Source organism: Triticum aestivum, chromosome 5B (genome assembly GCF_018294505.1).
Source record: "Triticum aestivum cultivar Chinese Spring chromosome 5B, IWGSC CS RefSeq v2.1, whole genome shotgun sequence".
Taxonomy (NCBI): Eukaryota; Viridiplantae; Streptophyta; class Magnoliopsida; order Poales; family Poaceae; genus Triticum; species Triticum aestivum.
The window spans coordinates 281,506,524-281,578,612 of record NC_057807.1 but is presented as its reverse complement, the minus strand read 5'-3'; the positions used below and the strand labels follow the sequence as shown (position 1 = coordinate 281,578,612).

At 46.0% G+C, this 72,089-nt stretch overlaps 3 protein-coding genes across 5 annotated transcripts; all 3 read left to right on the top strand.

Moving 5' to 3' along the window:
• The first annotated feature begins 28,899 nt into the window (after nucleotides 1-28,899).
• On the top strand, nucleotides 28,900-33,837 carry LOC123111403 (protein DOUBLE-STRAND BREAK FORMATION). Of its 3 annotated transcripts, none has more exons than XR_006454435.1 (6): nucleotides 28,900-29,033; nucleotides 29,119-29,329; nucleotides 29,735-29,878; nucleotides 31,016-31,148; nucleotides 31,392-31,649; nucleotides 33,727-33,837. XR_006454435.1 is itself a non-coding variant. In XM_044532195.1 (5 exons), the coding sequence occupies exons 1-5, from the start codon at nucleotides 28,933-28,935 to the stop codon at nucleotides 31,565-31,567; spliced, it is 765 nt and encodes a 254-aa protein (XP_044388130.1). In that variant the 5' UTR covers nucleotides 28,900-28,932; the 3' UTR covers nucleotides 31,568-33,667. The 3 variants fall into 3 exon arrangements, 1 of the variants encoding a protein (XP_044388130.1); XR_006454436.1 differs by lacking the exon at nucleotides 33,727-33,837 and adding an exon at nucleotides 31,799-33,671; XM_044532195.1 differs by lacking the exon at nucleotides 33,727-33,837 and having other exon boundaries at nucleotides 31,392-33,667.
• A 2,246-nt stretch (nucleotides 33,838-36,083) lies between these two features.
• On the top strand, nucleotides 36,084-37,294 carry LOC123111405 (LOB domain-containing protein 12-like). The gene has a single exon (XM_044532196.1). It carries the CDS (start codon nucleotides 36,626-36,628, stop codon nucleotides 37,157-37,159), a length of 534 nt encoding a protein of 177 aa, XP_044388131.1. The 5' UTR covers nucleotides 36,084-36,625; the 3' UTR covers nucleotides 37,160-37,294.
• A 17,985-nt stretch (nucleotides 37,295-55,279) lies between these two features.
• On the top strand, nucleotides 55,280-58,218 carry LOC123111402 (protein trichome birefringence-like 34). Its single transcript, XM_044532194.1, has 5 exons — nucleotides 55,280-56,014; nucleotides 56,704-56,875; nucleotides 56,966-57,174; nucleotides 57,342-57,497; nucleotides 57,613-58,218. The coding sequence occupies exons 1-5, from the start codon at nucleotides 55,446-55,448 to the stop codon at nucleotides 57,959-57,961; spliced, it is 1,455 nt and encodes a 484-aa protein (XP_044388129.1). The 5' UTR covers nucleotides 55,280-55,445; the 3' UTR covers nucleotides 57,962-58,218.
• Nucleotides 58,219-72,089: the final 13,871 nt, after the last annotated feature.

Here is a 72,089-nt window from a genome sequence, read left to right as displayed (position 1 = left end):
TAAACTAAAGATGTCAAACTCCCAAAGAGAGGATGGTTCCAAACAAACCAAGCTCTCGACAAAGTTTCATGATGGCACAAAGTACCAAAAGAAAAAGGCTTGCCTTCCACCGACACACTTGATAAGGATCACAAAAAAAAAGTGTTCTAAAGAAAATAGAATAGCTCCCCCACGAGTTGTGCATTATATAGGATTTGTATTTGAATACAAGAAGCACAAGGTGGGATCACCGCTTCCACTATATCTAGAAAACACTAGACAAGAACAAGAAATAAACAAGATCCACAAGTGGTATGGAAGACAACGGGAGTTGACACAAACCTTGGCAAGAGAAAAAGCAAGTAAAACAAAAGCCAATGTAAAGATGATCAACAAATTCTACCACACATAAGACTACCAATTGTCAAAGACAAGAAGTATTTGGTAATAATTCCCGGTGGTAGATAGCAAGGATATCCGACATCATCTTCACTCCAAACAAAAAGCAAATTGCAACTTGTAGAGCTAACATGCCACCTAGGAACAAGATAATCTACAATATCAATTCTAGGTGACAATATCTCAAATGTACACATTTTCTAGGCTTGTAATATTCACTTAGCATATTACTCCCCCATAATGTGACACCAATAAGAACTTAACAAGAGGCAATAAGAGGAACAAACAAGAGATAATTAATGGACTATTTAGAATTTGAATTTCTCATGAGAGATATACCACCTAGCGACTAGATAATATTGTAATATCAATACTAGATGGTATTCCTCATGTACACACATTTATAGGATTGTGAGGTGCACAAAGCACATCACTCCCCCAAAATGGGATGTTCCATCAATCTCTCACACGAGCCAACTAGGATAAAAACAAGAAGCATAAAGGCTCAACGCATGACACACACGTACATGATGTGCAAACCAACACACACATACTTGATTGCTCAAGGTAAGCACGTTGGAATCACAACATATACAAACACATGCAAGGAACAAAACCAAAACATGCAAGGGGGCAAGTAACTTTCAAGGTAAACAATTTTAAGTACAAGTTACCGCAAGGAGGCACATTGGATATAAGATAGAAACTTGATAATCCAATTGACTTGGCTTGAGACAAAGAGAATGATGAAGTCCCCTTAATTCTTCATAATTTAGCCAAGTCTCCAATGCCCTCCAACAACACCTATTGATCAAGTTTGAGCTTGTTGGTCCCCAACCAAGTTGGGTCCTAAGAGGTTAGTCACAATAGGTTTGGCTACCCAAATGGTTCTTTTCTTGACACCACTTTGAGTACCAACAAACTTGGCAAACACATTGCCAACCTTATCCTTCCCAAGAGAATAGATATCATCAATAATAATTGGGTTGGATAAGTTATCACTAGTGCATGAAGAAGCGACGTGACCTTTCTCACGACATAAGTAGCAACGTCTACTCTTCACTTTCTTCTCATTTGATTTCTCAACTTGAGAAGCATTAGCTTGAGTCTTCTTGGGAAGAGGCCTTTCTTCAACTTGAGGTTGAGCATGAGAATGCAATTGTAGCCGCTTCCCTTGTTGCTTGTCACTAATAGCCTTCTTCTTCAATGGGCAAGATCTAACATGATGCCCTTCAATTTTGCACTTGAAGCAAATAATCTTGGCCGAATCCTTGACTTGTTTTTGGCCCTTCTTCTTGTTGATCTTGGACTTATTCTTCTTGTTGGAGTTGAATCCAAGTCCACCTTTGTCATTGGGGGATTTTTGCACACTCAAGATATTGTTGAGTGTGGATTTCCCTTGATGACTCTTTTCCAAGTCTTTCTTCAAGGAAGTGACTTGGGCCTTGAGCTCTTTGATTTCCTCTACATGGTTAGTCTCAACACAAGTACTAGAGGAAGTATAAGCTTCATCATTAGAGCAACAAGGCAAGGAAAGCAATTCATCGCAAGATGTACCAACATTGTGAGTAGATGAATTACAAGGACTAGCACATGGCAATATACTATTTTGACTAGAAGTAGTGCTAGTATCCACATGAGGCTCACTAGATGTTACCTTGGCAATCATGGCCTCATGAGCTATGTTTAGCACACTATGGGATACTAGAAGATCATCATGAGAGCTTGAGAGCTTTTCATGACTTTCTTCCAATTTCCCATAATTGCTAGATAGCACCTCAAGTTGAGCCCGTAGCTCAACATTCTCCTTCAAAATGGATGCTTCACAAGTAATAGAATTAGTAGCACAAGCATCATCATTAACAACAAGAGGAGAAGGCAACTTGGCAAGCTCTTTGAGATAAGAAGCTTCAAGTTGGGCATGAGACTCGGTGAGTTTGATGAGCTCACCCTTGATGACCCTTGAGCCATTTTCGAGGTGCTCAAAATCCTCAAGGAGTCTAGCATGAGCAACTTCAAGCTTAGCATTTTTAGTTTTAAAAACATTGGCCACCTCAAGGGCTCTATCAATAGATTCCTTCACTCTAGACAATTCTAGAGCAAAAGTCTCCTCAAGAGATTCCTTGGTGGTTTGTTCAAGTTCAAGGGCTTGAGAGAGGTCCGCAATCTCATTTGCGTAATCACGCCCATGAGCTTCCATTTTCTCAATGGTGACCTCATGCTCCTCGAGATGAGATTCCAACTCCTCAATATATTTCTTGCCCTCAATGGCAATGGACATAATTTCCATGAAGTTGGAACGAGCAATTTTATTTTTATGAAGAGCTTTAAAAATCATTTCCCCCTTAGTTTTTAAGGAGGCAACATTATCATTCTCTTCATCATTATCCTCATCATCATTAGCATCAACATCATCATCAAGAGACATATTGGGGTACAAAGTAGGAGATACCTTTGACGCCTTAGCCATAAGGCAAAAAGCAATAGATGATGATGTAGGATCCCTTGAGGCACCATTAAACACCACATCTTGTTCCATGGAGTGTTCGGTTTCCTCTACATTGTTAGCACAACAATTCGAGGAAATAGATGCATTTTTATCATGGCAACAAGACATAGCAAGCATATCATCATGAGATTTAGTCAAGCAATTTCTACATGATATGCAAGGACTATCAACACAAGCATGTGAAACATTTGGAGTGCTCGAAGTGTTAAAGCCCAAAGAGGGAGCATTGCAATAATATAGTGATGAAGGATCATCCACAATAAGCATACTATCATCATTGCAATGACCAACACTACTCACCATATCATTACCTTGTGGCAAACCACATGTAGGTGAAGTAGAAGAAGTTGAGAAGACTATATGACCGGAGGTGGAGGGAGAACAACCATCCCCACAAATCTTGGACACACCATATTTATCTTGAAGCTTTGTCCATAACTCATGAGCATCCCGGAACGGCATGAGTTGAAATATAACTACATTGCTCAAAGCATCGAAAAGCACATTAGAGGCTTGAGCATTGAGATAAGAGTTTTTCTCATCCTCTAAAGATAATCTTTGGGGATCCTTTGGAGGAGAAAAACCCATATCTACAATTCGCTCTAAATTTGGGTCCATGACCCTAAAGAGATTAAGCATGCGAATTACCCAAACATCAAAATTTGTGCCATCGAAACTAAGAGTGTCAGAGAATCCTAATCCTCTAGTCGACATCTTTACTCTCTAGGCGGTTAAGCCCAACAAAGAGAGACGAGGCTCTGATACCAATTGAAAGATCGTGGATGTCGCCTAGAGGGGGGGGTGAATAGGCATTTTAAAATAATTACGGTAGAGGCTTGAACAAATGCGGAATAAACCTAGCGGTTAATTTGTCAAGCACAAAACCTAAAACAACTAGGCTCACCTATGTGCACCAACAACTTATGCTAAGCAAGGTAAGCAACTATAGTGATAGCAAGATATATGACAAAGAACAATATGGCTATCACAAAGTAAAGTGCATAAGTAAAGGGCTCGGGTAAGAGATAACCGAGGCACGCGGAGACGACGATGTATCCCGAAGTTCACACCCTTGCGGATGCTAATCTCCGTTTGGAGCGGTGTGGAGGCACAATGCTCCCCAAGAAGCCACTAGGGCCACCGTAATCTCCTCACGCCCTCGCACAATGCAAGATGCCGTGATTCCACTAAGGGACCCTTGAGGGCGGTCACCGAACCCGTACAAATGGCGACCCTTGGGGGCGGTCACCGAACCCGTACACTTTGGCAACCCTTGGGGGCGGTCACCGGTACCCGTCAAATTGCTCGGGGCGATCTCCACAACCTAATTGGAGACCCCGACGCTTGCCCGGAGCTTTACACCACAATGATTGAGCTCCGAACACCACCAACCGACTAGGGCGCCCAAGCACCCAAGATGAACAAGCTCAAGGGCACCAAGCACCCAAGAGTAATAAGCTTCTCAACTTGTAACTTCCACGTATCACATGGAGAACTCAAACCGATGCACCAAATGCAATGGCAAGGGCACACGGAGTGCCCAAGTCCTTCTCTCTCAAATCCCACCGAAGCAACTAATGCTAGGGAGGAAAATGAGAGGAAGAACAAGAAGGAGAACACCAAGAACTCCAAGAACTAGATCCAAGGGGTTCCCCTCACATAGAGGAGAAAGTGATTGGTGGAAATGTGGATCTAGATCTCCTCTCTCTTTTCCCTCAAAAACTAGCAAGAATCCATGGAGGGATTGAGAGTTAGCAAGCTCGAAGAAGGTCAACAATGGGGGAAGAACACGAGCTCAAAAGATTGGACTCAATGGGGAAGAAGACCCCCTTTTATAGGAGGGGAGAAAATCCAACCGTTATCCCCTCACTCAGCCCGCACAACGCGGTACTACCGCACCAGGGGCGCGGTACTACCGCGAGGCTGCACGGTACTACCGTGGAGGACCACGGTACTACCGCGACAGCAGCATAGGCCGGAACTTGCCTGACTAGGGGGCAGTACTACCGCTTGCGCGGTACTACCGCTCCCCCTTGCGGTACTACCGCAAGGCAGGAAAGTCTCAGCCTGGGAAGGGCGCGGATGAAATAAATTACATCCGTGCCTACTTCCGCTGAGGGAGGACCTGCGCAAAAACTCCGGCACGGTACTACCGCACACGAAGAGCGGTACTACCGCGTAGGGCGCGGATGTAAAAAATTACATCCGCCCCTACGTCCGCTCATGCTGCTGAACCTGGCCAGAGCCCACGGTACTACCGCGCCCACGGCACGGTACTACCGCGTAGGGCGCGGATGTAAAAAATTACATCCGCCCCTACTACCGCTCGAGCAGCTGCGCCTGGCCTGAGGCCACGGTAGTACCGCTCCAACAGAGCGGTACTACCGCAAGGGCCTGCGGTACTACCGCTCCAAAGAGCAGTACTACCGCATGCCCTAGATCAGCAACACTAGGAGTCCTTCATTTTGCAGAGAAGACAACGGGGGTAACAATAAAACCAGAACTGCCATAACTTCCGCAAATGAGCTCCGAATTGAGAAAACTCAAGCTTGTTGGATACAAGACAACGAGTAGCATCAAAACAGAGACTGGTTAGAAGAAGAGGTAGAGGAGGTATGCCTAACAAGAGAGGAGAGAAACCTCCAACAAAGAAGAACCGGCATACCCTCCAACATCGAAAACATCATAGAAGACGCATGTGAACTCTGTTTTCGATGAACTCGAGCTTGTCATAAAAATGACCAAAAGCTCCAAAACTCACAAGGAGAAGAACCAAACAAGAACCAATAAGGATGATGCAAGGATGCAATGGTTTGAGCTCTCTACGAACGATACGATCAAGCAACTCATCGAGAGCCCCCCTTGATAGTACGGCAATCGATCCTATAACCCGGTCTCCCACAACTACCATGAGACCGGTAAAATAGAAAACCTATCAAGGGCAAACCTTTGCCTTGCACAAAGTCCACTTGAGCTAGATGATGATGATCTACTCCTCCTCAAGATGGACCACCTTTCTTGATTGCGTTGGCTCGATGAAGACTAGTTGATTGCTCCCCCATACTCCACTATGGGTGAGCCACTCTTCCGCTCATCTTCACAAGTCCATTGTCACCACAATGGACGGCAAGCTTCAAGCACCGGCAAGCTTCAAGCACTTGATCTCTTCATGATACATCACTTGAACTTGCACACCGCAACCTAACCCCATAAAGAACTCTCGCGAAGACCATGGGTTAGCACACAAAGTGTAATGGACAATGCTTACCATACCATGGGACTTGATCCCTCGGTACATCTTGTGCGCTTTGTGTGTTGACTCTTTTCAACTCTCTTCATTTGGATGATGTCTTGAAGGTGGACATGAATGATCACACAATCTTATTCTTCAAGACATGCTTGCAATAAGCTCAACACTCACATGACCGATTTTTGGATAATTCCTTAAAAGGACGATGGTCATCACAAACTCTCCTTGAAACCAACACATGGACTCCAAGAAAAGCCTATGGACAAACCCTTCAAATACAACTCAAGGAAATCATTAGTCCATAGAGATTGTCATCAATTACCAAAACCAAACATGGGGGCACCGCATGTTCTTTCACTTGGGTTCGAATTGGACTAGGGGAAGGCGGTGATGCCACCCTTTCCTTCCCTTCCCCCTCTTCCTTCCTTCTTGCCCCTCTTCCTTAGGTGGAAACCTACTAGGACTTGGAGTCCTAGTAGGATGCACCTCTCCTGGCACGCCCTAGGAGGGCTTTGGCCAGCCTTCCCTCCCCTCCTTTATATACGGGGGCAGGAGGGCACCCTAGAACACACAAGTTTCTCTTAACCGTGTGCGGTGTCCCCCCTCCACAGTTACACACCTAGATCATATCGTCGTAGTGCTTAGGTGAAGCCCTGCGCCTGTAACATCATCATCACCGTCGCCACGCTGTCATGCTGACGGAACTCTCCCTCGACCTCAATTGGATCAAGAGTTCGTGGGACGTCATCGAGCTGAACATGTGTTGAACGCGGAGGTGCCATACGTTCGGTACTTGTATCGCAAAGAAGTTTGACTACATCAACTGTGTTACTAAACGCTTCCGCTTTTGGTCTACAAGGGTACGTGGACACACTCTCCCCTCTCGTTGCTATGCATCTCCTAGATAGATCTTGCGTGATCATAGGAATTTTTTTGAAATTACTGCGTTCCCCAATAGTGGTATCAGAGCCAGGTCTATGCGTAGATGTTATATGCACGAGTAGAACACAATGAGTTGTGGGCAATAATAGTCATACTGCTTACCAGCAACGTCTTACTTTGATTCGGCGATATTGTTGGATGAAGCGGCCCAGACCGACATTACATGACCGCGTTCATGAGACTGGTTCTACCGACATCTCGCACACAGGTGGCTAGTGGGTGTCTGTTTCTCCAACTTTAGTTGAATCGAGTTTGACTGCATCCGGTCCTTGTTGAGGGTTAAAACAACATACTTGACGAAAAATCGTTGTGGTTTTGATGCGTAGGTAAGAACGGTTCTTGCTAATCCCGTAGCAGCCACATAAAACTTGCAACAACAAAGTAGAGGATGTCTAACTTGTTTTTGCAGGGCTTGCTGTGATGTGATATGGTCAAGACATGATGTGATATAATTTGTTGTATGAGATGATCATGTTTTGTAACAGAGTTATCGGCAACTGGCAGGAGCCATATGGTTGTCACTTTATTGTATGGAATGCAATCGTCATGTAATTGTTTTACTTTATCACTAAGCGGTAGCGATAGTCGTAGAAGCAATAGTTGGCGAGACGACAACGATGCTACGATGGAGATCAAGGTGTCGCGCCGGTGATGATGGAGATCATGACAATGCTTCGGTAATGGAGATCATGAGCACAAGATAATGATGGCCATATCATATCACTTATTTTGATTGCAAGTGATGTCTATCCTTTATGCATCTTATTTTGCTTAGTACGGCGATAGCATTATAAGATGATCCTTCACTAAATTTCAAGGTATAAGTGTTCTCCCTAAGTATGCACCGTTGCTACAGTTCGTCGTGCCAAGACACCACGTGATGATCGGGTGTGATAAGCTCTACATTCACATACAACAGGTGCAAGCCAGTTTTGCACACGCAAAATACTCGGGTTAAACTTGACGAGCCTAGCATATGCAGATATGGCCTCAAAACATTGAGACCTAAAGGTCGAACGTGAATCATATAGTAGATATGATCAACATAGTGATGTTCACCATTGAAAGCTACTCCATCTCACGTGATGATCGGACATGGTTTAGTTGATTTGGAACACGTGATCATTTAGATGACTAGAGGGATGTCTATCTAAGTGGGAGTTCTTAAGTAATATGATTAATTGAACTTTAATTTATCATGAACTTAGTCTTGATAGTTATTTTGCATGGCTATGTTATTGTAGATCAATGGCCCGTGCAACTGTTCCTTTGAATTTTAATGCGTTCCTAGAGAAAGCTAAGTTGAAAGATGATGGCAGCAACTACACGGACTGGGTCCGTAACTTGAGGATTATCCTCGTTGCTGCACAGAAGAATTACGTCCTCGAAGCACCGCTAGGTGCTAGGCCTGCTGCAGACGCTGCTGATGACGTTAAGAACGTCTGGCAAAGCAAAGCTGATGTCTACTCGATAGTTTGGTGTGCCATGCTGAGAGGGATCGACAAGAGGTCTCTACAGGGGGGTGATTAGACACTATGTACCAAAAGTTGCAGTTTTTAACTTCTTTAAATTGGAGTGGAGTTTAGGCACAAGTTTATCAATTGCAACACATATCAAGCAAGCATGCAAAGAGTATATGAGCAGCGGAAAGTAAAGCATGCAACTTGCAAGAATGTAAAGGGAAGGGATTGGAGGATTCAAATGTAATTTGGAGACATGGTGATTTTTGAGCCGTGGTTCCGATAGGTGGAGCTATCGTACATCCACGTCGATGGAGACTTCAACCCACGAAGGGTAACAGTTGCGCGAGTCCACGGAGGGCTCCACCCATGAAGGGTCCACGAAGAAGCAACCTTGTCTATCCCACCATCGCCGTCGCCCACGAGGGACTTGCCTCACTAGCGGTAGATCTTCATGAAGTAGGCGATCTCCTTGCCCTTACAAACTCCTTGGTTCAACTCCACAATCTTGTTGGAGGCTCCCAAGTGACACCTAGCCAATCTAGGAGACACCACTCTCCAAGAAGTAACAAATGGTGTGTTGATGATGAACTCCTTGCTCTTGTGCTTCAAATGATAGTATCCCCAACACTCAACTCTCTCTCACAGGATTTGGATTTGGTGGAAAGAAGATTTGAGTGGAAAGCAACTTGGGGAAGGCTAGAGATCAAGATTCATATGGTAGGAATGGAATATCTTGATCTCAAAACATGAGTAGGTGGTTCTCTCTCAGAAAATGGATGCTGGAAGTGTAGGTTCATTTTGATGGCTTTCTCCACGAATGAAGAGTGGGTGGAGGGGTATATATAGCCTCCACACAAAATCTAACCGTTACACACAACTTGCCAAACTTGGTGGGACCGAATTGAGAAACTCGGTCGGACCGATTCAGAAAATCTAGTGACCGTTAGGATTATTTCGGTGGGACCGACATGCAACTCGGTAGGACCGATATGGTTAGGGTTAGGGCATAACATAATCTCGGTGAGACCGATTACACAAACTCGGTGGGACCGATTTTGGTAATAAGCTAACCAGAGAGTTGGTCAGGCAAACTCGGTTTGACCGATTACAAAAACTCGGTAGGACCTATTTTGGTAATAAGTTAACCAGAGAGTTTGCATTGTAATCTCGATAGTACAGATTGCTCAAACTCGGTGAGACCGATTTTGGTAATGGACATACACAGAGAGATTACAATCCCATCTCGGTGAGACCGAGATCCCTATCGGTGAGACCGATTTGCCTAGGGTTTGTGGCAGTGGCTAAGATATCTGAACTCGGTGGCGCCGGATAGAAAGAATTGGTAGGGCCGAGTTTAGACTTTTGTTTTAGGACATATGTGGATGTGAGAAAGTAGTTGAGGGCTTTGGAGCATATCACTAAGAACTTTGAGCAAGCAAGCCATTAAGCAACACCTCATCCCCTCTTGATAGTATTGGCTTTTCCTATAGACTCAATGTGATCTTGGATCACTAAAATAGAAAATGTAGAGTCTTGAGCTTGGAGCTTGAGCCAATCCTTTGTCCTTAGCATCTTGAAGGGTTTCCACATTCTTTAGTCCATGCCACTTCATTGTTGAACTTGTCTGAAACATACTAGGTAAAAGTGTTAGTCCAACAAGAGATATGTTGACATTAATTACCAAAACCACCCAGGGAGCACTTGTGCTTTCAATCTCCCCCTTTTTGGTAATTGATGGCAACATACATCAAAGCTTTAGATGAAGGTATAAAGAATAGCAAGTAAAGCTTTGGAAAGACATGTAACAAGCATAGGCTCCCCCTGCATGTATGCAATCATGTGAATATGGAATATAGAAGCATGTGAATGCATAAACATGACAGAGTAAGCAATGTGTTACATGTATCTTGGTTATATGCATCAGAGCAAATGATGTGAATATGGAAAATGTACCTTCATGCTCATAAGTAAAGATGTGCAATGAATTTAAAGAGTTTCTTTTCTGTTAGATGTCTTGCTCCCCCTGAATCTAGCATGGGATACTGCGAGAAGAAACAAATGCACAGGGCTAATGCAAATGAGCACATATGAACATGTCTTTCCCCTTAAGAAGACATGTGGCATCTCTCCTCTTGAACACCAAGCATCTGGGATCCTTGAAGATTACTCTCTACTTGAGTATTCTCTCCCCCTGGAGATATCTCTCTCCCCCAGTTGAGGTGATAAGCTTTGATGTGATCTCTCTCTCCCCTTTGACATCAATTTCCAAGAAGGGTCTTCTGGAATTTGTCATGAATGGGTTTGGTCCTTGAGTCACAGCACAAAGCACTGATAAAAATGTGATGCTTGTAGAGGACAAGATTCATTGAGTGGAGCTGGATCAAAAGAATGCAGGAATAAGTGGCAAAATGTTTTTTTGTTGTGAAATCGGTGGTACCGAGTTGGATGCTTTGGTTGCACCGAATGATTTCGGTTAGACCAAAAACAAGAAACCGGTGTGACCGAGTTCATCACAGAGAAAACACTTGTCACCTCATCTCACTAGACGAGTAAGATCTCACAAGGATTTGCAGTGAATTAACTGAAAGATTTGCAATGAATTGGATGCAGGGAATGCAGAACAAATAGAAAAGAAAGAAAAGAAATCTAGATGAAGTTTTTTTTGTTTTGAAAGGGGAAACAAATATGCATGAAACAAATGCAAGAGCACAGAAAAGAACACGAGAGAACTTCATCTAGAATTGGTCGGCAACAAAGTCACCTATGTTAGAGTATATTGACTTAGGAATCAAGTGAGATCACTTGATCATAGGTCATACTCATCGTTTAAGCTCGAAATGAGGTTACCATTTTTCGTTTAAGCATCTTGATGTATTCACATCTTGTCGAGTTGCGTTGACTCATGACTTGGAGTAAAGCTTCTCTAAGATGGAATAACATACCTTGGTTGGTGGTGTTGTCCATGTAGTTAAACTTGTGTGGGTTGCTCAAGGTTGATGTAGCTCATCAAGAGTTGGGAGCACCACTTGGAATTTGAGTTCATCTACCTACATGGGTTAGTTTTTGCAAGGAAGAGCACTTGTGTATCCAAAACGACAATCATGAAACTCAACATAGAATTTGTCAAAGGATATGTTTGAATGGTTTTGTGCTTCCTTGTATTCATCCACCATTGTGTAGAGACTTGGTGATGTAGAGATTGCTCAAGATGTGAGTGAGTTGCAATCTCATAGACTTAGATTCATCCAAGTACCTACAAGAGTTAGATAGCATGCAAGGTGCAAATATATCCAAGACATTAGATTATCATCATAAGAGAAATATCAAGGATTAGTCATAAGCTCATGTCTTGCATGTATCCAATGGAGTTCCTACTCCAAGTTTGAAGCATCAATGATGTTCAATTCTCCTCTTAACCTGCAAAACACTCTCTCATCAAGTGGTTTAGTAAATATATCCGCTAATTGCTTTTTGGTGCGAACATGCTTAAGATTAATGTCACCCTTAGCAACATGATCTCGAATGAAATGATGACGAATTTCAATATGCTTAGTTCGAGAGTGTTGCACGGGATTGTGATCAATCTTGATAGCACTTTCATTGTCACAAAGTAATGGGACATGTTTCACATATATCCCATAATCTTTAAGAGTTTGGGTCATCCAAAGTAATTGAGCACAACATGAACCAGCGGCAATGTATTCCGCTTCGGCGGTGGATAAGGATACCGAGTTTTGTTTCTTGGAAGACCAAGACACAAGAGATCTACCAAGAAATTGACAAGTACCCGAAGTGGACTTTCTATCAACCTTGTCACCGGCGTAGTCCGAGTCGGAGTAGCCAACAAGATCGAAAGAGGCCCTCTTAGGATACCAAATGCCGAAATTTGGTGTATGGATTAAGTATCTCACTATCCTTTTCACGGCCTTAAGATGACATTCTTTAGGAGCAGCTTGATATCGTGCACACATGCACACACTTAGCATGATATTGGGACGTGAAGCACATAGATATAACAATGAACCAATCATAGAGCGATAAACCTTTTGATCGACCGGTTCACCATCTTTGGTCAAATCAAGATGTCCACTAGTAGGCATGGGTGTAGTCATACCTTTGCATTCTTGCATATTGAACTTCTTGAATAAGTCCTTGGTGTACTTCGTTTGAGAGACAAAGGTACCTTCCTTAGTTTGCTTGATTTGCAAACCAAGAAAGAATTTGAGTTCACTCATCATAGACATCTCAAACTTCTCCGACATTAGCTTTCCAAACTTTTCACTAAAATGAGGGTTAGTAGAACCAAATATAATATCATCAACATAGATTTGGCACACAAATAGTTCTCCATTAACCCTTTTAGTAAAAAGAGTAGAATCTATTTTTCCAATTTCAAAGCCTTTTTCAATAAGGAACTTGGTCAAGCATTTATACCACGCTCTAGGAGCTTGTTTAAGACCATAAAGAGATTTGTGAAGTTTGTAAACATGATCAGGTTTCTTAGGATTAACAAAGCCGGGAGGTTGTTTAACATAAACTTCCTCCTCTATCTCACCATTTAGAAAGGCACTTTTAATGTCCATTTGGTACAAGGTGATATCATGGTGATTAGCATAGGCAAGTAAGATGCGAATGGACTCAAGTCTAGCAACGGGAGCATAAGTCTCACCATAATCCATACCTTCTACTTGTGTGTAGCCTTGGGAGACGAGACGTGCTTTGTTGCGAACTACTTGTCCATCTTCATCTTGCTTGTTGTGAAACACCCATTTGGTACCGATGATGTTGTGGTTGTTGTCGGGCTTCTCAACCAATGTCCAAACTTGATTTCTCTCAAAGTTGTGTAGCTCTTCATGCATGGCATTTATACAATCCGGATCTTCCAATGCTTCTTCAACCTTCATATGTTCAATGCTAGAGATGAATGAATAGTGTTCACAAAAGTTAGCCAAACGAGTTTTAGAGTGAGTGATTCTCCCGGTTTCAATGTCGTTGTAGATTTGCTCGACGGGATGATCTTTAGCAATTCTTGCTCGAACTCATGAAAGCTTTTGCTTGGGTCTTTGTTGAACATCTTCTTCATCTTGTTCTTCTTCTTGGCCTTCTTCATTGTTGGCATTGTCGTTCTCTTGTCGTGGTGGAGAAGGAGGTTGTTGACGTTCGTCTTGGCGCACTTCCTCGTTTTCTTCATATTGGTGTGTCCCACTTGTGGATGCTTTCGTATCAACCCTTGGTTCACCTAGTCGTGAGGTAGAAGCTTCCACTTGGACAGACGAGGTACTCTCCTTCAATTCCATTGGACGAATCTTGCCAATAGACAAGTCTTGGATTGCTTCCGAGGGATCTTTGTCTCCTACATCACTTGGCAATTTCTCTACTTGCGAGCCGTTAGATTCATCAAACTTCACATCTACCGTTTCTTCAACCTTTCGGGTGAAATTGTTGTAGACACGGTATGTGTGAGAGTTTGAGCCATAACCAAGTAGGAAACCCTCATGAGACTTAGGAGAAAATTTAGAACGACGATGCTTATCAAGAATGTAGCACTTTGAGCTGAATACTCGAAAGTATCCAACTTGGGGTTTGTTACCGGTGAGGAGCTCGTATGCCGTCTTGCCGAGTAGCTTGTGAAGATACAAGCGATTTGTTGCATGACAAGTTGTCTCAACCGCTTCCGCCCAAAAGTGCTTCGGCGTCTTGTACTCATCAAGCATCGTTCTCGCCATTTTGATGAGCGTCCGGTTCTTCCTCTCAACAACTCCATTTTGTTGAGGTGTGTACGTAGCCGAGAACTTGTGTGAAATCCCTTCTTCATCAAGAAAGGTGTCCACATTTGCATTCTTGAACTCCGTTCCGTTGTCGCTGCGAACCTTCTTGATCTTCACTTCAAATTGATTTTGGGCCTTCCTAGTGAAGTTTTTGAAGATCTTTTGGACCTGCGATTTATCATCGAGAAAGAACACCCACGCAAATCTTGAAAAATCATCAACTATAACTAGACCAAAAGAATTTCCACCGAGACTCTTGTAGGCGTTGGGACCAAAGAGATCCATGTGAAGTAGCTCGAGTGGCCTCCTTATGGTCATGATGTTCTTCACGGGATGCCTTCCTCCAACCTGTTTACCTGCCTGACAAGCGCTGCAAAGCCTATCCTTATCAAATATGACATCGTTAACTCCAAGGATATGATTTCCTTTAATAAGCTTGTCAAGGTTTCGCATGCCAACATGACCTAATCGTCTATGCCATAACCAACCTTTAGAGGATTTAGCAATAAAGCAAGTTCTAGGTTGAGCCTTTTTAGTGAAATCAACAATGTATAGATCACCTCTACGCACACCGGTAAAGACCATTTTATGATTATCTCTACGAAACACTTGGCAATCTACTTTAGTAAATAGGACATTGAAACCGAAATCGGCAAGTCTAAATACTGAAAGTAAGTTGTAGCCAAGAGATTCAACGAGCATGACATTTTGTATGGAGCTATCATGTGATATGGCCACCTTACCGAGGCCAACCACCTTACCCTTTGAGTTGTCACCGAAAGTGACGTACTTTCGAGGACCATCAATTTCAGCAAGCTCCCGAAACATGTCTTTATCTCCGGTCATGTGATCGGTACATCCACTATCAAGAACCCATTCCTTTCCTCCTGCCATATATCCCCAAAGATTTGCCATAAGACCAAAGTGTCTCATTGCATCATCAAGATCGAAGTCACTATCATCATCCTCATCATAGTATCCATGTTCAACATCGTCATGTGGTGGATCAAATCCTAGAGAGGGTGATTCGTTAGAGTGATTTTGACAAAGATCTTGTTTATGAATTCTAATAGCTTCAGAAATAATATCACTAATAATTCCAACATCTCCTTTGGCACGCATAAGGTTTGTAAGCTCAAATAGACAATCACCAAACATAGGATCACTAGAATTCATCTTACTCAAGGCAATAGACTTATGGAGAATTTCATCAAGATTTTTCAAGGAATAATTTGGAAAGCGTTCCTCAAGAAATTTCCATATGGTGAGGCACACTTAAGAGTAGGCAAACATCCAATCAAGTTTCTAGGCAATCCTCTAATGATAAGTTCGGTAGTTCTAAGATCACGGATCATGTCAATTGACTCATCAAGGGTAGGATGCATAGGATCAACATGAGGTGCACAAGGGCTAGCAATGTACTTGTTCAAATGGTATTGACTGAAAATCACAAGCATCTCATTTTTCTACTCATGAAAGTACTCTCCATCAAGTATAGGTACTCTATGTCTAAGACTCCCAATAGTAGACTCATCCATCTTCCACCAATGGTGTTTAAACCAAAGCAATGGAGACAAAAGCTCTGATACCAATTGAGAGGGATCGAGAAGAGGTGTCTAGAGGGGGGTGATTAGACACTAAGTACCAAAAGTTGCAGTTTTTAACTTCTTTAAGTTGGAGTGGAGTTTAGGCACAAGTTTATCAATTGCAACACATATCAAGCAAGCATGCAAAGAGTATATGAGTAGCGGAAAGTAAAGCATGCAACTTGCAAGAATGTAAAGGGAAGGGATTGGAGGATTCAAATGCAATTTGGAGACATGGTGATTTTTGAGCTATGGTTCCGATAGGTGGTGCTATCGTACATCCGCGTTGATGGAGACTTCAACCCACGAAGGGTAACGGTTGCGTGAGTCCACGGAGGGCTCCACCCACGAAGGGTCCACGAAGAAGTAACCTTGTCTATCCCACCATGGCCGTCGCCCACGAAGGACTTGCCTCACTAGCGGTAGATCTTCACGAAGTTGGCGATCTCCTTGCCCTTACAAACTCCTTGGTTCAACTCCACAATCTTGTTGGAGGCTCCCAAGTGACACCTAGCCAATCTAGGAGACACCACTCTCCAAGAAGTAACAAATGGTGTGTTGACGATGAACTCCTTGCTCTTGTGCTTCAAATGATAGTCTCCCCAACACTCAACTCTCTCTCACAGGATTTGGATTTGGTGGAAAGAAGATTTGAGTGGAAAGCAACTTGGGGAAGGCTAGAGATCAAGATTCATATGGTAGGAATGGAATATCTTGATCTCAAAACATGAGTAGGTGGTTCTCTCTTAGAAAATGGATGCTGGAAGTGTAGGTTCGTTCTGATGGCTTTATCCACGAATGAAGAGTGGGTGGAGGGGTATATATAGCCTCCACACAAAATCTAACCGTTACACACAACTTGCCAAACTCGGTGGGACTGAATTGAGAAACTCGGTTGGACCGATTCAGCAAATCTAGTGACCATTAGGATTTTCGGTGGGACCGACATGCAACTCGGTAGGACCGATATGGTTAGGGTTAGGGCATAACGTAATCTCGGTGAGACCGATTACACAAACTCGGTGGGACCGATTTTGGTAATAAGCTAACCAGAGAGTTGGTCAGGCAAACTCGGTTTGACCGATTACACAAACTCGGTAGGACCGATTTTGGTAATAAGTTAACCAGAGAGTTTGCATTGTAATCTCGGTAGTACCGATTGCTCAAACTTGGTGAGACTGATTTTGGTAATGGACATACACAGAGAGATTACAATCCCATCTCGGTGAGACCGAGATCCCTATCGGTGAGACCGATTTGCCTAGGGTTTGTGGCAGTGGCTAAGATATCTGAACTCGGTGGCGCCGGATAGAAAGAATCAGTAGGGCTGAGTTTAGACTTTTGGTTTAGGACATATGTGGATGTGAGAAAGTAGTTGAGGGCTTTGGAGCAAGCAAGCCATTAAGCAACACCTCATCCCCTCTTGATAGTATTGGCTTTTCCTATAGACTCAATGTGATCTTGGATCACTAAAATAGAAAATGTAGAGTCTTGAGCTTGGAGCTTGAGCCAATCCTTTGTCCTTAGCATCTTGAAGGTTTTCCACATCCTTTAGTCCATGCCACTCCATTGTTGAACTTGTCTGAAACATACTAGGTAAAAGTGTTAGTCCAACAAGAGATATGTTGACATTAATTACCAAAACCACCCAGGGAGCACTTGTGCTTTCACATGCTTTACGACTTAGAATCGGGACTTCAAAGACGTTTTGAACGTCATGGAGCATATGAGATGTTCCAAGAGTTGAAGCTAATATTTCAAGCAAATGCCCAGTTTGAGAGATATGAAGTCTCCAACAAGTTCTATAGCTGCAAAATGGAGGAGAATAGTTCTGTGAGTGAACACATACTCAGAATGTCTGGGTACCATGACCAGTTGACTCAGGTGGGAGTTAATCTTCCTGATGATAGTGTCACCGACAGAGTTATTCAATCACTGCCACCAAGCTACAAAGGCTTCGTGATGAACTATAATATGCAAGGAATGAACAAGACTATTCCCGAGCTCTTCGCAATGCTAAAGACAGCAGAAGTAGAAATCAAAAAGGAGCATCAAGTGTTGATGGTCAACAAGACCACTAGTTTCAAGAAAAGGGGCAAAGGGAAGAAGGGGAACTTCAAGAAGAATGGCAAGAAAGTTGCTGCTCAGGAGAAGAAACCCAATTCTGGACCTAAGTCTGAAACTGAGTGCTTCTACTGCAAAGGGAATGGTCACTGGAAGCAGAACTGCCCCAAGTATTTGGCAGCTAAGAAGGATGGCAAAGTGTAAGGTATATTTGATATACATGTTATTGATGTGTACCTTAATAATGCTCATAGTAGCGCCTGGGTATTTGATACTAGTGCTATTGCTCATATTTGCAACTCAAAACAGGGGCTACATATTAAATGAATATTGGCCAAGGACGAGGTGACGATGTGCGTGGGAAATGATTCCAAGGTTGATGTGATTGCCGTCGGCACGCTACCTCTACATCTACCATCGGGATTAGTTTTAGACCTAAATAATTGTTATTTGGTGCCAGCGTTGAGCATGAACATTATATCTGGATCTTGTTTGATGTGAAACAGTTATTCATTTAAATCAGAGAATAATGGTTGTTCTATTTATATGAGTAATATCTTTTATGTTCATGCACCCTTGCTGAGTTGTCTATTTTTGTTGAATCTCGATCGTGATGATACACATGTTCATAATATTGAAACCAAAAGATGCAAAGTTGATAATGATAGTGCAACTTATTTGTGGCACTACCGTTTAGGTCATATCGGTATAAAACGCATGAAGAAACTCCATGCTGATGGGCTTTTAGAATCACTTGATTATGAATCACTTGGTGCTTGCGAACCGTGCCTCATGGGCAAGATGACTAAAACTCCGTTCTCCAGAACAATGGAACGAGCTACTTACTTATTGGAAATAATACATACCGATGTATGTGGTCCAATGAGTGTTGAGGCTCGTGGCGGGTATCGTTATTTTCTTACCTTCATAGATGATTTGAGCAGATATGGTTATATCTACTTAATGAAGCATAAGTCTGAAACATTTGAAAAGTTCAAAGAATTTCAGAGTGAAGTGGAAAATCATCATAACAAGAAAATAAAGTTTCTACGATCTGATCGTGGAGGTGAATATTTGAGTTACGAGCTTGGTCTTCATTTGAAACAATGTGGAATAGTTTCACAACTTACGCCACCTGGAACACCACAACAATATGGTGTGTCCGAATGTCGTAACCGTACTTTATTAGATATGGTGCGATCTATGATGTCTCTTACTGATTTACCGCTATCGTTTTGGGGTTATGCTTTAGAGACGGCAGCATTCACTTTAAATAGGCCACCATCAAAATCCGTTGAGACGACGCCTTATGAACTGTGGTTTGGCAAGAAACCAAAGTTGTCATTTCTTAAAGTTTGGGGTTGCGATGCTTATGTGAAAAAGTTTCAACCTGGTAAGCTCGAACCCAAGTCTGAGAAATGCGTCTTCATAGGATACCCAAAGGAAACTATTGGGTACACCTTCTATCATAGATCCGAAGGCAAAATATTCGTTGCTAAGAATGGATCCTTTCTAGAGAAGGAGTTTCTCTCGAAAGAAGTGAGTGGGAGGAAAGTAGAACTGATAAGGTAATTGTACCTTCCCCCGAATTGGAAAGTAGTTTATCACAGAAATCAATTCTAGTGATTCCTACACCAATTAGTGAGGAAGCTAATGATGATGATCATGAAACTTCAGATCAAGTTACTACAGAACCTCATAGGTCTTCCAGAGTATGGTTCGCACCAGAGTGGTATGGTAATCCTGTTCTGGAAGTCATGTTACTAGACCAAGGTGAACCTACAAACTATGAGGAAGTGATGATGAGCCCATATTCCGCGAAATGGCTTGAGGCCATGAAATCTGAGATGGGATCCATGTATGAGAACAGAGTGTGGACTTTGGTGGATTTGCCTGATGATCGGCAAGCCATAGAAAATAAATGGATCTTCAAGAGGAAGACCGACGCTGATGGTAATGTTACTATCTACAAAGCTCGACTTGTTGCAAAAGATTTTCGACGAGTTCATTGAGTTTACTACGATGAGACTTTCTCCCCTGTAGCGATGCTTAAGTCTGTCCGAATCATGTTAGCAATTGTCGCATTTTATGATTATGAAATTTGGCAAATGGATGCCAAAACTGCATTCCTGAATGGATTTCTGGAAGAAGAGTTGTATATGATGCAACCATAAGGTTTTGTCGATCCAAAGGGTGCTGGCAAAGTGTGCAAGCTCCAGTGATCCATTTATGGACTGGTGCAAGACTCTCGGAGTTGGAATAAACGTTTTGATAGTGTGATCAAACCATATGGTTTTATACAGACTTTTGGAGAAGCCTGTAGTTACAAGAAAGTGAGTGGGAGCTCTGTAGCATTTATAGTATTATATGTGGATGACATATTGTTGATTGGAAATGATATAGAATTTCTGGATAGCATAAAGGGTTACTTGAATAAAAGTTTTCTATGAAAGACCTCAGAGAAGCTGCTTACATATTGGGTATCAAGATCTATAGAGATAGATCAAGACGCTTAATTGGACTTTCACAAAGCACATAACTTGATAAAGTTTTGAAGAAGTTCAAAATGGATCAGTCAAAGAAAGGGTTCTTGCCTGTGTTACAAGGTGTGAAGTTGAGTCAGACTCAATGCCCGACCACTGCAGAAGATAGAGAGAAAATGAAAGTCATTGCCTATGCTTCAGCCATAGGTTCTATCATGTATGCAATGCTGTGAATTAGACCTGATGTGTGCCTTGCTATAAGTATAGCAGGGAGGTACCAAAGTAATCCCGGAGCGGAGCACTGGACAGCGGTCAAGAACATCCTAAAATACCTGAAAAGGACTAAGGACATGTTTCTTGTTTATGGAGGTGACAAAGAGCTCGTCATAAATGGTTACATCGATGCAAGCTTTGACACTGATCCGGATGACTCTAAGTCACAATCCGGATATGTATTTTTATTGAATGGTGGAGCTGTCAGTTGGTGCAGTTCCAAGCAAAGCGTCGTGGCGGGATCTACGTGTGAAGCGGAGTACATAGCTGCTTCGGAAGCAGCAAATGAAGGAGTCTGGATGAAGGAGTTCATATTCGATCTAGGTGTCATACCTAGTGCACCAGGTCCAATGAAAATCTTTTGTGACAATACTGGTGCAATTGCCTTGGCAAAGGAATCCAGTTTTCTTAAGAGAACGAAGCACATCAAGAGATGCTTCAATTCCATCCATCATCAAGTGTCAGAAGGGGACATAGAGATTTGCAAGATACATACGGATCTGAATGTTGCAGACCCGTGGACAAAGCCTCTTCCACGAGCAAAACATGATCATCACCAAAACTCCATGGGTGTTAGAATCATTACTTTGTAATCTAGATTATTGACTCTACTGCAAGTGGGAGACTAAAGGAAATATGCCCTAGAGGCAATAATAAAGTTATTATTTATTTCCTTATTTCATGATAAATGTTTATTATTCATGCTAGAATTGTATTAACCAGCAACTTGTACATGTGTGAATACATAGACAAAACAAAATGTCCCTAGTATGCCTCTACTTGACTAGCTCGTTTATCAAAGATGGTTATGTTTCCTAACCATAGACATGTGTTGTCATTTGATGAATGGGATCACATCATTAGGAGAATGATGTGATGGACAAGACCCATTCGTTAGCTTAGCATTATGATCGTTACAGTTTCATTGCTACTACTTTCTTCATGACTTATACATGTTCCTCTGACTATGAGATTATGCAACTCCCGAATACCGAGGAACACTTTGTGTGTTATCAAACATCACAACGTAAATGGGTGATTATAAAGATGCTCTACAGGTGTCTCCAAAAGTATTTGTTAGGTTGGCATAGATCGAGATTAGGATTTGTCACTCCGTGTTTCTGAGAGGTATCTCTGGGCCCTCTCGGTAATGCTCATCACTATAAGGCTTGCAAGCAATGTGACTAGCTAATGAGTTAGTTGTGGGATGAAGTATTACAAAACGAGTAAAGAGACTTGCTGGTAACGATATTGAACTAGGTATGATGACACCGACGATTGAATCTCGGGCAAGTAACATACCGATGACAAAGGGAACAACGTATGTTGTTATGCGGTTTGACCGATAACGATCTTCATAGAATATGTAGGAGCCAATATGAGCATCCAGGTTCCGCTATTGGTTATTGACCGGAGATGTGTCTCGGTCATGTCTACATAGTTCTCGAACCCATAGGGTCCGCACGCTTAATGTTCGATGACGATTTGTATTATGAGTTATGTGATTTGATGACCAAAGATTGTTTGGAGTCCCGGATGAGATCACGGACATGACGAGGAGTCTCGAAATGGTTGGGACATAAAGATTGATATATTGGACAATGTTATTCGGACACCGGATAAGTTCCGGGGGTCACCGGATAATTATCGGAGTGCCAGAGGGTTATCGGAACCTCCCGAGGGAACTAATGGGCCTCAATGGGCCTTAGTGGGAAGAGAGGAAGGCCATGAGGGGCTGGCCGCGCCCCCTCCCCCTTGGGTCCTAATTGGACTAGGGTAAGGGGCGGCGCCCCCCTTTCCTTCCCTTCCCCCTCTTCCTTCCTTCTTCCCCCTCTTCCTTAGGTGGAAACCTACTAGGACTTGGAGTCCTAATAGGATTCCCCTCTCCTGGCGCGCCCTAGGAGGGCCGGCCGGCCTCCCCTCCCCTCCTATATATACGGGGGCAGGGGGGCACCCTAGAACACACAAGTTTCTCTTAACCGTGTGCGGTGCCCCCCTCCACAGTTACACACCTCGATCATATTGTCGTAGTGCTTAGGCGAAGCCCTACACCGGTAACATCATCATCACCGCTGCCACGCCGTCATGCTGACGGAACTCTCCCTCGGCCTCAACTGGATCAAGAGTTCGTGGGACGTCATCGAGCTGAACGTGTGCTGAACGCGGGGGTGTCGTACGTTCGGTACTTGGATCGGTTGGATCGCGAAGAAGTTTGGCTACATCAACCGCGTTACTAAACGCATCCGCTTTTGGTCTAAGAGGGTACGTGGACACACTCTCCCCTCTTGTTTCTATGCATCTCCTAGATAGATCTTGCGTGATCGTAGGAATTGTTTTTGAAATTACTGTGTTCCCCAACAGTTACCGGAACCCCCCAGGGGAAGTAATGGGCCACATGGGCCATAGGGGAGAGGCAAGACAGCCCACAAGGGGGTGGCCCCCCCATGGGGAGTCCAAATTGGACAAGGGGAGGGGGTGCGGCCCCCTTCCCTTCTCCCTCTCCCTCTCCTCCCCCCTTTCCCCCTCTGATAGAAGGAAGGGGGGAGAATAGGACTAGGAGTCCAAGTGGGTTTCCCCCCAGTTGGCGCGCCCCCTAGGCCGGCCTCCTCCCCTCTCCCTCCTTTATATATGGGGGCAGGGGGCACCTCTAAGGCACACCAATTGTTCTTAGCCATGTGCGGTGCCCCCCTCCACCGTTTACTCCTCCGGTCATATTGTCATAGTGCTTAGGCGAAGCCCTGCGCGGATTACTTCATCATCACCGTTACAACACCATCGTGCTGATGACACTCTCCCTTGACACTTTGTTGGATCAAGAGTTCGAGGGATGTCATCGAGCTGAACGTGTGCAGAACTCGGAGGTGACGTCCGTTCGGTACTTGATCAGTTGAATCGCGAAGATGTTTGACTACATCAATCGCGTTAAACTAAGGCTTCCGCTTTCGGTCTACGAAGGTACGTGGACACACTCTCCCCCTCTCGTTTCTATGCATCTCCTAGACAGATCCTACATGATCGTAGGATTTTTTTTTTAAATTGCATGCTACGTTACCCAATAGGCACAACCCACCAGGGCGCGCCTGGGGGTCCAGGCGCGCCCAGGTGGGTTGCGCCCACCTCGGTGGCCTCCTGCACCCCCTTTGCCCTATAAATCCCCAAATATTTCCAAAACCCTCAGGGAAACCCTAGATCAGAAGTTATGTCGCCGCAAGCCTCTGTATCCACGAAAACCAATCTAGACTCCGTTCCGGCACCCTGCCGGAGGGGGAAATCATCACCGGTGGCCATCTTCATCTTCCCTCTAGCCACCATGATGAGGAGGGAGTAGTCCACTCTCGAGGCTGAGGGTTTGTACCAGTAGCTATGTGTTTAATCTCTCTCTCTCTCTCTCTCTTGTTCTTGAGATGTCATGATCTTGATGTATCGTGGGCTTTGTTAATATAGTCGGATCATATGGTGTTTTCCCCTCTCTATCTTGTGATGAATTGAGTTTTCCCTTTGGGATTTCGTTTTATCGGATTGAATACTTTTATGTATTTGAGAGCACTTGATATATGTCTTGCAAATGAATACTCATGGCGACAATGGGGTATCATATTGATTCACTTGATATATATTTTGGCACTCAACTCGCGGATTCCCGAGGTGACATTGGGGTAATCTACGCATAGGGTTTGATGCACGTTCTTGTCTTAGTTTCTCCGGTAGAAATCTTGGGGCACTCTTTGAGGTTCTTTATGTTGGATTGAGTATTATGAATCTGAATTTGCTTTGGTGTTATTTTAGTATGAACTCTAGGATAGATCGAACGGAAAGAATAGCTTTGTGTTATTTTAGTACAAACTCTTGAATAGATCGAACAGAAAGAATAGCTTTGAGGTGGTTTCGTACCCTACAAACAATTTCTTCTTATGTTCTCTGCTAGATAAGAAGTTTGGAGTGATTCTTCGTTGCACGTTCAGGGATGGTTATGTGATCCAATTATATTAGCATCGTTGAGAGATTGCACTAGCAAAAGTACGGACCCAAGGCCTAATTTTCAAGCATTGCAATACCATTTGTGCTCCGTTTTATCACTTGCTACCTTGCTGTTTTTTATTGTTCATATTACAAAAATCAATATCTACTATCCATATTACACTTGTATCACCATCTCTTCGTCGAACTAGTGCACCTATACAAATTACCATTGTATTTGGTGTGTTGGGGACACAAGAGACTTTCTATTATTTGGTTGCAGGGTTGTTTGAGAGAGACCATCTTCATCCTACGCCTCCCACGGATTGATAAACCTTAGGTTATCCACTTGAGGGAAAATTGCTACTGTCCTACAAAACTCTGTGCTTGGAGGCCCAACACGTGTCTACAAGAATAAAGTTGCATACTAGACATCAGTGCTCTCACATCCAAAGATTCAATGCGGCATAACAAAACCTCAAAGGAAAAGACTCAATTTATCACCAGGAGATAGAGGGGGGGAAACACCATAAGATCCAACTATAAAAACAAAGCTCGTTGTACATCAAGATCGTGCCAAATCAAGAACGCGCGAGAGAGATCAAACATATAGCTACTAGTACATACCCTCAGCCCTGAGGGTGAACTACTCCCTCCTCGTCATGGAGAGCACCGGGATGATGAAGATGGCCACCGGTGATGGATTCCTCCTCCGGCAGGGTGGCCGAATGGGCTCCCGAGTGGTTTTTCGTGGCTACAGAGGCTTGCGGCGGCGGAACTCCCGATCTAGGTTTTTTTCTAGGGGTTTCTGGATTTATAGGAATTTTTGGCGTCGGTTTCACGTTAGGGGGGGGGGTCCACGAGTTAGCGACAAGGCAGGGGGCGCGCCCTGCACCCTTGTAGTTGAATCGGGACTCTTATGGCCCAACTCTTATGCTTCGGGGGCTTCCTCTGGTCCATAAAAAATCACTGTAAAGTTTCAGCTCGTTTGGATTCCGTTTGATATTCCTTTTTTGTAAAACTCAAAAACAAGGAAAAACAGAAACTGGCACTAGGCTCTAGGTTAATAGGTTAGTCCTAAAAATAATATAAAAAACATATAAATGCATATAAAACATCCAAGATGGATAATATAATAGCATGGAACAATAAAAAAATTATAGATATGTTGGAGACGTATCAGTAATCATGTGAACTTGATATGTGTTCGATATTTTGATGATATGTATGTTGTGATTCCCTTAGTGGTGTCATGTGAACGTCGACTACATGGCACTTCACCATTTTTGGGCCTAAGGGATGTAGTGTGGAGTAGTTATTAGATGATGGGTTGCTAGAGTGACAGAAGCTTAAACCCTAGTTTATGCGCTACTTCGTAAGGGAATGATTTGGATCTAAAAGTTTAATACTATGGTTAGATTTTATCTTAATACTTTTCTCATAGTTGCGGATGCTTGCGAGGGGTTAATCATAAGTAGGAGGTTTTTTCAAGTAAGAACATCACCTAAGCACCGGTCCACCCACATATCAAATTATCAAAGTAGCGAACACGAATCAAACCAACATGATGAAAGTGACATGGTGAAATTCCAGTGTACCCTGAAGAACGCTTTGCTTATCATAAGATACCGTTTTAGCCTGTCCTTTGCCACAAAAGGATTGAGCTACCTTGTTGTAGTTTATTTATCGTTACCGTTATTTGTCCGTTACAAATTATCTTGCTATCAAACTACCTGTTACCAACTATTTCAGTGCTTGCAGAAAATACCTTGCTGCTTGTCATTTCCTTCTGCTTCTCGTTGGGTTCGACAGTCTTACTTATCGAAAGGACTGCGATTAATCCCCTATAATTGTGGGTCATTAACGGAAGCCTCTTAGATGAGGAAGGCAAGAACTGGCTTGAGAGGAGGAAGAAGAAGATCAACATGCTAGAGAGTATGAGGTGGTGGACCCGGCACAGACGACGGCTGTGGTAGAGCACGCGACATGGATGGCGTCTGGGGAGTGATTCATCACATTGTCCAGCCGTGGTCCGGACGTTGAATTTCATTTTGACATGTACGAATTGTTGAATTGTGAATTGTTTTGCTTTCTTGCATTGTTAAATTGCGATGAAATTGTGCTATATGATTCACGTGCATGGATTGAGGGTTTAGACCCAAGTAGTGTGGCTGTCCGGCATGACATATGAGGGGTCGTCCACCGCTGTCCGGGTAGCGCCCGACACGTCCGCAGACATTTAGGGGTCCGGATTTGCCAAATTCAACTGTAGATTCTAAAGCCATAGTTTGGCCTATCCATCCTACATCTCCTTTTGTCCCCATATAAAAAAATCCACTCAAAAAATAGCCACCTTAAGTCCCCATCAAAGGAAAAAAAGGCAATTTAATCCGAGAAAACGGTAAATAGACAACCCCACTCATGCACTACACGATAAAACCTAGCCCACGAACATCCACGTGCATCCGAGGAGGATCCAAAAGGAAAACACAACAACACGCCTAGACCCACGCCACCCCAACCTCTCCCCTGGCACCTTCACAAGTCACGAAGTCATTATCAAAGTCCATATCCAAGGACTTGTTTGATAGGTTGCATCGTTTTGGTTTTTTTGCATTCGTGGCTTAGTTGGGCCTGGCTGAGTAGGTTGGCACCCTACATGTAGGTTGGCTGCATTAGGGAAGCAAAACCCCCCGGTCGTTTGATGGCTTGCGTTGGGCTAGGCTCATGTACTACACGGTGTTTGGTTGTGCATGGACTATGTTGTGCTCACCTCTTCTCACTAGTGGCGACCTTACCACATATGACACTAACATGTGAAGTTTGAATAAAACATTGTTTTAGTCAGCCATTAAACAAATGGCACTTCATCCTAGACACTAACAAACTGCAATACAAATTAACAGCCATATGGCTTAGTAGGGGAAAGTTCACTTGTGCCCAACTAGGGGGAAGTCCATTCTCAATCTTCTTCATGTTGTTGTTTCTTCTTCTGTTGTTGCGTCTTCCTCTGATGCTGATGCATCCTCTGCTACTCCTGAATCTTCTGTTGTTGCTTCTTCTTCATCAGATCCTTGTGTTACCTTTGTTTGCCCATATTGCCTCAGTCCACTCCAACATTTTTACTCTTCCAAGCTTAATTGTCAAATGCGTCCACACAATGGCCGGAGTATCAACATCATCAACCATCACAACTTCCTCCCCCGGCACAAATTCATCATAAACCCATTATAGGATCCCCTTATGAAGGATGCAACATGCAAGAACAAGCCTAACCTGGGAGGGGAAAGGGTGGAGTGACTTCTGGTTAAGGATCTTAAATCTATTCTTCAGACCTCCAAATGCATTCTCAACTGTAACTCTAAGGCTAGAGTGTCTAAAATCAAACTATCCCCGTGCAGTCCTAGGATAGTTACTGGAGAGAACTCGTTCATATGGTACCTGATTGTCCTGAAGGGTGGAAGAACGTCAGGTTGATATGCATAGCAAGCATCTCCTAGGTAGAATTTTCCATTGGGGATATTGATGCCATTAAGTCGAGCCATGATGTCGGCAAGAAGCATCATGGGCTGATCCTTCCCAACAAACTAACACATATGTGAACTTCAGATCGAAGTCAATAACAACAAGCACATTCGCTTGTGCAGTGCTTTCTCCCCCTGTATGATGCAGCCCGTGATCTCTGGCACTCTAGCAGTCACATGAGTACCATCTATTGTGCAAATGCATCATGGGAAATTTTCATTGAGTCCAACCTCATGGAAAATTTCTTTAGTTTCTTGAATGATTTGAAGATTGCTGACCGCGCTTGCCGCGGTAAATTTCTTTGTTTTATAACAACTATGTCAAACACCTAATGCTATTGGAAAAATTCCTGCATTTTTCTTGTTGGACAATCAAGCAACTTACATTGCATATTTCAGTGTTTTTGGTTCCTATAAGATTCAATATGTCACGACATTGAAATGCTACATTCTTCCTATTTCTGTGTTTTTTAAGACCGTGCGAATCAAGTAGGCCCTTATAATGGGTTGAAAGTAAAGTTTTCGTTTTTGGGGGAAGAGTAGAAACTAAAGTGATCACAAAAAAGAAAAAAAATGAAACTAAACAATTTGCCATGGCAGTGCGGCCAGTGCTCATGGGCCGGATTCAGCATATCATACCGTCTCAGAAAGCAACCTAAACGGGCCTAATAAATACTGTACGGCCAACTTCGACCTCAGAGTTTCAAATCAAATCAAACTACCACCACACAGCGTATGGCGACGGAGCAGGAGGGCACCACAGCCCACCAGCGGCACGGCGGCGGCACCATCACCGACGCCCTCTCCCTGTTCGCCTCCCGCCTCTCCCACCACAGGTACGCACGCACGCGCGATCCATCGCCTCCCCGCTCCAGCTTCTACAACCTCCCATTTCAACCTCTCCCCGCATCGATCGCGCAGGTTCGGAGACGAGGAGCTCCGGGTACTGGAGGCGGCGCTCTCCGCCGGCGGCGACGTTGCCGCGCTTCTCAGCACGCGCTCGGCAGCCCGGAAACTTCTGCGGGAGAGCGTGGCCGAGGTGTGCGCCGCAGCTGCGGTCGAGGGGGACGGGGCGAGGCTCTCCGTCGCCGACTTCTTCGCGCGCGCCTTCGCCCTCTCGGGAGATGTCGAGGTGAGGACAAATTGCGCACACTGTGTGGTCCAGCACCCTGTTCTTTTCTCTCTAGGGTTTGATCTTGGGGTGCAGTTTCAATGCTTCGGTTCAGTATGGAGGGTGCCGCGGCATGCAGTGATTTGGGATGCAGTGTTTCAGGGTTTGATTTGTGATGCAGTTTCAGTATAAGCGTGTGCTGCGGCATGTGTGATCCGGGATGCAGTTTCAGGGTTCGATTTATGATGCTGTTTCAGTGCTTCAGTTCAGTATACACCCCGGCACAGATCATTTATCAATGATGACCGGTTTATGCTTTATTTTTCTTGGGAGTTGATAGTGCCATCGTAGCTCTTTGGATGGTAACAGACCGTGTTTCATTTTGTTCACTGTCGCTTCACTAATTGTTCTAACGTATACTGCCAGAGCTGCCTTGCTATGAGATATGAGGCGCTGGTTCTGCGAGAGGCCAAATACTCTGACGACCTTGATCTGCATGTGTTCCATGAAGAATGGTTAACCTTTGCACAGGACTCTCTTGATAATGGGTTCTACACCATTGCTTCCAAGGTAGTCCACAGTCTGATTGCGCTGAAGCATCTCTTCACTTGTCTTGTATTAGTTGCCTGAAAATAGCCTAAGATGTTGGTGTTGCTTGCATGTTATATTCAGTCTATCGGTGATTCTTCCTTGTACGGTTATAATCCCTATCCTGTTACATTGACTTATCACTACTGCAGTTAGTGTCAGTAGTTTGAATGTCCTTAGGGACAAATTTTGCTTGAGCCCTGCCTACAGAGTCTTACTCATGCTTAACAGCTCATTTTGGCTTTCGTTCTAGCTTTGTCCAAAAGGAATACAGAGTTAATCTCAAGCATCATTTGCTTGTACTACTAATGGTCCAGGGTGTTGGCGAAGAACAGGATTCAGTAACATTGTCATAATTCAAAGAAGTGGTCAACTTGTAACGGATCATAAAACATATTGTTGGTTCTGTAACCTGATCTCTCAAGAGCTAGCAAGTATTTCTCTGCATTGCGCTCTTGTCTGTTTTACATTGCTATCTAGCTTAAATATGAAATGTAGACTGGAACAGATTCTGATTATTGGATAGAATGATGCTGTCTTTCAAGTATAATTTTTCTCTGATAATAAAACTGGTGATGTGGTATAATTTCGGCATGACAAAAACTGATGGCTTAATCCTGGTAGAAATAACTCTCTCAGGGGATAATAATTTTTTGTGCTGCCTTACTCACATATTGAACATTTTAATACCTCAGCATGTTAGTCTTATAACATAGTCTTAACCATAAAGTGAAAACTGACCAAACTTATTCAAATGAAAATGCATCCCTATTATCACTTACTTTGAATGAAGTGATGACAGGTGTTTGATGATTGTGCTATTTATAGTGGTGTTGTTTGTACTTTGTACAACTGAGCACATATAAACATAGATCATTCCGGAGAACGACATTGGCCGAATTGTTTAGTCTGTTTCCTCTATCAGCTAACATCAGATACAGTCTCATCAGTCTCATCAATTGATGATATTTAGCATGTCAGTCTGTCAGCTCTTTGTGGTTAAAGTTTCTGGAGAAGTGTATTGTGCTGCTTGAACTGCAACTTTGTATTCTGAACGACCCCTGATTGTATTGTTAATCTCATCTGTTACATTTGTTACTTTTTTTTATGTACTTCTAGGCTTTTGCAAATGCTCTTGTGCACATTCATCCCAGCCACTTGGACTCTACTAATTCGACTCTGAAGAAGAACAAGGTCAATGATATAAGAGGACTCCAAACCTTGGCCAAGTCATTATCTGCACAGCGTTCTGGTCAGTTCTGTAATGCCATGAATAGTGTAAATTATGTGTTGAGAAACTGTTTCTGCTTTAACTGGAGAAATAGCTTAAATGCCTAGAGTGAATAGACATTCTATTCATGATCATGTAGTCTTCATGAAGCTGTTGGATAACATAGCCTTAGACCTTGCAGTAGTCAGGGTAATGAATCTTCTGTTTGATCTTTTAAACTTTGGAGTTTCAAATTTTAATACTGCTGCTTGTGTACTGTCACAGTTCAGACGCAATCCGCTGAATACATGAAAAGGAAAACTTCAGGCGTTAGTGAAAAGTGCAATTTACACTCAGAAAAACCGAAGTTACCGGCGAACTTGATGTTTAGGCTGGGGATCAAAACAAGGGACACACAAAAACTACTTCTTAGCCGCAAGAGAAACTTAGAAGAGGTTTGATTTCGATCATTGTCAGTGTGGCATCTTCCCAAGACTGAAAAGAGTGTCTTGATCATCATTCCAAGTTATTTTGGTACAAAAGGTGAATTTCATGCCTTAGTTTTTCTTGTCGTTTCCCACAGTAGCTTCGAATTTCCTAGTCTAGTACTTATTGAGCATATGCAGCATGTAACATCAATATATATATATATATATATTGTTTCATCACAGTTATTGGCTGGATCTTTACAGGCTACCTAGATAGCTGGGGTTGTTCCTTTCCGTCATTAACGTTTCTTCATTAAATACATCCATACCTCTGTATGTGTCTCCTTCTCAGATTGCAATGATTAGTGCTTTGATCAAAAGAAGGCCACTTTGATCTTTTTCTCTGTAAAATAACTATGCCATGGCATACGTCTTATTATGCAAAACGGATATGTGGGGTCTCTGTTGATAGCATGTGCACGACAGTCATGTTCATTTTCTTTGGTATCATGCATGTGCTGGGTGGAACTCCTGTTCCATATCTTTTACCACGCCATGCACAACTTAACACCTGTTCCCAGTAAGTATTTTTCTTACTTTGATAGCATTGGATTCCTGAAATGAAATAATAATGATTAAATAATCACCTCTTGCTTGAACTGAACGGCCAATAACAGGCAATGACACAAAAATAAGATATTGCTGTAAGCTTACAGCATATCCAACAATACAATCTTTAAATGCATATTGCACTAGCAATCAACAACAACAACAAAGCCTTTAGTCCCAAACAAGTTGGGTTAGGCTAGAGATGAAACCCATAAGATCGCACAACCAACTCATGGTTCTGGCAGATAGATAGCTAGCTTCCACGCACCCCTGTCCATGGCTAGTTCTTTTGGTGATATTTCACTCCTTCAGATATCTCTTTATAGACTCCTGCCATGTCATCTTTGGTCTACCCTAACCTCTCTTGACATTATCAACACGCTTTATCCGTCCACTATGCACTGGAGCTTCTAGAGGCCGGCGTTGAATATGCACAAACAATCTCAGACGACGTTGGACAAGCTTCTACAATCGGTATTAGCCCAACTCTATCCTGTATATCATCATCCTGGATCCGATCCTTCCTTGTGTGGTCACACATCCATCTCAACATGCGCATCTCCGCTACACCTAACTGTTGAACATGTTGCCTTTTAGTCGGCCAACACTCAGCGCCATACAACATTGCGGGTCGAATCGCCGTCCGATAGAACCTGCCTTTTAACTTTTCAGGCACTCTCTTGTCACATAGAACGCCAGAAGCTTGGCGCCACTTCATCCATCCGGCTATGATTCGATGGCTCACATCTTCATCGATATCACCACTGCAACATTGACCCCAAATATCGAAAAGTTGTCCTTCTGAGGTATCACCTGCCATCAAGACTAACCTCATCCTCCTCGTGCCTACTAGTACTGAAACCGCATGTCATGTACTCGGTTTTAGTTCTACTAAGCTTAAAACCTTTGGATTCCAAGGTTTGTCTCCATAGCTCTAACTTTCTATTAATTTCCCGTCCGACTATCATCGACTAGAGCCACATTATCCGCAAAGAGCATACACCACGGGATATCTCCTTGTATATCCCTTGTGACCTCATCCATCACCAAACTAAAAAGATAAGAGCTCAAAGCTGACCTTGGTGCAGGCCCATTTTAATCGGGAAGTCAACAGTGTCGCCATCACTTGTTCGAACACTTGTCACAAAATTATCCTGCATGTCCTTAATGAGGGTAATGTGCTTTGTTGGGACTTTGTGTTTCTCCAAGGCCCACCACATGACATTCCGCGGTATCTCATCATAGGCCTTCTCGAAGTCAATGAACACCATATTCAGGTCCTTTTTTTGCTCCCTGTATCTCTTCATAATTTGTCGTACCCAGAAAATGGCTTCCATGGTCGACCTGCCAGGCATGAAACCAAACTAATTTTTGGTCACGCTTGTCATTCTTCTTAAGCGATGCTCAATGAATCTCTCCCATGGCTTCATTGCACTAGCAATGTTTTTGTTAATTGTCTATTGCACAATCTGATTAGATGAAGTGTGCTTATCCAATAACCATGTAGGAGTCTGCTTCATTATCTAAACAAGAGTGTAGAATACTGCTTAATATTATGATTTTCTTTGTTATATCAAACACAGTTAGGTGAGGTCTTTTCGCTCGGAGATTTGATATTCATATCGTGGACGAGTCTTGGATCTGACATAATGAGTATGTTACCTTTGGCCTCTGGTACTGTCACTGCCTTATTCGCTGTGTACTGCTATGAAGAGCAAAAAACTAGACTAATTTTATGCTCTACATATTGCACATATTAGGATCACGCAAAATGATGCTTATGTTACAATGTCTTTTCTTTTGAGATAATTCGGTAGGGAAATATTGCGCATTTAACTTCATGGAAAGGTGCTATTGACTTGTTGAGCCCAACAGAAAAGACAGTCCTAAAACATGGCATTGGCTAGGTTTCCTTGAACAATAGGACAGTTTACCTTAGAGAATTCAGAATAGAAAGAAAGCTCTCTTGGAAACACATGAAAACCTACAAGGTTGGTAGTGAGAATGAAGAGTAAATTAAGCATGTGAGTTACCCTGTAACGTCAGACACTTAACATGTGCCAGTGTCGGTTAAACCCAACTCTGAAGTTTGATCCCAGAGGCACATGCACACACAAGGCGAACCTAACATGAGTTAGCTAGTGGTCCAGGTCCACCCTGATAGATGGAATCCTGGAACCTCTGTCCTTTTTTCCTTGTGGAATGGCAGGGTCTACCCAATTGGAGGCGTTTACATGGGATGGGAACAAGTCGTCGTGTTGGGGAAAGGAGATGTCTGTTGCATGTTCCAGTGCCCTAGGAAAGTTAAAAGAAAAAGTCTACTACACTGTGGGTTAGCCTTAGTGTCTGGAAAATAACCCGCGGATTGATAGAGGGTGGTAAAAGCACACGAGGTAAATCGGACTACGGCCTGTCTGTGGACTGGCCATGCGTGGGTGGCTCTGTTAGTCCAGTGAGTTACCAAACCATGTGATGGATCCGTTTGGACTTTGAAATTAAGCAGGAACTGTGAAGACTTTTTCTCTTGGGGTTAGCTCTTAGCGGTGAAACATTGTCGGCAGGTTAATTATTTAGGGTGAAACTGAAACATGCATGTCTGAACTTTCTTGAGTTTTGATGGCAACGTGCATGTGCATGCACGCATCGCAACAACTTTAGAAATCCTGCCTCCTTCCTGGGTCAGGACTCGATAGATTGTAGTACTCCTTTTCCCATGCACTCAGAAAGGAGGACGTTGCAGTACCACTGTACACAAGAAAAATCGATGCATGAGGGGCAAGACTTTTGTACATGTTGATATAGTATGATACTGGTAGTATACGATGCTTCTTGTTTCTCTTCTTTGAGGCAACAATAATCCTCTTAGGCAAACTATGCTTCTTGTAGTGTAGCTCCAGCATGAATTTGTCCTGTCATCCACACTGGAAACATAACCGGGTTAGCTAGAGGTATAGGGTGTGGTTGCACAGTCTGCATCACAAGTTGGTACGAGGCCTTAATGCGTTGGACATGGCCGCATGGGTGCACGTACGTACCTCATGACTAGCATCAGACATTACGGATACTTGTCTCTAGCTAGCAATGCTATTATTGACATGTATATTATAGAAAGAAATGCTTCCATACGATGATGTAGCAGCATGGTTTTCACTTTCAGTGAGATTTCGGTGAAATTCACTGAATTTCAGTAATTTCAGCAGACACTGAAATATTACGTTTCGGCCAAAATATTTCAGCAATTTCAGTATAGCACAACAATTTCAATATTTTTCAAAATATTTTTTAAATTTTTCAAATTTTTAATTGAATTCAAGTGAATATTTCGGTCATTTGGCTGAAATGGAAACTGAAATCACTGAAATTGTGCTGAAATTTTTCTGAAACTGAAATTGAAAACCATGTGTAGCAGTACCGTTCTAGTGCAGGACAAATCCCCAATCTCTCCTTGTCCGCATGATGATGATGCAGCAGCACTGTTCTAGGGCCAGGCGTACATACGAGTCAGGTTTTCTCCTGGTCTTGGCATGATTTATTTAATATGCGTATGGGATAAACAAATACTGGTATCTGTTGTTTTCTCACTGTATTTGATTACTAGTGCTAGTACTGTAGTTGATTAGCATTGAAGATTGAATTGAAGCTAAGTAGTAGTACATCACCAATTTGTAGAGAAGATTGAAACAGACATCCTCACGTCGAGCCCCGCCATTTCCCTTGCCGACTTGATAATTATTCACCTCTAGGCTCTAGCTAGTAACACTTCTTCCTCTCTAATTAATGCATGTTGGTGCTAAGTCTTCGATCTTCACCTCATTTATGCGGGGAAGCTAAGTTAATTAAACAAGTACATGTTAACAGCGTGCGTCAGACGGATCAGACCAGCAATGCTAATTTATCTCTGAGTGTGTGTTTCATCTAATGGAAGGTCAACTCTGAACGTGCATGCATGCAGTGTCAAATATTGATCCAGACTCTAGAGCCAGCTAAGTGTGGCGGTGCCGCGTGAAGTGAATGGTAAGCAGAATTGCCAGATCATAACGGCCATTGGAGGATGCAATGCACAGACTAATAATCAACCTTTGCTGCTAAATGCAGACAAACAAGGTAGAAGGCCTTTACACACACTGCATCCAGTACCAGTAGGTACATGGCTCTGCACCTATTCTATGCTAGATGAATGTGATCCAGCAAGCAACATGACAGAGCTCATTAATTAGCACAAAACCATCACTAAACTAGTTTATCATGCTTGTTTGTTTGTTTGTTTGTCCTGATTAACCAGGGTGTGCATGGAATTAGCAGCTAACCTCCCTCAGTGACACCTAGCTTAGCCTCCATATTCCTTCCTGGCTGGCTGCTTCCTCTATAAAAAGGCCAAGCTCTGCACCCATCACCCTCCCCCTTTGCAACCATCTCCATACATTGCTCTATCTTCTCTTCTCTTCTCTTCTTTAAGCCCGTAGCAAAGAGGAAAGCACTGCCATGGCCGGGGCTCAGACCGGGAGCAGCGCCACACCGTGTGCGTCATGCAAGCTCCTGCGGCGACGGTGCACCAGGGACTGCGTGTTCGCGCCTTACTTCCCGCCGGAGGACCCGCACCGGTTCGCCACCGTGCACAGGGTCTTCGGCGCCAGCAACGTGAGCAAGATGCTGCAGGAGCTCCCTGCGGCGCAGCGGGCCGATGCTGTGAGCAGCCTGGTGTACGAGGCCACCGCGCGGATGCGGGACCCTGTCTACGGATGTGCCGGCGCCATCTCCTACCTCCAGCAGCAGGTCTCCCAGCTCCAGGTGCAGCTCGCCGTGGCGCAGGCCGAGATCCTCCAGCGCATCAACCACCCGTCCCCGGCGGCTGCATTTCATCTGCAAGAGCTTCAGCAGCGCCAGGTGCAGCAGCAGCAGCAAATGCAGATGGATGATGATGACAAGGCGTATAGCAGCCTCGTCATGCAGAATGATCTGATGAGCACGCTGCTGCTACAGGAGGCGTGCCTTAAGAAAGAGTCCCTATGGACATGATCATTATGTGGTATAACTGTCTAGTGTTTTTCTACTTTGATGATTCATAAACAGTGTCTCTGCTTCTGTAATTTTCTGAAAATTGGGAAATTGAGAAGAAAGTTGATTGCTTGTGACACATGTTATTTTGGATAATGCCTCAGCATCGCACACACACCCAGTTGGGACACATATTCATGCATTGCATAGTACCTCCATTTCTATTCATGGGTCATCTAGACAAAAACTGGTTGAGGTTTTCTTAACCACAAAGTTCAGTTAGTTCATGCTTATCTCCACAAGACATGTTTGAGGAGTGCCTTTGTGCTCCCAGTTGCAGATATTGTTGTTTGTTGAAGATGTGAAGCGCATTTGGCTTCACTCACATGGTATGCACAGTAGGATCCAAATAGTTTGTTCGTGCACATCACGACATGAAGCATCCCGAGGTAGAAGAACTAATTAATGCTTCCAAATGGAAGACCTGACCTAATAGATTCCTAATCTCTCTGCACAAGACATGTGTCCTGTGTCTGAACCAGCACTTGCCTGGCTTCACTAACATTTGACCTGTCAGATAGTGCTTGTTATATACAGACCTTATGATAATGCCCGGATCTTACGTAGCTCCTGCTGGCTGAGTGCCCCGTGTCACCAATACAGACAAAACCTAATTAAGTTATCTGTCAAAGAATGAGTTTTCAATTATTTTGCTTCATGAACTCTTTACAGATTGTTTCAAAGTAACGGTTCAATGGATTTGCTAGACATGATTGATGGAGATGAAGTTCTTTTACTAGTTACACATGATTGGTTTGGTTAGGGCATCTCCAACGGTGTACATCAAACGGACGCCAAATGTCCGCGGACACTTGACATCGGGCCGGGCCGACGTCATCCAGTGCTATCTGTCAATTTTTTTCCCTATTTGTCCGGCCTCCTCCTTTGACAAATTTTCTTGATTAAAAGCAATTCAACGATACATTTTAATAGTTGCAAACAAATGCAACTAATAGTAAAAGCACTGGATGTTCAATAAGTTTTGTACCTCCATCAAACCAGTAGTAAAAGCACTGGATGTCCGTACCAAAGGCCTCATTATTCGGCTTCTTTCCCCGCCTCCTTTTGCGCATAGCATGCATAGACGCCACCACACAATTCGTGAACAAATTTCGCCACATTGGGATCCAAGTCGTCGGCCTTCACTTACAAGATCTTTTGCTCCTCGCACGCTTGTTTGACTGCAAGCTTCCTTGCTTGAGCTCCACCTTCATTTCCTCCTTGAGCTCATTGTGCTTGGCACATACCTCCCCCTTCTTCGCCATGATGTCCTCGAACTTGTCAGTAATCTTGGTCGCCACCCCTTCTCGCTTCTCCTTCTCGATCTCCCATGCCCCCCTCGACCTAGCCACGTGGGTGGCCGGTGCAAGCCCTCCTTCAACTCCATAGCTTGGATCACCAACTACATCCCCTTTGGCGTTGGCAGTCTTGACAGAACTAGCAATGTTGCTCCACTTGCTTTGCCCATTCAACTTGCACCAACAATGGAGCATCGGGAATGGTTTGCCCTCATTCTTGTGGTATAACGATGCGCGTCCGGGCTAGCAAAGCAATACAATCACATGATCAACAAATTGCATCATAGAGCAAAAAAAATCACATGACCAGCACATAGAGCAATAAGAAGCAGAACTAACAAGCTTGTGGAGTGCGACACCACTTGGCCACCAGTTTTGTGTTTGTGCATACGCAGCACCAATACTTGATGACCTCTTGAATGGTGTACCATCGATGACTTATCGAGCTCGAATTTCGATTAGGGATCTTTTCCTTGTTGTAGGGCTCGTAGTGCTTGTTCTCATGAAACCAATCATGTGCACCTTGCCAAAAAGTCAAGCCCTTTTGCTTTGCACTGTGAAACATATCAACACTTGTTCCCAACCAAACCAAATAGAACAACTTGTCCTCCTTGTTCAAGTACGCCAAACCACTCTTCTTTGCATCTGAATCGGGCATCGACGGCTGCTAGGTGTCTGTCGATGGTTCTGACTCTGGCTCTGACGAATAGTGATCATCTAGTTGTTTGTCTTCGTTTCGCCGTAGAGCTTGGCGGGAGGCATTCTGCGATACAGTGATCGGGCGCCCGCAGACAAGGGCTCCTCTGATGGATACCGCGATCGGATGAGCGTCAGTGACTCGGTGAACACGTAGTCACTGTTGAGGTCGGCGGTGTACGGTGGAGGCCCGCCAGAGGTGAAGGAGGCGGCGGAGTGATGCGGCTGGAACTGTACAGGTAGGGGCGGTGATTCCCCCGGGCGGCACCGGTATGTAGGGTGCTGAGGCGGAGGAGCTCGGGCCTGATCGACCGCATGCGCCTTCTTCTCCCTCGCCCTCACGTGCCGGTCTTGCCGTTTGATAGTCTCCATATTCATCGGCGCGGACGAGGGATGTATGGGCTCTGGGTCTGGTGAGAGGATGAACATGGTGCTGGGCTCCGTCAGATCCATCGAGGCAGCGGCGGACGACTGAACGGGCGGGGGCGACAATGTTCGGGGCGAAAATGGCGGAGTCTAGCATGGGAAGAGTGGGGTGGATTGTGAAAATACCCGGGTGCCAGATAGGTTTTGGGTGGGACCGAGATGTTAGAGTCTGACGTGACGGACGTCCGGACTCCCCTAGAGCTCCATCCGATTTAGGCCTAAAAGTTACTGTTACGTCCCATCTAGACGTATAGGAAAGGTTTGATGATCCGCTTTGGATATGCCCTTAGAGCATCTACATTCGGGCTCCCCAAACTCAGCGGGCGGACGACCTAACAGTCCCTGATCATGAAACTGTGACCCAGACGAGCTCCTCACAACGGCCCTATACACCCCCTCATACCCATCCCAACTCTGGGGCAGGTATGGGGAGGCCCGGACGTGCCCTGGTGTGTCCGTCACATCGGTTTGGCCCACCCTGCCCCCACACAAATAGCCCCTTCGGACGAACCATAGACCGAAGTCAATCAGTTCATTCCATTCTCTCTCTATCCATCTCTTCCACTCCCAGTCCCCTCCACTTACGATTGATGGCCGGCGACGGCAGCAGTGCCGGCTCCGGTGGGCGAGCCTACTGCGCGATGCGGAGTCAGGCGATGTGGAGGAAATCACCCTCTGCATTGCTTTGAGGCGGCTGCGGCTGGACCAGGGCGGCAACAGCAGCTCCAGTTCCGCGACCTCGCCCGTCGCCTGTTGACGCAACGCCGGCAACGTCGCCGGAGCCTCCTGCCCAGTGCGCAGCTACACCCACTCTGCGTCCGTCCAAGTACGCCGCCCACCACGCCCGCAAGCTCAATCTACTCCGGATGGTGTACCCGGGCACCACTGGGTCCTCGTGCCCACGCTGACGCGGACAGGACACCCGAATCTGAGGCATGGGCAGCCCACTGCGATCGGCAGCTAGCGAGGGAGAGGGCGGCGACGGGTGAGGCGCTGACCAAGCGCCGGTGGATCTCGAGGACGTGCTCGTCTCGTCGGTCCTCCCCCGCTCCCTGATGACGGCGAAGATGGATGCGCGGCGGCTCCGCCGCAAGAATGCCAAAGCGCTCTGGCTCGCCATCGAGCTGTCGGAGCGTGAGGGCCCGACATGTGAAGGAGTAGGACCGCCTGCTCCGATGATGGCTTGGACGTCACCGACGGCTCCAGCTCTGACGATGATGCCCCTCCGGCCGCCGACGGCTACATGGAGCAGTACAACTGCACGGGCGACTGCAAGGGGAATGGCCGGCGAGAAAATGATGATTTCCTCCGCCCTTCTCTGTTTTATCTATGTTTTTAGTATGAATGTGCACTGTCCGGCGGTGAACTTTGATCCTTTTGTCTAGCGATGAACTATGATCCTTTTGTATCAGATGAATTTTGTCCTTTTTTGCTATTAAGCATGTTCATCGTATTCATCTACGTAACGTTGCATGGGTTACATGAATATGGGGTTCGGATATGAGGGACACGGCTGTGCCAAAGAGGGGTGCCCGGTCATTGCTTGCGGACGCGCCCGGGTACGTCCGTGGGCATTTGAGGGGCCGGATTAGATATATCTGGCTGTAGATGCTCTTATAATATTAGTTGTGGATGCATGCATCAAGTGTCAATCTAGGACAAACAAAGGATCAGTTGTAGCTAGCCCCCACAATGCTGCTTATGTTATCAACATGCTTGGTAGAGTCTTTGGCTTCTTGCGGACATACGTGTCCCCTCCTGCAATATATAATGTGACAGAGAACATTGATCATAGATCTACAAAAATGATACAGTATTAAAGCTCTTGGGTGAATCAGGGTTTGCTACAGTCCAGCCAACCTCTGTTTTTTATTTTCGTCTACCCTAATCATTGGTGGCTTAAGACCATGGACAAATCCCCTGAACTTACCATTTTCCACTCCTTAGCGCGGAACAGTTGCCATTTCTCTTTTTCCTGTTGAAATGAACATCGGAGAGGGACTTTTAGCACACTGATTATATTATATTGTTCTTGTTTAGTAGCAGTACATATGCTGGCCATAGTTTTGTTTTTTCTCAAGATATACTGGGCATACTTGATTTTTGTTTTCTTGGAGACCATAGTTGATAGTTTTCGTTATTGTTTTCTTGGAGGCCATAGTTGATGCTGCATGATAGAGTTAATACCAGAAATTTACTCAAAAGAAAAATATATGCACCTGGGCTGTTATGATTGTGTATTCTGCACTGAAGGAGTGGAAGAAACTTCACTACACCTCTTTTGGGATTGCCCTTTTGCTCAAGACTGCTGGGAAACCATGATTCCTTCAAGGCAGAGAGGAACTTCAGCATATGATGATATACTGCTTGTTCATCACAAGTTGCAAAACTCATTGCAATGGCATGATCATACTAGGTTGTTGGAACATTTGGAATCAAAGAAATGGGAAGATGTTCAGTTATCTCCTACAGTGCACACAGATCCAAACTAAGTTTCAGTGTTGCACATTTGGAATAATATTATTCCACGGGCAGCACTGAAACTAGACTGAATCTCATATTAGAACTGCATTGACCAAGAGGTTTCTCGGGGGAAAAAAATGGATTGACAAAATGATAATTCCCATCCCAGGTTCCAATTGTGATGGGCTGATAGGATCAAAAGTATAAACATAGACCCATGAAGTTGTAGGTGTTTCTGGGCCATATCCATGTGTACTCGGCCCAGCTTTGAGCATGCATATAACAAGTAGTTTGGGTCAACCAACACCGCAGAATAAGGCCAATGCCCACTGAGGATTGGGGACAGAAACCCACAACTACTCCCTCCGTTCCATAATTCTGGAACTAAAACCCATAGGCAGAGGGAGTAGCAACCAAAGGAAGATTTTGTGTCTTATTCTGCTAGCACACTTCCAAAGCCAGTTAAAGATGATGTGAGCCTCTGCTCGTGTCTTCAGGCTCAGTGAGATGGATGAGTATCTGTTATTATTGCCCTGGCATATTCATTTATCTTGAGTTTGACAACTGATGTGCTGGCTCATTAGGAGTTGAAAGTCATTAAGTTGTTCAAAAGCTTGTTCTGAGAGTGGGGTGTGGAATAGATCATAGCTATCATTAGAATTGAGCAAGCAGGCCAAGGACTGGGTGTCATTTTTGGCAAAAAAAAGGTGCAGTTCAGGGAATATGTGAATCAGAGGTCTGTCCACCCACTTTTCATGCCAAAGTTTTATTGTGCCTCCATTGCCAGGCTTGCAGTTTGTATTACTCTTGAATGAGGGCAAAAGTTTGAGATGTGTTCTCCACCAGCTTGATCCCACCATTCTTGCCCCTGAGAGTTCAGAGGAGTAATATTTGTCCCAAATCATCTTAACCCAAGGAAGGTTCTCTTGTTTAATAACTTGTGGAGGTTTTTCATGAGCCTTTATCATGCACTGGAATGTAACAATCCCACCTTCATCTCTAGGCCTGCAAACATTGTCCCAAGCAATTAATGTAGGATGTGAATTTTCCTGGCCATATTTTCTCCAGAAGAAATGCCAGATATACTTATCACTTCCGCTTCGGTAGACCCCCTGTAAACACAAGGAGGGCTGAGATTGCCCAATACCCCTTCATAACAAAGGGTAGGATGGGCATAAGATTGCCCCGCCGGCCCGCCCGCCCGCAAAAAAAAACAGACGGAGGTATACGTATATGAATACAGGCCGGCCGCCCGCCCAGGAGGGAAAAAAATTAAAGCGGCCGCTCGCAGTGAACGCGTTGTCGGTGGCGCCGCGCCGGCCCCACCCCCACGCCCGCCGGCCCCACGCAATCCCACACCCGTCGTGTGGCGTGTCGGCCGCCAATCACGGCGCCCGAGGCGCGCATGCACGCAGGCGGTTCCACGCGCGTGCCTCCTTGCATGCCGCGCCGCCGCTGCCGCCTGCAGCCGCGCCTGCCGGACGCCACCGCTGCCGCCTCCTCGCCTGTCGCGCCGCCTGCCGGACGCCACCGGTGCCGCCTCCTCGCCTGTCGCGCGACCGCTGACGCCTGCCGTCGCTGTCGGCTCCTCGGCTGCCACGCCGATGCTGCCACCCGACCGGCCCGCCGCCTGGCCTGCCCCCTCCCGACGCGCTGTTCGCTTCGCCCGACGGTCAAACGCCGCCTCGCCTGCCACGCGCATTAACGCGTCGGCGTTAATAACCACGGCGCCGCCTGCCCGCCTCCCTCCCTCCCCCCGCTATAAAACGGCACCGACCCGATGGCTTTCTTCCGCCACCTCCCGCACCTCCCGCACCCTCCACCTCCACGCCACCTCCCGCACCCGATGGCTTTCTTCGGCGGCAGCAGCAGCACCGGTGGCGGCGCCGCCGCCGACGCCCCCGGCGCATGGCCGACGAGCATCGGAGGGCCGGAGACGGAGGAGCTCCACCACTACTGCCTCCCCGTGCCGCCGGGCTGCCGTCTACCGCGCAACTGGAAGATCGACGCGGAGGGCTTTGCGACGTTGGGTCCCGGCGCGACGGAGGAGGAGCTCCGCAACCACAGAGGCGGCCGGCACAACATCGAAGGCCGAAAGCGGTTTTGGCGCGGGAAGGACTATTGGGAGGTGATGGCGGCCTTCCGCCTTGCCGCGGCCGGCGAGACCCCCGATCTGACGGGCCGCAGCGGCCGTCTTCGCGCACCGCCTCCACCGCAATATCGCCGCAGACGTGGCGGCGGCCACAGTGTGTACCCGGCACGGGCGCCCGCGCCGGCCGCCCCTCCCTTGCCGCCGGGGATCGAGTTGCCGCCGGAGCAGGTCATCCTCCGCGAGGACGGTGATCCGGATGACACGCCGGGGTACCACGTCGCCCTACGGGCATCGGAGGCTGCAACGGCGGCGATGGAGGCCGCCGAGATTGCGGCCGCAATCCAGGCGACCGAGGCGGCGCAGCAGGCGGCGATGGTGGCGCCGGAGTGGCAGCAGGTGCCGCAGGAGTGGCAGCAAGCGCCGGCGGCGGTGGAGGAGGAGGATTCCGACGACGATTCGATAGACTGGGACGACCTCGCGAACCGGTCCAGCAGCGACGATGACGGCGGCGACGGCCCGGCCGTCATTGACCTCGTTGATAGCGACGACGAGTAGTTTTTTTGTGTTTTTTATTTAATTTGGTTATGTCGTTGTAAGCCTAAGTAGTAGACTTTATGTGGTGAACTTTTAATCGTTGAGTTAGCCCGAGTATGTAAAATATTTTATCTATGTTGAATGAAATTTGAGTGAGATTAATTTTGTCCATTTCATTCGAGAGTTTTGATTTGATGATGCGTTTGTACATAAATACTTGCTAAAAACGCTTAGTATGAGAGTACGTCCTGCACGCACGATATGGACAAAAACAGAGAGGAAAGACACGTCGCGTCACGTTCGGACATCGGTGTAGGGTACTTTTTCCTTAAAAACCCAAGAAAATGCGTGGAGCGTCGGAAAAATACGCGAGTTGGCGTGGGTGCTGTGGATGGTAATGGCAACTTGTGGAAAAAGTGTCGCGAGGTTTGACGGAGTAGAAAAAAAACCGTAGTTGGGAACCCCCTCCCCGGCAGACCGACAAGTAGCTGGTTGCACTGGGGCTACGTGATCGCATGCATGCAACTGCACCAAAGTGTGCGTACGTGTGTGCACGGCCAACGTAGGCCCCCACACAAGGTTGGAACGAAAACGGACACAAAACGGACGTTGCGTCACGTCCGGGCAGTGTTTTTGCGATTTTGGACCTGGAAAACCCTAGAAAATGCGTGGAGCGTCGGAAAAATACGCGAGTTGGCGTGGGTGCTGTGGATGGTGATGGCAACTTGTGAAAAAAGTGTCGCGAGGTTTGACGGAGTAAAAAAAACCGTAGTTGGGAACCCCCTCCCCGGCAGACCGACAAGTAGCTGGTTGCACTGGGGCTACGTGATCGCATGCATGCAACTGCACCAAAGTGTGCGTACGTGTGGGCACGGCCAACGTAGGCCCCCACGCAAGGTTGGAACAAAAACGGACACAAAACGGACGTTGCGTCACGTCCGGGCAGTGTTTTTGCGATTTTAGACCTGGAAAACCCTAGAAAATGCGTGGAGCGTCGGAAAAATACGGGAGTTGGCGTGGGTGCTTTGGATGGTGATGGCAACTTGTGAAAAAAGTGTCGCGAGGTTTGACGGAGTAAAAGAAACCGTAGTTGGGAACCCCCTCCCCGGCAGACCGACAAGTAGCTGGTTGCACTGGGGCTACGTGATCGCATGCATGCAACTGCACCAAAGTGTGCGTACGTGTGGACATGGCCAACGTAGGCCCCCACACAAGGTTGGAACGAAAACGGACACAAAACGGACATTGCGTCACGTCCGGGCAGTGTTTTTGCGATTTTGGACCTAGAAAACCCTAGAAAATGCGTGGAGCGTCGGAAAAATACGCGAGTTGGCGTGGGTGCTGTGGATGGTGATGGCAACTTGTGGAAAAAGTGTCGCGAGGTTTGACGGAGTAAAAAAAACCGTAGTTGGGAACCCCCTCCCCGGCAGACCGACAAGTAGCTGGTTGCACTGGGGCTACGTGATCGCATGCATGCAACTGCACCAAAGTGTGCGTACGTGTGGGCACGGCCAACGTAGGCCCCCACGCAAGGTTGGAACGAAAACGGACACAAAACGGACGTTGCGTCACGTCCGGGCAGTGTTTTTGCGATTTTGGACCTGGAAAACCCTAGAAAATGCGTGGAGCGTCGGAAAAATACACGAGTTGGCGTGGGTGCTGTGGATGGTGATGGCAACTTGTGGAAAAAGTGTCGCGAGGTTTGACGGAGTAAAAAAAATAAATTATTTGGGAACCATATTTTAAAAAAATTGTTTTCTGTTTGTATTTAAAAAAATAAAATAAATCATATTTAATATTGTGATGTGACTTTACCTAACTGCCCGGCAGTTCACTGCGAGACAGTGTACTACCTGTGGAAGAAAATCATTGGATAACAGTTCTTATGCACAACAAGAAAAAAGAGTTTCAAGTATTAAACTCTACTGGTAAATGCAGCAAAAGAGTTCTTGCAAAGATTGCTAAGCTGGTAAGCTTACAACGTTACATAAAACAATATATATTTCTTCGAAAAGTACTTCATATGGATTTGTCAATTTTATTTCAGAGGGCAGAGATAGCTATTGATACAAAGGAGGTGAATGCTCTTATTGAAACGGATCATCATGATGTATCTTCCTGGCCAATAAGGGAGTACAATATGCCGTCACAAAAAGACGGGTATGTTGTAAATGTTGAATTAGTATGTACTTGTATGATCCATCAATAACTGACTTGTGGTTTCTTGCAGAGTCTCTTGTGGTCTTTTCGTGGTGAAATGCGTTCAACACTGGGACGGAGATGGTTGGGCATTTGAGTTCGATCAAGATGAGGTTAATGCTTCAAGGGGACGCATTCTAGCTGAAATACTTTTTTCAGAGTGCAACACGAAGGAAGTAGTGAAAGAGAAGATCCTCAAGATCATGGAGACCAAATGAGTAGGAGGATGGGGTGTTGGCTATTATCTCCACTAAATAAACGTGTCGTTGTCGGTATCTTGATACAATTTACAGATTAAGACATCACCTCTATATTGTATTGTGGCATGGTTTAGCAAGTTCCGCAACTAAATAAATGTGCCGTGGTCGGTATTTGCTACAATATCTATTTTTCAATGTCACTTTTATTTGCATCATTGTCGGTGACACTCTTATTTGCATCATTGTGGGTGATGATATTTTTTTAAATGAGTATATTTGTTCTGCACTTTCGTAATAGTAAAATAATATTTTTTTAAAATATTCAGAAAAAAAATGCCCAACCACCGCAGCCGGGCCCATAATGGGGAACAGATCATACCCAAATCAAGCCCAAAGGGGGCGACTCGGGCGGCTGATAGAGCCCACTAATGGGCCCGGCAACGGGGTCCAACAGGGCTGCGGGCATGTATAAGAGAGGAGCTCGGTGGAGGGGGCGGAGGCAGCTATTTAAGCCGCTCCTCGCGCCCCCCGGCTTCCGAGGTGGGACTAAAAATAGCGTCCCCGTCGCGCCCCACACTGCACGTGGTCGCCGCAAGGCTCAGGAGGCCTATTGTCTCGGGCCGGCCCAGTTCAGCCCAATGAAAGCACGCCGCCACTCGCCCCCCCCGGCCCACGCACACTCCCCTCCCTCAGTGCACGCGGCCGCCGCAGGGCTCATGAGGCCGTTTTCGGCGCTGTCATCGGCCGGCCCAGTTCGGCCCATAGAGGCAGGGCGCCACTCGCCCCCTCCCACGGCCCACGCCCACTCCCCTCCCCCGCGCGCTGCCTCACGCCAGTTTAGTCCCACCTCGGAAGCGGAGGGGCGCGAGGAGCGGCTTAAATAGCTGCCTCCGCCCCCTCTTTCGAACTCCTCTCTTATCACACTGCCCGCAGCCCCGTTGGACCCCGTTGTCGGGCCCATTAGTGGGCTCTATCAGCCGCCCGAGTCGCCCCTTTCAGGCTTGATTTGGGTGTATGATTTGTTCCCCACTATGGGCCCGGCTGCGGTGGTTGGGCATATTTTTTTTCTGGCAGTACAAATAAACAGAATTTTGAAACAGTAGGCATATTTTTTTTCTGGCAGTACAAATAAACAGAATTTTGAAACAGTATAAATAAACAGAATTTCGAAACTTTATATAGAAACAGTACAAATCATCACATAACAGTACAAATCAAGTTTTCTGGCACACATGTGCAAATAAAAATAGCATAGGTTATTCAGACATAACAGTACAAATCATCACGCAACAGTACAAATCAAGTTTTCTGGCACACATGTGCAAATAAAAATAGCATAGGTTATTCAGACATAACAGTACAAATCATCACGCAACAGTACAAATCAAGTTTTCTGGCACACACGTGCGAATAAAAATAGCGTTATTCAGACATGACTCGTGCGATCACTTTTATTCTTCCTACAAACCAAGCTGCGTCTCTACGCCCAGTTCCTGAACAAAACATAAAGAAATGGATGAGCAAATATAGTTGGTAAAATCAAAGTAGCAACATAACAAAAATAAAAAGGTTGCAACTCACTTCTCGTTCTTACTGCATGTAGCCTTGTTATGACCTGGGAGACCACACAGACTGCACAAAGGACCACTTTTCTTCTCTGTAAAATCTTTTGGCCTACCATTCTTTGTAACGTCGGGGCCCCCCTTCGATCGCCCCTTCTTAGATGCACCCTTCGTCGAAACTTTCTGAGGATCACCAATATCAGGCTCAACTTGTTGCGCCTGACTTGCCTCCTTCTTCAGCATAGCATACCTTCTACTTCCTACAAGTTCCTCCTCTGAAATCTTTTTCTGCGCTATTATGTTGTCCAGACATTTCATCAACTCGTCGTACAAGAAGGGATCATTTGCTGCAACATGAGCAGCTTCTGCGGTTTTAATGGTTATTGCACTATATCGTTCTCTCTCCAATGGCCCTGACCAACCCCATCCAAACATATCACTCTTCCGCTGCACAGGCAACCCATCTCTCGCATGTTTGGACAACCGATGCATGACACAACACTTTGGTATTTCAGTTAAGTTCAGATGATGGAGAACAAACAGAATGTGTTTGCATGGCAGCCCTTTCCGAACCATCCTAAGACAACTGCATGTAATAGTTTGTTCTGAGTTACCTGGTTCATAAACAACATTGTACGTGAACTTGTGGTTATCCTTCCATGTCACCATGAATGTTTGACGCCCAATTCCCACGAGCGTCTCAAATATCTCCAGCTGACCCATCTTATGCAAATCATCTTGCAGGATGTAGAAATTAGCAGGTGTGAATACTTTGGCGGCATGCTCCTCAAGGGCCTTATATTCAGTAACCGACGGTGGTTCCTTCTGGAATGCCTCGCAGTCATCGTACGCCTCGTTCTCACGCAGGCGAACTATACAATTCTCATAATGCACCACCAAATCAACAATTGTCATACCGTAGTCCAGGTGAAGGTGAATGCAGGAGTTGAGGCTTTCACTCCTCTGGTTACTTCGCATACTAAGGAAAAAACCATCGGAAATATATGAAGCTGCCCAAAGTCTCCTCTTCCTGTACATCCTGTCAAGCCACTCTTCGGTTCTATCCGTCTTCCACTTATCATAGAAAGCTTTCCATCTCTGCTCAAAGTTCGCTTGAGAGGTGGCATAGTACAGGAGCGATCTGAACTCATCCAGTGACTTGTAATGCAGGTGCCTTTGCATATTTTTCTCGATATGCCAGGAGCAAAGACGATGGAAAACATCTGAAAGGACAGTCCGAATAGCCCGGATCATTGCAGCGTCACCGTCTGTAATTATTGACTTTGGCTTCACCTGACAGTTTGCCTTCATAAATGTCTGCAGCAGCCACACGTATGTCCCTTCCGTCTCGTCAGCAATGATGGCACAACCAAACACTGTGGTGCAACGGTGGTTGTTAACTCCGACAAAGGGGACGAACGGCATACCGTATCTGTTCATCTTATACGTGCTATCAAACACGACCACATCTCCGTAGTCCTGATAGTCCCTTCGCGACTGTGCATCGCACCAGAACATACTCTTCAATCGCCCTTCCTTGTCACGCACATACTCAAAAAAAAACTCAGGGTCCTTCTCCTTCCTGCTCCTCATAATGCCAACTGCCGTCTCTGCATCTCCCTTTGCAATGAGCTTCGTTTTTTCTCTGCAACAAAGATTGTAAATGTCCCTCCTGATAAGCCCGCACTTATCGTACGAACCGTATCTGCTGATGAAGTTGTCCATTATAATATGCTTCCTTATCCCGGCCGCTTCCATCGCCAATATCTCCTCCCTCTGGCCATCTCCAATCCGTCTGTGTGACCACAAAAAACAAACCTCGTCGGGCCGAGCCATCGCGTGGTTGTGATCATCCACGAATGATGCGACGAACCAAACGCCACGTTCTCTGTCCAGCTTCACCACCATATGTGCACCGCAGTCGCAACGAGTCTCCGGTCTAAGCCTGCGCTTGCGGCCCTCCATGGTTATGAACTTGCTCTGCCTTCTCCCTGCCCTGGAGCAAAGAAACCGCCGGTACCGTATCATTCCCGAAGCACCTCGTTTCACCTTCTGTTTCCTGATACTAAACCCGTGCTCTCTGGCATGATTGTTGTAGAATATGTATGCATCCCCTTGCGACCGAAAGGTCATAGCCATAACCTTCCAATGTGTCTCAAGCATCTTCTGCTCCCTTTGAGCCTCCTCAATATCAATCTCTCCCTCATCGTGATCAAGTACAAGACCATCTGACTCCTCCTACAACATTCATTTGAATATATATATATGTCAAGTACTATCATTTAAATCATACTATTGATCGACGTACAACATCTAACAACTAACCTGGCTCAAGTTATCTGCAAATGATTCCTGCCAATTATGTTGCACATTGTTAACATCCACATCTTCCTGTAAATTTGTACACAAAGATATATAGTTAGCCATGCCATACTTTGCAAATTCAAAAATAAAAACAAAATATACGCCACTTACGTTCTCGCTATTTGCGCCATGTTCATTATTATCAAAATCCTCCGGAGGTAAGATATCATATGACGAGACGGAATCGTTGTCGCTGCTGTCATCATCTTCGTTCAAATTATCGTTATCGGTCTTAGTCACCTTATCAGTACCATTCTCGTCCCTCCCGAATGCGGATTCTTCGTCCATGTCAACACGCCAAACTCACAGAACTGCAAACCATTTGAAGTGTTGATTACAACAAGGACAAAAACTCATGTTGGTTTGCAAAAAAATAGAAAGACGTGTAATCCATGAACCCAGCAGCTACCATGAATTTTTTCTTAAAGCAATGGTTCAAACAACACTTTTTTGTCTTGTGTGAAACAAATAGTTGAGGTTGCCCATAGGTGTGTGCATATTGTGTGATGTCGTCATGACATAAATAAGCGTTCCTTAAATTAAGTCTGGCCTCCATTTACATTCTAGATTCATCACTTAACTAGCCCTAACTTATATCCATCATGCCCGCTAGGTTTAGATGACAAACCTTGCCCCGCGGTGTAGGCGTCGCCGGCGTTCGACGACGGCAGCTGTCCCCGCCTTGAATCTAGCAGCCGGCGACGTGCACGACGAGCCACCGGCCGGATGTTTGGCAGGATCCGCGACGGGGGGTGGGGAGAGTGGTGCGGAGGCGGCGTGGCACGTCGGGCCCTTCACGTCCGGGGGGTGGATGATGACAGTGAGATGCGGCGACGCACGCCGTTGGGACGGCGACGGCGGTGTCTGACGGGGTCGGACGGCAGCGTCGGACGGGGTGGGAGGGCGGCGATCCGCGGGGCCGGCGATCGGATGTGGCGGGTGAGTACACGAGGTGGGTGGGCGAGTAGACGGGGTGCTTGGACGCACGCCGTTGGGACGGCCACGGCGGCGTCGGACGGGCTCGGACGGCGGCGGCGGACGGGGTCGGAGGGCGGCGATCCGCGGCGGCGGCGATCGTATGGGGCGGCCGAGTAGACGGGGTGGACGGGCGAGTAGATGGGGTGGGCGGGTAGATCGTGCGGGCAGTTTTTTTTTTTTTGCATGCGCGCGGTCTACGTACGTCAGTTACATCCGTATAATACGAGGTGGGCATACCTTTCTTTGGTATGACCAATCTGCCCTTCTACGTTTTGTTGGGGGGGGGGGGGTCTACCGAAGCAAGGCCCTATACTTATTAATTTGATCAATGATGCTAGCAGGCAGGGCAAGGGCACACGTGAAGAAAATAGGCAGGGCAGAAAACACAGACTTGATCAATTGTAGCCTTCCATCATAAGATAGCAAAGTGGAACATCCTGTCAGTCTTCTTAACTACTGTAACTGCCAAGTAATAGCATGCTGGACGGGTTACCAAGACTTGAATGATTCTGCAATTTTTCGGGCTCTGAAAATATCAGGAAATGTCCTCCCAGACATTAAATGATGAGAATGGTTACCTTGCAACGAATGTACGGTTTATGAGAAACATGGTGTTAGGATATGCTCCATCAGTATTGTATTCTACAGTATTCTTCAAGTCCAAGGCTTGATGGATGCCTCTTGTTTGCCAGCATAACCCTCGGCCTCCAGGCTCTACCAGGGCTTGGGCATAACCCTGTCTTTCCTCTGTCTGCATTAATCGCAGAAAGGAAATTAAGAAAGACGACTCTAATCATGTCTAGCTCGTTTCAAGCATTGTCCACACGTACATCGTCGGTGCGATCAATATTACACCAATCGTTTTGGACTGAAGCCATACATGAAATCTGCAGCAACTAGTAGGAGTATGTGATTGCCGTGGAAATTAAGAGCACCAAAGGAAACAGGGGAGGGAGGGAGAGATTTGCATTATTGGTGGTGGTACTAGAAAACACATGGTTTGGTGAGGTGGTTGAAGCCAAGCAGGACATGGTAGCCTTTTTCCGTTGTCGTCCCTGCGGGTATTAGCTAGGTGGGTAGGCCCGCTGTGGTCTTCACTCTTTTGACCTGAGAGGCTGAGAGCATCAATCATTTTCGCAGATGTCACAGTACTCTGCACCAGGTTTACTGCAGGTGGATGCTGTTCTTCCAGCACCTACCTGTGTGAACCGAAATGATCAGGCTGGGAACAGCATGAGAGTTGAGAATCATTGCTGCCGTGTGACCTCTGAGAACACCATATTTAGTCTGTATGCCATGCAGATAAGTAGTACTAGTAAACTTCAGTAACTGCTGAACAGGCTTATCCAAGTGCAGGTTTGATGCTACAAAGCAGTAGCTCTGTTGGCAATCAAACTAGCTACCATATTATTTCCTGCCAGCAGGATACTCACTTGAGTGGAGGTTCAGAAATCGAGCTTCATTTCTAATCTCCCTTTTAGGAAAAAGCTGCAAGGGAGATAGATGGCCACAGCTCACAGGTGTGTGTATTATTTCTGTTATTTATTTCTGAACTATATGTTTATACTAGCATGCAGTACACGCCCTAATTATCACCATGCGTGATCAGTGGGTTTAATAACACTAGCGCGTGCCTTCCCAGCTCGCACATGGAATACATGGTACTTGCATGGCATGGCTCCTTACACAGGACAAGACGGATGGAGAGTAGTCGGAGACGTCCAAATAGTTTGCCATTGGACTTTGCAGGAAGCAACTACTAGCTTTTGGGGAGCAAATTAAAGGTGGACCAGCAGTAGGTATCTCCATACATCTCAAATGCACGTTGCCAACCGCTTCTGCGGCAGATGTTACTAGCTAGCCTTCCTTCTAAGGCTCGCCGCGCTCAACTGACGCAGCCTCCGGTACAGGCCAGTAATAAGTGCAGTACCCTTTGTTCATTCCTGCAAGTCAGATTGTTCCGTCTTCCATGGATATTGTTGGTGCTCATCAGTCATGCCTTTCATGTCTCCACCAGCTGCAAGCCATGCCATGGCCATGGAGAATCTCAGAGAAAACGGAATGGTCGGATTGCAGAGTGAGTGACTGACTGGCACCGTATTATGCAGACCCCACTGGTTAGATAGGACCAGGCTATATTAGGACATGATACCAAACAAAGCAGGTGTGGGCATAGAATTCCTTCCACCTAACACTTTATGCGGCCTTTGGGGCGCTGCTGATCATTTCATACTGTGCTAGCTAGCTAGCTAGCTAGCTTGCTGAGAGAAGAGATTGCTCAGGAAAAGGGAGAGGCTATCTATTTTGGTTGGGCAATTTGAGATTCAGCAACAAACCAAATCAGGATTTATCATCTGTCATTCACTCATAGTCACAGCTTGCCAGAATGCCAGGTAGTACCTTCAGCGGTTTAAATAGTCCTAGTGTCACAACCAATCACATTATTTATATGTCCGGCTACTTCTGTCAGAAAAGAGGTGGAAATCAAAGCCGAAAAAAGGCAAACCATTGATCATGTGGTGTTTGCCACTCGGATAAATTGACAACACACCACCGTGTTGAAAAAGAGACGGCCAACATGTATAAGTTAATTCATTCAGGAAGATCACAACTTTGACGCATGCATGCACACACAAACACACGTTAAGACGTGTTGACTGATCAGAAAATACTACTTAAGTAGTAGACGGCACTAACAGATAATTACTAGATAAACTTCGATTGATGAATATATTGATATAAATATACATAGAGTGATGTGACCGTACCAGTTAAGGTTGTTTAGCGCTACTAGTACATCAACTAATAGAGAATTATGATTGCCATTTTGAAATGATCGAGCATGCATTATACTGGACTTCACATTCAGGGGGCCTCTGTACCTGTGGCTTTTGCACTAGCTTACTTTGAATGCTAATTAGGTGAGGAACAAAGCAATTAATGCAAAAGACTTCTTTCCCTGTACACCGCCTTTCCGTTGCTTGATTTCTAAATATCATATCCTGAAAGTGACACACGCAAACGCAAACACATTGAAATAAATATATTTTGCTTTTTGCTGGGCTAGCTCCTCCTCTCTTGAATGGCTGGTGTGACTCTGGTATGGTGTGGTGTGGTGTGGTCTGGTGGATTGGATTGACAGAAGTGTCGGCACCAGAAACCAGCACTTGTACCTTTACCGCCTTTTGCTTTTATTAAACAAACTAGCCTTACATTATGGACACTGGCAGAGCACATGCGTGGAGTGAGCATGAGCCTGACGTATAAAATCATCTGCAAATTCAGAGCTGGGTAGACCAAACTTACAAACAGCACACATCGTCGCTTCTCTTGCAACTTCAAACTTTCAGTACCAACCTGCTGCACATTCTTATATGCCCGAGTTAGCTTAGAAGAGGTTGCATTGCAGGCAGGCGGTCAGGGACAGGGTGATCGATGATGATGAAGGTTAGCCCAAGGGTCAGCGTTCACGTTTGCTTGTGCAACACTAGACATGGGAAGGAGTGCCCCCATTACAATAAAAGAGGGGACAGCGCCACAGCCGATTCACCAGAGAAAATGAAGCCGGAGCAGGCCACCCACAACAAGATGACCACGGCGACGTCCTCCCCGTCCCCTGTCGTCGGCCTGCGGGGCGTGGTGAGCTCCCTCGTCGCCTTCTTCATCGTCGTCAGCACCGTCTCCCTGCTGTTCGACCGCGGCCACGAGTCGCAGGTGCAGCTGGCGGTCCAGCACCGGCACCAGGAGGTGAAGGTGGCGGCGGCCGGGGGCCACGAGGCGCAGGTGCAGTGGACGGACGAGCTCATGGGCGAGGCCATGAGGGGCTCCGGCGAGGAGTGCAACTGGTCCTTGGGACGGTGGGTGTACGACAACACCTCCCAGCCGCTCTACTCCGGCCTCAACTGCTCCTTCATCTTCGACGAGGTCGCCTGCGAGAAGTATGGCCGGAATGACACCAGGTACCAGTATTGGAGATGGCAGCCCGATGGATGTGATCTTCCAAGGTATGTCTGGTTTTGTTACATTTGCATACATGCATGTTTCTCTAGAAAGAATAGTTCAGTTGAGAGTGGTTTTCTAGCTCGGTTTTGTTCATTCATGTCAACAACTAAGAAATGCAGCACGCCTAAAACTACATAGTACTGCACTGCTACTACCTACATGCTCTGTCAGTGTTGTAAAATTTCGAAATTGAACTCTTGGGGAGTAAAAGGAAAGAGTTCTGTGGAATATATGGGAATTAAAATCTTAGCTTGGTCTCTAGCTGAAACCAAGGATGCATGATAAGTAGAGCAATGGAACAAATCATATATGAGATGGCAAAATGAGTGGGATTGGCCCGCTGAACCAGAGGGCAGCGAAAAATCAACAATGAGAAATCTATATTATTTTTTTCTTGCTTTGTTCACCATCCAATTCCATACACCTGCATGGCTAGAAACAGATCATATATGGCATGGCATCCAGTCATTCACGCCTTGTACTGTCAAAGTGTCAATAGCATTTGTGAGATGCAGGCTATTTTTTACATGTTGAAACAGATTCAACGCCAGAAAATAGTGATATGATTGCTGTCCCTCTGCTCCCCAAAGACACAAAGGAACACAAAGGAATTAATGGATAGTGAAAGATCATGAGTTGTGAGAATTTCACATCTTGTTCTTATTTCTGTCATGTTGAAACTGTGAAACAGGTTCAACGCCACGAAACTGCTCGAAAAGCTGAGGAACAAGAGGATGGTCTTCGTCGGCGACTCAATCAACCGGAACCAATGGGTCTCCATGGTGTGCATGGTGGAGGCCTCCATCCCTGAAGGCCAGAAGATGCGCGTTTACAACGGCTCACTCATCTCCTTCACGGCATTCGTATGTTTCTCAATCTCTGAACACTTGAAAGAATATACTAGAAGTAAGGTATGACACTTTCTGTTAGCTGATCGAGGCACACTGTTTCAGGAATACAATGCGACAATCGACTTCTACTGGTCGCCGCTGATACTAGAATCCAACAGCGACAACCCGATAATTCACCGGGTTGAGTACCGGATCATACGGGCGGAGAAGATTGAGAAGCATGCCCGTGCCTGGGGCAATGCTGACGTTATTGTTTTCAACTCTTACCTTTGGTGGAGGAAGCAGAAGCCCGATATGAAGATGAAGGTCATGTAAGTACATCATTTTACACCCGTTGCTTGCCAACAAAAGGAAAGAGTTATCTGAAACTGACGCGAACAAGTTGATAAAGTTTTGGATGCTAGGAACTGGGATTTGGAATTAGTAACAAATATAAATATAATTGAGCTAGCATGATGAACATCTTCCCCTTGTGCAGGTATGGCTCATTTGAGGATGGTGATGCAAAGCTAGACGAAGTGGAGATGGTGGAAGGTTTCGAGATTGCTCTCAAGAAACTAACCGAATGGGTGGGAGCGAACGTCAACAACAAGACCAAAATCTATTTCGCAGGCTCGTCGCCTACCCATACCTGGTGAGACCAAAAACTGAAACGTATCCATCAGCCGTTAAACCTGACAACATGACAAGCAACAGATTAAATTTACAAGCATATCAAACAATCTTCTCACACATAAACAAACTTTCAGGGCAAGCGACTGGGGCGGAGACGACAGCAACAAGTGCCTGAACGAGTCGGAGCCGATCCAGAAGGTCGGGTACAAAGGCGCGACCACGGACTACAGCATGATGGACAAGGCGAAGCAGATCTTCAGACCACTGGAGCAGAAAGGCATAAACGTTCAGATACTCAACTTCACCCAGCTGACCGACTACCGCATCGACGCGCACCCCACCGTGTTCCGGCGGCAGTTCACCCCCCTCACGAAGGAGCAGATCGCCAACCCGAGCAGCTACGCCGACTGCACGCACTGGTGCCTCCCCGGCGTCCCTGACGTGTGGAACCACTTCCTCTACTCGTATCTCGTGCAGAAATGATGTAAATATACATATACATGCCATTTCTTGTTCGTTCGGGGTTTTGTTGTTGCAGTTGTGGGAGGGTCTAGATTAGGCCGCTGCTGCCTTTATGTATAGGACATGCCCCGCGTCAAAAAAAAAGAAGGTTTCTCTGCACTTGCTTGTAAAGAGCCAAGGAAGTGTATCTGAGACAGTACTCCTATGTGGAAAGGGATTAAGGAGATGTTCATTTTGGAGGCGTGTGAACATATATATAATCCAGCCTGCAAATCTTATGACACCGTGTTTGGCTACTAGTGAAACGGAATATGCTAGGCGATTAAGCTTGGGAAGTTGATTATTAATCTCAAACCCATGTTTGGCACTCCCTCCGTCTTAAAATAAGTGTCTCAACCTTGTACTAACTTTACAAAGTTGTATTAAGGTTGAGACACTTAAAGACGGAGGGAGTATGTGGTGGGAATTAGTGATGTGAATTTGAGAGGAAGTTTCTCCCGCGTGAACTAATAAGGGATTAGTGAGTGAAAAGCTTTACTGAATCTAACTTAAGTATCATTGTGGATGTTTTTTGGGTGTGGCAAGAGCTGATTAGATCAGCGGCATATAATTTTTTTTCCAGCAATGTTATGTCCGGAAATAAAGCCAATCTTTTTTTCTTTGAGGGTTGAAATACAGCTAATCTGATTACCCTGGACTAAGAGCATCTCCACTCGTTCGGCCACCCAGCGCATCCGGCGATTGTGGTTTCGCACAAGCGCAAGCGCCTTTTTGGCCCTGGGGGCGATCCAGTTCCCAGCCTCGTCCTCAGATTTCGGCCCCAAGACGCGCATAAGTTCAAATTTGCCATTTCTCGCTACAAAAAAAATGCCACAAGTTCGGCGATCAACGGCTGCCACAAAAGTTTGGCGATCACCATTATAGTTCGGCGATCAAACATACTCGAAAGTTCGGCGTTCAAAAGGAAGGACGCGCAGGAAACGCATCAAACGACGGCAGGCTCCTCCGGCGTCAGCCTGGCAGGCGTAGGCGTGGCTTCTGTGCTGGGCGTCGTTGCGGCATTATCACTCGGGCTTGGTGGCGGCGTTGGGGTCGGCGTGGGAGTTGGCGTAGCCAGGCGAAGTTGCATACCCACATGGCGTAGCCGACGGCATTGGCGAGAAGCTGGCCGGCAACCCGACGCTCTGCTGGCTCCAGGCAGCTTGCGGGTCATGGCCGCCGGAAGGATTATTCATTCCCGCATGAGATGCCTCTGCCTCTCCCGCCGCCGCCGCGTCCCGCGCCCTTTTGGCGTTGAGCCTGTTCCGCTGGTTGGTGGTGACAGCCTCCCGGCGCTGAACCTCCGCCCTCCAGTCGACGTTCGACATGCCCGATGGTTTCGTCGGCGGCGCCCTCGGCTTCCTCTGATTCGGCTGGGCGGCATTGGTAGCGGCGCGAGGGGCTGAGTACTTCTTCGGCGGCATGGCAGGATGGCGGGGAGTGGGAGGAGAATGGCGGGAGAAGAGGGGCAGAAGGGGTGAAGCAATGGGAAATGGAGGGAAAAGTGGGGGATCGGCGGGAAAAGGCATGTCTCTCGCTGACAGAGCGAACCCACGCGCCTTTTGGCTTCGGCCGGCGCCCCCAGGTGCCCCCCGGGGGCTTGGGTTCGGCTCCGGATCGCCGGCTGTTATTTCGGCCAAAACCGGCGATAAACAAGGTCCTGGGGCGCGACTGGGCCGATTTTTCCGCGCCGGCGCTAAAATAAGAGCCCTGGGGGTATAAAGGGTTTAAGTCTATTGGTGAGGACTTTGACCATCACTTTGATAAGGCAATTTTGGAGTGATATGGGCCTAAATGAGTTTGCTGTTCCCACGGTTTCCCTATTTGGCAGTAGTACGATGTGGAATATATTTATGTATTCAGTGTCGATGGTCCCATCGAAGAAGTCTTGGAAGAATTGGGTGATAGTTGGTTTAACTAGGTGCGAGAAGAAAGGGTCAAAGCCGTCTGATCCTGGGCTTGCAAGGGGGTTCATGTGGAAGAAATCATGTTTAGTTTCCTGCTTAGTAAAAGCAGCATCAAGGGTGGAGAGTGAGGGGATGGTGGTTGGATAAATAGAGGCTAGAGTGAAGTTCCAATGGGTGAGAGCTATAGGGTCGAAGATTTTAGTGAAGACTTGCTTGAGGATGGAGGCTTTGTGATTGTGACTGAAGAAATCAATGTCCTAGTGATGGAGGGAGTGAATTCTATTTTTTCGCAAACGCTGTGAGGCGGAAGCAATGAAATAGCGTGAATTTTTCACCTCCCTCAACCGCAGTCCTAATTTTGGCACGTAGTTTCCAGGAGGCCTTTTTCATGTCGGATCCCTATTAATTGTCGCTGAAATGGATGTATCTAGACATATTTTAGTGTTAGATAAATTTGTTTGAGCGACAACTAATATGGATCGAAGGGTGTATTGTTTTTTGAACGATCACGACCGCATTTTTTTGGTTAAAGATTCTGCAGGTGAGGGTTGGCAGTTTTCTTCTTGAAGGTCTAGGAGTTGAATATAATTTCTTACAGTTTTTTCTTTCACATAGTTGGATCGGAACTTGGGCCCTTTTTCAGGGCGCATCGTGTGTGTTGAAGTGCCGCGGTGAGGGAGGCCGTCGAGTTGGCCCACTGGCCCAAATTCATGGGTCAAGCTTTTTGAACAATCTACTGACATGGTCGAAAGATGGCCCAGCCCACTTCGAATTTGAATTGGTTCGTGCATGGGAGAATAGTGTTGATCTGGTTGATCTGGACCAACAGGGGTACGTGATCGGAAGTAAATCTGGTTAGTGACGAAAGAGTTGTATTAGGAAAGGAGTCATTCCAGACTAAGTTAAAGAAAGATAGGTCGATTTTTGTCCTGTCCTAGGGATTCCTGATTGTTTGTGCATGTAAAGCGTCTATCGAGAAGGGGCAGTTTCATAAGGGCAAGGGCGTTAAGGGTGTCATTGAAGTGCCTTTTTTTTTTGCGAAGTCATTGAAGTGCTTCGGTTTGCCAAAAGGAAGGTTCAGTTTTATCTGTGGAGAAACATAGAAGGTTAAATCGCCTATGAGTTAGACATATGTTGAATGTGTAGAGTTAGCAACAGAAGCGGTCCCACCAGCGGTCCTGATCGCCGGCAAGGAGATGTGGTGGTCGAGAGAACGAAGGAGAAAAGTTTTGTAGTCAATTCTTTTCAACTTTGTTTCCTGTAAAATTGCCAATTGTTGGTTAATTGAAAGCAATTCGGCAAGCACATTCACACATTTTCACGCATCTCCAACACCTCGAACATTCTAGGTGCAAATTGATAGGGTAGAATGCTCCTTGATCTCTCTTGAAGAGCTTACACAGCCTGATTCGAAGCTTTCCTTTGTGAGGTGGAACTGTGAATCATTGAAGCAGATAGGCATCTGGGCTTCATTTCAGGTAATCTGTCTGTGAGGTGGTTAAACTAAGCTCAAAGATGACAACAAACCTGTTAGGATATTTGTTGTCTACTGCTCAATTCATTGAGGCAGCGTGTTTGCTTGAAGAAAATAATCATAAAAAGATCCATTTTTCCTTGTCTTTATTTTCTCATTGCCAACTGTGCTGAGGTTACCCCTGCCAAACTTGATTATGTTGTGGTGTTCTGGATGATAGGGCTACAGTGCCGCTGACAGTGGTAAGATCACTCGGTTGAGCTCCTCGGCACTATTGCAGTGCCAAGGCTGATTCCCGTGTTCCTCTGCCTTTCTAAAAACTATTCATTTTATAGCTAAATAATAAGCATACACTAGATCTTTTCTTTTAGCGGGGAAGCCTACACTAGATCTTTCCTTTTTGAACTAAGATTAGTTCAACCTTAGTTCAAAACTGCGACACATACTAAACATATTTTAGTTCAAAACTACGACACGTTCAAAACTAAGATTAGTTTAACATGGTCCCTCTTACTTTCTCTTTTCACATAAGAGGTAAGAGTATAAAATAGATCTGAGCCGTTGATCTCATTAATTAATTGCCTGATTAACTTATCTTTTTAGCTCACTTGTAAAGAGAGGAGGTAAGAAGGACATGTTAAAATTTGTCTAGTTCAAAATCACGACATTTATTTTGGATCGGATGGAGTAATTGTTTTACTTTCAGGAAACCAAGTTCTTTTTTTTGCGGGGGTTCAGGAAACCAAGTTAACATATGTAAGATGGTTACTATATTTAGTTCAATTTGGCTTATGCGATCAGACTCCATGGTTTTCTTTAGGCAAATCAGACTCGGGTGTTTCAGAACTTTCACTGAACAAATATTTTCTCAATGTTTTTTTTCCAGATAGGTATCTCCAAGTTCTGTATAATGTGCTAGGCCCAGCATGTTGAAGACGGTGCATTGCTATCTTTTTTCACATTTGCATCCCCATGTTTATAGGAAGGCCTCTATGTGTTGAAGTCTGCACTGTTATCTTTATCGAAAAAGGGTTTTCCCCGCTTTGTATTATAAAGCAACAACATCGATACAACCAACGATAGGTGCTGGGGCGGAAGCAGCACAGACACACCTAAAAGAAATGAAAGAGAAAATACAAAAGGAAAAAAAAATGCCGACAACGGCGGATCAACGAAAACGAAGATGACTCGCAACCGCTGCGCCCGCCGGAGAATTCCACCACGCTCCTAGCACCACGAAACGCCACATACCAAGCAACACCTTCAAGAAGGAACGCGAAGACAACGACGCTGCTATCGGACATGGCCTAGGGTTTCCTCCCGTACGTGAAGGGCCGTGGGAGAGAAGGGGGATATCCGACGCCCTTCAGGAAGGCACGGCGGCGCCCACGGGCGTCACCGCGTCGGTGCCGAACAAGCCGACAAGGATTTCTCCTTACCTCCAACCAACCACGACCCCAGACGATCCATCGTGCTCCACCATACTTGCCGTCCACCAATATGCGCCACCACGGACTTGCAGTGACCATCGCCGTCTCACTGTGACAAGCGAAGCGAGACCGGCGGGATCGAGAGGGACCAGCCGAAAACAAGGAGCAGCAGGGTCAGCGGCCACGTGGGAGGGGACAACCTCCACCACCCTCGGCGGTGACCGACCGGACGTAGCTCAGGAGCAAACCAGGCACCCCTGCCCGGCCGAGGCCGAAGCGGGCTCGTGAAGCTCCCGTCGCTGCGCTACATTACACGCGCCACCGTCTCCGCCACCCCCAGCCCAAGCCACACCTCCGTCCGCCGGAGATGACGCCGAAAAGCACACGCCAGGCCCACCCAGACCCAGATGGGGCCCAAAAGGGCCCAGATCTGGGCCGGAACGGCTCCGCCGCCAGCCATCGCGTCGCCCCGCAGCCAAGCAGCCACGCCACCGCCACCACGCCACCCGGAGCTGCGCCGCCCGCGAAGACGAGCCGCCACCGGATCCGACGCCGGCCTGGGTGCACCCCCGCCGGCGCCATCGCCCGAGCCACAACGTCGCGCGGGGAGGAAAAGAACGGGGTCGCCGCCGCCGACACCACACGAGCCAGGCCCAGTGGCCTACGCCGGCGGCAGCGGGAGGGGATTAGAGGAGGGGGCCGCTAGGAGGAGGAGGGAAGGGGAGCCCCCGGTCGCCTCGCTCGGGGAGGCGACGCGGGGGGTACGGGGGAGGAGGGGAGGGGGAGGGGGAGCCGGGGCGCGCCCGCCGGCGGCCGGGGGCGGCGGGAGCAGGGAGCGCGGCGGCGGTGCCGGGAGGGGGGGGGGGGAACCCTAGTGGGAGCAGGAGCCCGAGCGGGGATGACTTCGCACTGTTATCTTTCCAAATCATGTTTTCTATATCATGCACATTGCGTCGAACTGTCGACTCTTTGCACATGGACGAGTGAGTGAGTGACCAAGTAGACCAGCCCATTTCAGCGGTAAGCAGAGGGAGTTTGGTTCTGGTTCTCGGAACCTTCTAGAAGGTTCTTGAACCAAATTTTTCACATATTTCAAAAAATGTTTGGAATTTCAATATTTTCTTTGAATTTTAAAAATTTCTTGGATTTTTCAAATTTATGTTTTTTAAAATTGTTCAGAATTTCCTAAAAATGTACATGTTTACCAAATTTGTTCACAGATTCAAAAATTATTCATGTTACATAAAATGATTGGGAATTTCCAAAAATGTTTGTGCTTTCAAATATTGTTTGGATTTTTTTTAAAAATATTTCTATTTTCAAAATTTGTTCACAAATTCAAAAAATGTTCTTGTTTTTAAAAAATGTTTCAGATTTTCAAAATTTGTTAATTTCAGAAATGTTTGTAATTTCAAAAGAAGTTTGAGTTTTTTTATAAAATGTTTACATTTTTTTAGAAAATCATACAAATTTATTTAATTTTTACACTAAAAAGATATTTGAAAATCTTTGAAATAAAAGAAATGACTAGAAACTGGCTGCTACTGTAACACGGTCGGAAAAAAGAAGAAAGAAAACGCGCAACAAGGAAACACGTTGCCGGCCCGCTCGAGCTCGCCTATGCAAATGCTCAACTATTCGACACATTGAGCGGCAAATATGATGTCGCTTTTCAGCATCTCCGGATATCTCATTTGTATGATGGGCTGGGCCTGAACATGTTGAAGACGTTGCTTTCAATCTTTTCATTTCACTCACTGTATTTTTGTCCTAGCTCTAGAACTTTTCTTTGAAGAAAAGGCACCCAATGGACATCTTATATCTCATAATTATAAAAAAAAGCCAGTACAACAGAAAGATGTCCTAGCTTTGGAACTTGACGACAGGCTCAGTTACTTCCTACCTTGTTGCTCATGCATAAATAGGCACCGAATTCTTTTTACAAATGATAATTAGAGAAATTAGGAGGAGTAGCGGGAGCACATGGCCTACATGATAATTGATGCATCTTACCGCAAAACTGATTATTTCCATCTTGTTGTTTATGATTCTCAATGCAGCTGCATCTCATCACTCATGGGATGACTGGACTTTTGCATGATAAGAAAGTAAATATTTGTAGCATGGGTTTGTAAAACTAGAGCTATGTGAATAGATAAAAAGTGGTTCCTCTAACTATTTCCGTATCTTAATTACATATCTTTTGTGTCATCTTTGTAGATTTTGTTGGAGCATTGGATGAGATGATATTATTGCTTCCTTATTGTTAAATATGCATGGGCTTTGCGATGTACTTATGTTACATCTATATTAGATGTGACGTGAATTGCGCATGCATGATTACGTTAGTTTAAGTGCAACAGGTATTTGCTCAACCAGTAAAGTAGACGTTATGTGCTTATCTATATAATTTGCCATTTTTCTGTCAACATTGTTGTATTTCCCCCTCCTTCCCATTGGGCCCTTCTTAGAGCATCTCCAACTGGACCTTTCACTTTGTCCTCCTTGGTGCGGGCGGACAGCTAGGAGCATGGCTACGTGCACGGGCAAATATGAGTTTGAAGTGGACACACCCTGTACGGACATGTCCGTGAAAAAAAGAGGGGTCAAATTAGCCTAGTCAAATGCTCATATATTCCAATTTGTACATCCACCACTTTCAAGTAATTATGAAGATCATGGATGAGAATGCACCGAGTCGCCCGCGCTCATTGATCACAGAGTTGTTTACCAATAATCGGGGATCTAAAAGTTGGGCTCTGATGTGCTAATTATAATATACCAGGTTTCTTGTGGTGGAACCAACTCACCACGATTCAAGTACTATACTTGACACTGATGGTCATATTTTTCTGGATTTATTTCAGACCATCGAGCAATGTGCATTCAGTGCAAGGAGACCTTCGTCGATTACGAAGGCGTCTGTGACGACTTCGTCAATCTTAAGAGTTTTTTTCGAAAAGGGGGGACTCCCCGGCCTCTGTATCAGAACGATGCATACGGCCACATTTATAGATAAAAAAAGGTTCAACAAGGTCTTAATGTCTTGCAAAAAAGAAAAAATGACAAGCTCACACAGAGCCACAACGCCAAGAACTGAAGGTCGAAAAGCCACAACCGGTTGGCATAACAAAAGATAGGTAAACTAATCGCCTATCCTATTACATGACCGCCATCCAAACCAGTTGAAGATATCCCGCGCTACCATCTCCCACCGGACAGATCCAGTAACCAAACGCTCCCTAGCCTCCGTCGGAGTGAGTAAGGACCACGTACGGATCAGTGCGGTAGCCCAAAATAAAACCTGCAAAAAATGAATAGTTGTTGTTCTGTTAAAAGCCAAATCATTTCGGCAGTTCCAAATTGCCCATAACAATGCACATACTCCTACACGAATGTGTCTAGCTGTTTCAGACTCTATCCCAACAAGCCACGTTCCAAATAACATACTGACCGAATTCGGAGGAGTAATGTTAAAGGCAATTTGCACGGTGCGCCACAAAACTCTCGCCAATGGGCAATCAAAGAAGAGGTGCTTGATAGTCTCGTCCCGATCACAAAAACTACACCTAGTAGATCCTGTCCAGTTGCGCTTAACCAAATTGTCCTTTGTTAAAATTATTTGTTTATGCACAAACCACATAAACACTTTAATTTTCAAAGGAACTTTGACTTTCCAAACATGTTTGGAACTAGGAATAATACTAGAGTTAATGACATCGATATACATCGACTTGGCTGTAAACTCTCCAGACCTAGTAAGCTTCCAACACAACTGATCGGGCTGATGAGCTAGCTGAACCTCCATCAGTCTACTCACCAAATGAAGCCGTGCTTCCCACCGGTCGCCAACAAGCACCCTCCGAAACTGAATATTGAGGGGAATGGACTGCATAATCGTCGCAACAAGAGAATCACGACGCTGAACAATACGATACATGGACGGATACTAGAGCGCCAATAGCGTTTCACCAAGCCAAGTATCCTCCCAAAAGTGAGTGGTGTTGCCATTACCGACAATAAACTTTGTTCTATTAAAGAAGGCAGCTTTGACTCTCATAAGCCCCTTCCAAAACGGCGAGTCAGTTGGTCTGACTGTGACCTGGGACAAAGTCTTGGACTGCAAATACTTACTACGGAGAATCTGTGCCCACGTTGCCTCAGTCTCAACTGACAGCTTGTACAACCACTTACTGAGAAGACATCTGTTCTTGACTTCAAGATTCTCGATACCAAGGCCCCTCTAGTCCTTTGGTCGACAGATGATATCCCATTTGGCGAGTCGGTATTTTCTCTTAAGTTTGTCACTCTGACAGAAGAATCGGGATCGATAGATGTCCAGCCTTTCCCTTACCCCAACTCGGACTTCAAAGAAGGATAAGAGAAACATAGGCATACTCGTGAGCACCGAATTAATAAGAATTAATCGGCCTCCATATGACTTGAGTTTTCCTTTCCAGCAACTCAGTTTCTTCTCAAACTGATCCTCGATGCACTTCCACTCTCTGTTTGTTAGCTTACGATGGTGAATGGGTATACCTAGGTATGTAAAAGGTAAAGCCTCCAATTCACATCCAAACAATTGCCTATAAGCCTTTTGTCCGTCCTTGGCTCTACCAAAGCAGAACAACTCTCTTTTATGAAAGTTAATCTTCAATCTAGTCAATTGTTCAAATAAGCATAACACCATCTTCATATTTCTCGCTTTTGCCAAGTCGTGCTCCATGAAGATGATTGTATCATCAGCGTACTACAGGATGGACACACCATCATCAACTAGATGAGGCACCAAGCCACCCACCTGACCGACCTCCTTTACCCTTCCTATCAGGATCGTCAACATATCAATGACAATGTTGAACAAGATAGGAGACATGGGATCACCTTGTCTCAGGCCCTTGTGTGTCTGGAAATAATGACCTATATCGTCATTCACTTTAATTCCAACACTCCCTTTTTGCTGAAAGATTCTACTTGGCGTCGCCAAGCTTCATCAAAACCCTTCATGTGTAAGGCCTGTTGAAGGAACGACCATTTGACTTTATCGTACGCCTTCTCGAAATCCACCTTGAAAATAACTCCATCAAGTTTTTTCGTGTGAATCTCATGGAGCATTTCATGAAGGACCACAACCCCTTCAAGGATGTTCCTGTCCGGCATGAAAGCAGTTTGAGTAGGCTACACTACAGCATGCGCAATCCGTGTGAGCCTAATCGTTCTGACCTTTGTAAAATTTTTGAAACTAGCATTGAGAAGACAGATGGGCCTGAATTGCTCGATTCTCACAGCCTCTGTTTTCTTAGGAAGGATGGTTATCATACCAAAATTTAGCTGAAAAAGCTAAAGCTGCCCCGAGAACAAATCATGGAACATCGGCAACAGGTCCCCTTTAATAATATGCCAGCACTTCTCATAAAACTCAACTGGGAATCCATCCGGGCCGGGAGCTTTATTATTTTTCATTTGCGAGATGGCTTCGAATACCTCCTTTTCAGAAAAAGGAGCTGCCAAGATATCATTCTCAACAGCAGTAAGTTGAGGCACATCCTCAACCCTAGACTCATCCAGAGACACACAGTTATCCTCTGGGGGTCCAAACAACTTGTTGTAATACTTAGTAATGTATAATTTTAGGTTCTCCTGACCGATAATCGTTCCTTCATCTTGTTCAAGCTGAAAGATCCTCTTCTTCCTGTGTTTGCCATTGGCGATCATGTGGAAGAATTGAGTGTTCGCGTCCCCTTGGACAACTCTTCGGACCTTGGCCTGCAGCGCCCACTTTAATTCTTCTTCACGAAGAAGTTCTTTTAGCCTCATCTCTGCGTCAAGCTTGGCATGAAGCTCTGCGGCTGGCAGAACCGTGGTTTCTGCTTTTACATCTAAGGACTGAATAAGGGTAAGGAGCCGTTCCTTTTCAACCTTATAAATCCCGCTAAGATGCTTAGCCCACCCACGTAGAAAACTTCTCAGGTGCCTAATCTTATTCTGCCAGCGCTCAAGCGTAGTCCTACCTCCTGCATCCTTAGCCCACTCTCTGGCTACGAGATCAAGGAAGCCTTCTCTTTCAAACCAAGCAAGCTCGAACGAGAATAAATTTTTGTTGCCCAAGTGGGAGGCCTCACCAGAGTCAAGAAATAGATGCGTGTGGTCAGAAATACCACGAGAGAGTGCCTGAACTGTAACAAAGGGAAACTTCTATTCCCATTCTACACTTGCCAGTACACGATCCAACTTTTTAAACATTGGATTTGGCATCGCGTTAGCCCAAGTGAACTTCCTACGCAAAAGCTCAATCTCTCTCAAATCCAAGCTTTCAATGATAGTGTTAAACATGAACGACCATCTCCCGTCAAAATTATCATTATTCTTATCATCACGCCTCCTAATGATGTTAAAATCCCCCCACTAGGATTGTAGCTACTCAGAACCGCAAACCCTAACTAGATCATCCAAGAAATCCAGTTTGAATTCTGGCTGTGCGGCACCGTAGACCGCCACCAGAGCCCAATCAAACCCATCAGCCTTCGAGCGCACCCTAAACTTAACAGAAAAATCTCCCATGACCACACTTCAGACTTCGAGAGACTCGCATCTAACACTGAGTAAGAACCCACCCGATCTTCCTCGCGGCGGCAGACAGTGCCAGTCGAAATCAATACCACCTGATAAAGTATTGAGAAATTGTGGCGAGAAATTATCTCGACCAGTTTCCGACAAAGCAATAAAGTCCAACCTATGATCGATAGACGCTTCCGCAAGAAACCTTCTTTTAGCCAAGTCTTTGAGACCTCTGATATTCCAAAAGATTCCTTTCATATCTCGTCATGGAATTTTTTAGCCGTGCGGATCCTAGCACTCCTACGCACTGCGGACGCCGGGTAGATCTTCCGCTTCCATTTGCGTTTAGGACTGGTCTTACTCTCCAGCCGGTCCTCACAACCAGGCTCAGAGGTCTTACTAGAGCATTCTCAAAACTCTCATCCTCCTCCTTAGGCTCAGAGATGGGATTAGCAAGATCCGCACAAAAATTATCCAGCACCCGAACCCCCAAAGCATCAATATCAGAATCATTCATGGGTTTGACCGCTGCTAAGTTACGAATCATTTCTAAAGCCCTCGGCTTCTAAATCAAGTAAATCATTAACGGAATTTGAAAATTTCACCATCTCATTACTACCTAGTGACATTCCTAATTGGTTTGTATTATCAACAATCTCATCGTTTGAAAAATGCAAGATGGAATTAGAAGTATTAACCGACATACCAGTAGTGACCTCAACGTCATGAAGCTTGGCCGCCCTCATGGCGCACCGCTGTTGTATATCGTCCCTCAGAGACTGGATCCAGAATCCCGCCAAACGCAATCACCTCCTCCCGAGTGAAGTTGCCCGAGGAGGGGCCTCCTGCCTCACCCCGAACACTTAGCCGGTCCCCACGGCAGGGAGATGGCACCAAGCCGGTTGATGGGGTAACATAGGCCGCCTGCCCTAGCTCCCCACCCAACCCAGCCTGCCGGCAAGAGCTGCTCGCCGGTGCCAACGGAGGGCCGGCCACCCTAGACACCGAAGGAGGAGGCCCCGAGGCCACCTGCCCCGGGCCCCCTCTAGGGACCGGTACTGCCGCCTGCAGTTCCGTCCAAGCGAGAGGAGAAGAGGGTGCCGAGGCCACCTGCCCCGGACCCCTCCCGAAGATAAAGCCTCCATCACCGACACCTCGCCGGCGCGATAGGAGAAGAGGACTCCAAGGCCACCCGCCCCGAGCCCCCTTCAGCGACCGGAACTGCCGCCTGCAGCTCCGTCGTGCCAGGAGGAAAGGGAGCCGAGCACACTAGCCCCGGACCCCCTCCCAAGGGAAACACTTGCACAGCCGGACCCTCAGTCTGAGAAGGAACACCAACGTGGGTAGGAGCCTCCTCCTCCTCTCCCCTGACCGAGATCGGCGAAGTCCCAAGGACGGGACACGTAGCATCCTCACAACCCAAAGCGGGTAACGTGTGCTCAAAAGCCTCGAAAGACTCCACTCGCTCACTCCACAATCTCGAAGGTGCAGAAGCAGGCTCGAGAGACCCAAATCTCAGAGTGGTCATAGGCACCGAGGAGGGTGGAGCCGTCCCATCCCCAGTCGTTTGAGAAACAGACCCCTGTCCCTTGGACAACTCTCGTCCAGGATCACCGACCGGAGTCTCCTTTGCTCCCGCGCCATCATCACCCTCGTGCATATCAACATCAGTCTCGGTATCTGCCTCAGCGAACAAGCTATCATCCTCAAACTCAATCCAAGGCTGTAAATCTGGCCTCGATATGACCACTTAACCACATCAGGCCCGAAGTCAGTGTCCAAAATACTAACCAGTAGCCGAGCTACCCCATGAGCTCTAGTGAAGGCCATGTCCACTCACTCAGTTTTTCCAACCATGATGCCCAAGCTAGCAACGACCCTAGCATCCTGCATAGGCTTCAAAGGAGCCCCAGAGAAACGCAGCCAAGATTGGGTAAGAGGCTTACCCTTAGGCTCCACCAACTTCCACTCATGGAACTCGAGGATGCCATCTGTACCTAGCACTTTGCACATCCCAAAACTCAGCAGCCTCTGCAAATCCTCCACCGACGGGAATTCAACCCTAAATAAGTTTGCCTCGAGACTGACGATCTCCCAATGGAAGTCCCCTGGAGCTAGCTCCCGGAGCCGCTGCACAATCTGGGTCTCAGAGACTTCTCCTCTAGTCACTTTGACAATCCCAGCAGTCATACTCTGAGCCTCATCAGGAGCCTCCCTCTCATTTGGAGACTCAAAGAACGTGAGTTCAGGACAACACACTCCATACATCATAAGTGACGGTGACTGATCCCTCAAAAGCGGACACTCCCCCGAGTCCTGGGCTGGTTTGCCACAAGTATCACACAAAACCGCCAAACACTCAGCTATAAAATGGCCCTTCTCGCCACAACGATAACACAACATTCTTTCCTTCTTGCGCGCCCACTTGGATGCCCTGTCCGGATCAGCCCTATCCGACGCCTCCATAGACACAGACCCCGAGCCTACATTCCCAGGAACCTCGACATCAGCGAGTGCCGTCACCACCTCCATAGCCTGGGCAGACAACCCAGACTCCTCGACAGCCCCGCCAGCGGCCGTCTGCTTGACCACAACGGTCGGATGAGGCTGTCGTGGATGATACCGGCCACCTCGACCGCCTCGGCCACCATGATGACCACGGAAACCACCGCAGTGTCGATTTCCCGGACCGGATGCCCCCTCAACAAAGCCTCCTGTCGGACCCATGAAAGGCCTCTCAA

Coding starts and splice junctions, on each gene's coding strand:
- LOC123111403 (XM_044532195.1), top strand. CDS start 28,933: ATGGCGACGGAGCAGGAGGGCACCACAGCCCACCAGCGGCACGGCGGC. Junction 29,330..29,734: donor CCCTCTCGGGAGATGTCGAG/GTGAGGACAAAT, acceptor GTATACTGCCAG/AGCTGCCTTGCTATGAGATA. Junction 31,149..31,391: donor ATTATCTGCACAGCGTTCTG/GTCAGTTCTGTA, acceptor GTACTGTCACAG/TTCAGACGCAATCCGCTGAA.
- LOC123111402 (XM_044532194.1), top strand. CDS start 55,446: ATGATGATGAAGGTTAGCCCAAGGGTCAGCGTTCACGTTTGCTTGTGC. Junction 56,015..56,703: donor GATGGATGTGATCTTCCAAG/GTATGTCTGGTT, acceptor ACTGTGAAACAG/GTTCAACGCCACGAAACTGC. Junction 57,175..57,341: donor GATATGAAGATGAAGGTCAT/GTAAGTACATCA, acceptor CCCCTTGTGCAG/GTATGGCTCATTTGAGGATG.
- LOC123111405 (XM_044532196.1), top strand. CDS start 36,626: ATGGCCGGGGCTCAGACCGGGAGCAGCGCCACACCGTGTGCGTCATGC.